General features: G+C 34.4%; 2 protein-coding genes across 4 annotated transcripts; one reads left to right on the forward strand and one right to left on the reverse strand.

The window, feature by feature from the left end:
- Window positions 1-6,356: 6,356 nt before the first annotated feature.
- Window positions 6,357-15,944, forward strand: LOC117926658 (disease resistance protein RPV1-like). 3 transcript variants are annotated; one of them, XM_034845849.1, is made up of 8 exons: window positions 6,357-6,995; window positions 8,622-9,711; window positions 9,857-10,240; window positions 10,339-12,549; window positions 12,625-12,737; window positions 12,843-13,372; window positions 14,262-14,330; window positions 15,527-15,944. In XM_034845849.1, the coding sequence occupies exons 1-6, from the start codon at window positions 6,502-6,504 to the stop codon at window positions 13,357-13,359; spliced, it is 4,809 nt and encodes a 1,602-aa protein (XP_034701740.1). In that variant the 5' UTR covers window positions 6,357-6,501; the 3' UTR covers window positions 13,360-13,372; window positions 14,262-14,330; window positions 15,527-15,944. The 3 variants fall into 3 exon arrangements, with proteins under 3 accessions (XP_034701740.1, XP_034701738.1, XP_034701739.1); XM_034845847.1 differs by having other exon boundaries at window positions 12,625-13,372; XM_034845848.1 differs by lacking the exon at window positions 14,262-14,330 and having other exon boundaries at window positions 12,625-13,372.
- A 25,032-nt stretch (window positions 15,945-40,976) lies between these two features.
- LOC117925959 (putative ATP synthase protein YMF19) lies at window positions 40,977-41,578 on the reverse strand. The gene has a single exon (XM_034845057.1). It carries the CDS (start codon window positions 41,379-41,381, stop codon window positions 40,977-40,979), a length of 405 nt encoding a protein of 134 aa, XP_034700948.1. The 5' UTR covers window positions 41,382-41,578.
- Window positions 41,579-53,156: the final 11,578 nt, after the last annotated feature.

A 53,156-nucleotide genomic window follows, 5' to 3' on the forward strand; every position in this document is an offset into this window, starting at 1 on the left:
TGATAATCAAAGCAAACAATCAATCATAAAGTCACCCATGTAAGGCCCCCCACCGTAGCCCGTTTATTTTGTATGAATTAATATCACATATTCTATTATTCCGGAATTATGAAAAATTCATTCATGCTTATTGAAATCAAGAGAAACAGAAGATTGTTCAAAAAACGGAATTAAAACCATCGGAGAGGAAATCGGATTTTTGAAATTCATTTGAAAAACTGGAGTCTCGAAGGTTACTTAAAATTTGGAGTTTTACAGTTTATTTGAAGATCAGACTTTCAGAAATTAAATGCGAGAATGAGAATTTTTGGAAATTAAATTTGAACGAGATTGGAATTTTGAAGAATTATTTGAAAGTTCGGGATTTTAAGAAAAATTAAGTTACGAAAATTGGGACTTTGGGAGTTAAATTTTGAGAGAGATTAGAATTGTAAGTTGTTTGAGAAGTAGAAATTATGAAAGTTGATCTATAAAAATTGGAAATCTTGAAAATCATTTGAAGGCGGACTTTTTAGAAGTGAATGAATAAAATGATAACAATAATAATGATAACAATAAATGAGTAACTGGATAAAAGCGATAATTGGAATATCGAGAACTGAAAATTAAGTTGGGGGATAGGACAATTGGAACTTTAGGTAGCTAAATTTAGAAGTCGGAATTTTGAAGAATTAGACTTTAATGATTGAGATTTTAAAGAGAAATAAATAGGTAAGCATGGAATGACGCTGCTAATTAATCAAAACGATATTGGAATGGATGAAAATGAATAGTGAGATTTGTAAGATTAAAAATTAAATTTTGAAATATTGAGATGTTTAAAAGAAACAAACAGATAATATAGAATAATGTTACTAATTAATCAAAAATGATATTTGGATGAATGAAAGTGAGTAGTGGGATTTTGAAAATTAAGTTTGAAAGTCGGATTTTTGAATAATTGAACTTTAATTATTAGAAATTTTAGAAGAGAGAAACAAGTAAATGTGGAAATAGCGATTAGCAAAAATGATATTTAAATAAAAAAAAAAAATGTTTAGTAGGATTTTCGAGACTGAAGATTAAATTGGGATGTTGGATTTTTGAAGGATTAGACTTTAAATAAATAGGTAAGTATGGGAGAATGACTCTAATTGATAAAAATAAGATTTAAACGAATTGTAAAAAATATTAAATTAAGACATGGGATTTTTGAAGGATTAGACTAGATAAATATAGGATAATGACTCTATTTGATGGAAATGAGATTTAAACAAATATTTGAAGAATTAAATTAAAACATGGGATTTTTGAAAGATTAGACCTTAAATAACTAGATAACTATGGGATAATAATTCTAATTGATGAAAATAAGATATAAACGAATATTTGAAGAATTAAATTAAGACATGGGACTTTTGAAGGATTAGACTTTGAATAGCTAAATAAATATGGGATAATGATTCTGATTGATGAAAATAAGATTTAAACGAATATTTGAATAATTAAATTAAGACAGGGGATTATTGAAGGATTGGACTTTGAATGGCTAAATAAATATGGGATAATGATTCTGATTGGTGAAAATAAGATTTAAACGAATATTTGAATAATTAAATTAAGACAGGGGATTATTGAAGAATTGGACTTTGAATGGCTAAATAAATACGGGATAATGATTCTGATTGATGAAAATAAGATTTAAACGAATATTTGAATAATTAAATTAAGACAGCGGATTATTGAAGGATTGGACTTTGAATGGCTAAATAAATACGGGATAATGATTCTGATTGATGAAAATAAGATTTAAACGAATATTTGAATGATTAAATTAAGACAGGGGATATTGAAGGATTAGACTTTAAATAACTAGATAACTATGGGATAATAATTCTAATTGATGAAAATAAGATTTAAACGAATTATAGAATTTTTAGGATTGAAAAATTAAATTAAAATATGGAATGTTTGAAGGATTAGACTTTAAGTAACTAGATAAATGTAGGATTATAATTCTAATTAATGAAAATAAGATTTAGTTGCATTGTAGAATTTTTGGGATTGAAAAATTAAATTTAAAACATGGAATTTCTGAAGGATTAGACTTTAAATAACTGGATAAATATGGGATTATAACTCTAATTGATGAAAATAAGATATAAACGAATATTTGAAGAATTAAATTAAGACATGGGACTTTTGAAAAATTACTTAAAGACCTAAGTTTTGAAAATGGGATTTAAAGTTTAGAATGTAGAAAATTCTTGGAGTCTAATATAAATTAATTTATACAAAAGTTTTTCATATATGGTGATTTAGACATAATTTAAAGATGGGAAGGTGAAATATAAATTATCTTGTGTTTTGAAAGGATATCCAACCTTAAAAATTTGTCCTTTAATTGCCTTCAAGTTGGGCTAACTAAATTGGTAGACATAAACTTAGATAACAAATAAATGGGGATGAATAAACTAATTAATTATGGATATTAGAGATTTTTAGAAAATTATTTAGAATTTGGGACAGCCTAATGGGCTAACTGGACGTGGACATGGGCCACTTTAATGAGGTGGCAGGCCTAGGGAGCAATGGGGCTATCCATCAATGAAAATGGGTCTGGGCTCCAACTTAAGCCCAAAACCAAAACCAACACAAAATTGGGCCTAGTGCCCCAACTCAAGCCCAATGTCCATCATGGGCAAGCCCAAGCCCGTCACCAACACAAGCTCCATCACAGCCCAAGGCATCCCTCTCCATCTGGGCAACTCCTTCAGGCGAGGCCTCCACCAGCAGCGACATAGAGGAGAGGGGAAGGGGTGGCGGCTTCGAGGGCGGCGCCGAGACGGTGGAGATATATGGCTTTTGAAGCCACGGCACCAGCAGGTGGATGTCTTCGTCGATGGCGCCGTCGACCACGCCGCGGGAGCAGTCGAAGAGGACAGTGCGTGGGCCGCCGTCGACGGCCTAGAGAGAGGCGCTCCGAACTGAAGCAGTGGCGCCGAACCCCAAAGGCGGCTCCGACGAGGTTCGTGGGGAACCAAAGGCTTGCTTGGCTGCTGTCCGTTCCCTAACCACTGAAGGGGGCTCGCGTGCATAGAGGTGTGAGTGATGGTGGGTACGCGGGTATAGAGAGAAAAGGTGGTGAGGGGTGGGATTTGCATGGAGATGGGTATGGAAAGATGGGTGTTTACGTGGATGTTGCAGGGTTGGGATGGAGTGACGACAACTTTGTGTGGCCATGCACGGCCATGCAAGCATGGGGGAATGAGCTTGACGAATATTGGCGTATGGGTATGAAGATGGGTGTGGGGAAGTGAAGGCAGCCATGCATGCATGCTTCCTATGCGCTGAGTGAGAAATGAAACTAGGCGGGTGGGGAGTGGATGATGGAGGGTGGCGAGTGGTGGAATGACCATGGAGATGATATGGTGCATGATGGATGGGTTTGGTGAGAGAAACGGGTATTTGATATGTGGGTAGGATGGGAGATAAATTGATGGGAAACGGGTACTGAGGGAGCTAGTAAGAGAATGGTGGTGAGTGGTGGCAAAGAGTGGAGGAAATGAAGGTGGCAAAGTATTGATGATGGGTATGGTGGAGGGACTGCAAATACCTCATATGAAATCTTCAAAACAGAGCCAAGAAGACATAGAAATCAAGCACAAAATAGTTGTGATCAAACTCAGATGTTAAAAGCAATACGTAAGGATCTCCTATGCTCACATTCGGACACTAGAATAGGATCTCACAATACCCAAAAAAAAACGATAGAATGGCGTGAACACGAAAGCATCAACAACATATGGAAATGATACCTATGACAACCTCCTTCAAGATGTCTCATCGGGTGTGTTTCTTCCTATCTCTGACTAGCTCTCTCCCGTTTTCCCCTTCGAGCTCCTCCCAAAAAAAAATCACCATGCATCAGCAAGTTTGGTGCCTTCACCCCCCTACAACCGTACGTCTCATGCATCCGGGATCCATGCCTCCCGTGGGGTCCCCTACCCCTTCTAAAAATATCATGAAAAGTCAAGAAATAACAACTCTCGGGCCCTCACCACCAAAGGGGGTCTACACTTTAATTTTAAGTTAGATAATTATTTGAATTTTGAAATCAATGTATCATTATCTATAATTTTATAAAAATAGAGAAATTATTTAGAGTGAAAAAGGAAAAGAAAAAAATAGTTAGACAGCATTTTGTAGTTTTGTTGCGATCATAATTAGTTATCAACAAGTCTACCAAAAGAGCAATATCTTCATTAGGAGCTGGAGTAAAAGAATTATTATTTTTTGTCCTAAACAATTTAAAAATTTGTTGATATTTTTTTTTATTTCATAAATTGAATTTTTAAAAAAATAAAAAAATAATAATTTAGATTGCCAAAAATTTTTTATTTTAATTTTATATTTTTAATAAATAATAATTTTATCATCATTAATATGTGTTTGTGATGAATATCTTTTTTATTTTTCTTTTAATTAAAAAATAGAAATGGAAAAGAGGATGTAACTGAAATTTCTTTTTAAATTTATTATTTTCATTCAAATAAGTGTAGTTATTTTATACCCTACCATTTCTTTATTTTTGAATATTCAAACGAGAAAATAATTTTAATTGTAAAAAAAACATTTGAATTTTTTATGTGAACTCTATAATTATTCATAATAGTAATTTTTTTATATTAAAAATCATTATCTAAGCATACTCCTATCTATAATTCTATATAAATAAAAAGGTTATTTACAAAAAAACAAAAAGAGTTAAACTCTTTTTAAGGATTTTATTAAATACCCTCGTAAAAAAGTATCATTCCTTGAAAAAAAGACAATTTTCGCAGAGTAATTAAAGGAGGTAATATCTTAGTAAGTTCACATATCATATAGTATTATATAACCTTTCATTTCTTTTAATGACGATTGTGTCAACAAGTTTGAAGTCTTTTTAAAAAGGAATCAAACAAGTTTGAGAAAAGGGTTGTTGGTCCAAGACTTTGTATTAAACGTAGGATCATAAAATATTTAAAATAGGAAGTCTCGGGCCCACCTATTACACCCAAATTTAAAAAGAAATTAGTTTTACTTTTTATATGAAGGTGCCTTGGAATTGGATGAAATCATTGGATTGAAATCAATATTTTGATCTTCCATTAAATGAAAGGATGACAACTTAGAAAATGTATGAAGAAAATAAAATTGAATAATAATGATAACAAAACTTATCCCGTGTAATATTAGACAAAATATATAAAAGATAATAGTAAGATAGGAGAGTAGGAATAAAGTGAAGAAAAAAAATGTTAAATAAAATAGAAAACTTGGTGGTGTCCCACTTGAAAAGAGAAGAAGAACAAAGGTGATAAGAAAAAGATGAATACGATAAAAGAATTTTTAAGTCAATAGAATCTTTAAGTCAATAGAGACGGAGAGCTGCTCCTAATTTTCCTTATCAATTTTCGAAAGGTCATACGAAATCACCTGCCTTCTTAACATTGACTATGTTTGATAGTGATTTTAGGATTAATATTTAAAAAAATAAAAATTTTCAAGTGTTAAAATGATAAAAATGCTTTCTAAAATTAGTATAAAATGTACTCTTTTTATATTATAATAATTTTTTTTATATTGTAACTACTTTCGTGTTCTTTCCTACAGTAATAGGATGTCTAAATTTTTTTTTCACCTTATTCATTTTATTTATTGGATCGATTTTCATGTGAAAAATAATTTTATTTAAGAAAAATAATAATTTCACTTATTTAAAAAAAATATTTAACCTCTCTTAAATCATTCACGAAATGAATTAATTTTTTAATAAAAGTAATTTTAATTTAGTTTTAAATTATTTCTCATTTATATTTAGATACATACATATAAAAAAGATTATTTTTTAATTTTTAATATTTAAATTTTATTTTAGTAATGATTTATTTAGAATATTTTCGGGTTTTTATTAGAATTAATTGCTACATTTTTATTCTTCCTTCTTCAAAAATAAAACTATTTTTTTGTTTTAAAGATAAAGCTCTTCCAATATAAATGCACTATTTCAAGTTAATAAAATCATTTCCTTTTATTTTAGTTTACTTTTATTTATTTATTTATTTATTATAAATTATAATATTATCAATAATAAGATTTATCTATAAAATAATGTCAGAAAATAGATATATTATTCATTCTAAATATATTATTTATTTATTTAACATATTTTCATTTTCATATTGTCGGTCAGCGCATATCGTTTACTTAAATTTTTTATTAATATTTTTTTATGTCCTTAAAGAAAAAATAAAATATTAAATAAAATATAAAACAAAAAACTTGGTGGTGAAGTAATGGTTGGCCCGAGAGACAGAGAGCTGTCCCTAACTTTCCTCTTCACTTCCTGGAAGGCGCCTTGCCTTCCCAACTTTTTATATTATAAGTTAGGGTTGCACGATCTCCTTGGTTACTCACCATCTTGAAGAGAAATCAACCCTCTAAACTGTCTTTGTAGTTTTGAGATAGAAACCTACAATGGCTTCCACAAGCTTCTTTACAGCCTCTGCTTCTTCTACTCCTTCCATCCCTCAAAGGATTCATGATGTTTTCTTGAGTTTTAGAGGCGTGGACACTCGCTGTAATTTCACTGATCACCTCTACAAAGCTTTGGTTGACAGAGGCATTCGCACCTTCAGAGACGATAAACTCAGGAGAGGAGAAGGGATTGCTCCAGAACTCTCGAAAGCCATTGAAGAATCAAGGTCTTCCGTAATTGTTTTCTCTGAAAACTATGCTCGTTCGAGATGGTGTTTGGATGAGTTGGTAAAGATCATGGAGTGCCAGAAAGATCTGGGACATGCTGTTTTCCCAATTTTCTATCATGTGGATCCATCCCATGTACGAAAGCAAGAAGGAAGTTTTGGAGCGGCCTTTGCCGGTTATGAAGCAAACTGGAAGGACAAGGTAGGAAATTGGAGGACGGCCTTGACGGAAGCAGCCAATCTTTCTGGATGGCATCTACAAGATGGGTAACTTAATTTCCTTTCAACTATTTGTAAGTATAGGAATGAGTAGTTTTGCATTTATAGAGTCATAAAGTTGATTGAAATATTTATAAACACACGGGACAGAATTTTTTTTATTTGGGGTTCTGCTAGTTAAGTTGTGGAAACTATAAGTTTGATAACCAAAGGGAATTACTGAAAACCTAGGTTAAGAGATGGTATTTCTATTTAAAATACTTTTAATGGAAGTGTTTTCTGTATAACTGTTTTTGATCAAATCAGTTGTGTTCTCCATGAATTGATTTTTTTTTTTTTTTTTAACTTTTCAAAAGTGATTTCTAAATTTTATTAACTTTGAGTCAGTTTTGCAGTGATCCTAAGAAGCCTTTTTAATTTAAAAGGTGTTTTTGAAAAAAAAAAAAAAAAAAAAATAGGTGTTTTGTAAAATTTATGAAACACTTTTAAATATAAAACGTCGGTTGAGTGTTTTTTGGAGAAAGATTTGATACGTGATTCTTCTGAAAACACTTAGGGGGTGTTTGGTATACAAGAATAGAGAATGAAAATGAATATTTTGTTTCCATTCCTATTTTTTAGTGAATGGAAATGAATTTGGTGATTATATTTCTAGGGTTTGGATGAAGTTAGGAATTCAAGGTTGGAATGTTATTTGTTATCATTCTAATATTTGGAAATAATAAGAATGAAAATGAAAAATAAATAAATTGACAATAATACCTTTACTAGTTTAAAATAATTTTTTTTATTTTCATTTAAAAATAAATAATTTTTGAGATTCTTTTTTTTTTTTCTAAATAATAAGACTAAAAAAAGTCTTATTAGGGGATGAAGAGGCATGACCCTTGATGAATGAAGTTCAAGGGTAAAATAGTAATTTTAAACTATTTTATATATTTTTTTTATAGGATGAATGAATCAAAATACCACCTACTTGCAATGAATTAAAATCCCACTTTTAATTTCTATCGGAATCGTTTTTTATTTCATTCTTACCTTGGTAAAATTTATCCAAACATGGGAATGAGAGGGAAGGAATGAGATTTCTATTCCCACTCCCCATTCCCACATATCAAACACGTCCTTAAAGAAAGGACTTTCATTAAAGAGATTTGAGTAGAAATACTCTCAAATGCCTTTAAAAACATTTATTTGATTAGAAGTCCCTTTTAGAAAAGGGGGTTTTCAAACTTAAAAACTTCTTATATTTAGATGTTGAGTACTTCATCTAGAATGAAGCTTCAAGCATTAATTATAAGATATAAAACAAAAGTCAAAGAATAAAAGATTTGCTCCTGTAAGGTTTTCAATTGTCATGGGATGTTAAAGAGTTTTTTGATATGTACATGAATGATAAAGTAATATCTTGATTCATAATCATTATCCTTATCATGGCACAAAATTTCCATTTGAAGTTATGCCACAAGCATCACCAATAACAAAATTCATATTTTATTTTTCATTCTCATACATACTGGATACAATGAAAAATGTCATAAAATGTAAATGAACTAGTGTTTTTTATATATTATGTTTTACTACAATTTATTTGTTGTAAAGATGGTAAACTTAATGTGTTTTATTTACCATTGTCACTCATTGCTCAACATATTGTATATTTATAATTGGCAGGTATGAGACCGACTATATTAAGGAAATAACTAATAACATATTCCATCGATTGAATTGTAAGAGGTTTGATGTTGGTGCCAATTTAGTTGGTATAGATTCCCGCATAAAAGAGGTGAGTTTGCTGTTGCATATGGAATCAAGTGATGTTTGTGTTGTTGGGATATATGGAGTTGGTGGGATAGGTAAGACAACCATCGCAAAAGTTATATATAATAAACTTTCTTGCAAATTTGAATATATGAGCTTTCTTGAAAATATTAGAGGGATTTCCAATACCAAAGGTTTAACTCACTTACAAAATCAACTTCTTGGTGATATCCGAAAGGAAGAGCGAAGTCAAAATATAAACATTGTTGACCAGGGAGCAAGTATGATAGAGACCATTCTCTCATCTAAAAGAGTTTTTATTGTTCTTGATGATGTTGACAATCGAAATCAATTAAAAGCTCTACTTAGACATCGTGGATGGCTTGGAAAAGGAAGTAGAGTCATCATAACAACTAGAAATAAGCATTTGTTGATTGAACAAGAAGTGGATGACTTATATGAGGTTAAGGGATTGAATACTGAAGAAGCTTGTGAACTTTTCAGTTTGCATGCCTTTAAACAAAATCTTCCCAAATCAAATTTTATAAACCTCTCACATCGTATGGTGGACTATTGTCAAGGCCTTCCATTAGCTTTGGAAGTTCTAGGTTCTCTCTTATTCAACATGACAATACCTCAATGGGAAAGTCAATTGCATAAATTGGCTAAAGAACCTATGGCTGAAATTCACAATGTGCTTAAAAGTAGCTATGATGGATTAGATCGTACAGAAAAAGATATTCTCCTTGATGTTGCATGTTTTCTTAAAGGTGAAAAAAGAGATTCTGTGTTAAGAATATTAGACGCTTCTGCAGGAATTGGAATACAAAATTTGAAAGACAAGTGTCTTATAACTCTCACATACAACCATATGATAGATATGCATGATTTGATACAACAGATGTGTTGGGAAATTGTTCGTGAAAATTTTCCTAAAGAGCCGAACAAATGGAGCAGACTATGGGATTCCCATGATATTGAACGTGCACTTACAACATCTGAGGTAAGAGCCAAATGCATAAATTCACTTAAGCTCTAGTTAAAGATATAGATTTCAATAATAGTATCCTTCTTGTATAAGAACTTACATATCCATATAAGTTGAGTTAGTTTGTATTTATGTTTGCTTTATCCTTCTTATTTTTCAGGGAATAAAAGGAGTTGAAACAATAGACTTGGACTTGTCTAAGTTAAAAAGATTACACTTCAATTCAAATGTTTTCTCAAAGATGACTAGCCTTCGATTGCTCAGAGTTCATTCAAATGTCTATATATTTCTTCGTTGTTATGATGACATGAAGGAGGAGGAGGAGGAGGTAGATCCTTATTATGAAAAAATAATTGATTCTGTAAAGAAAACTGCTTCTAAAGTGCAACTTGACCTAGATTTTGAAATTCCCTCTAATGAGTTAAGGTATCTTTGTTGGGATGGGTATCCTTTAGATTCTTTACCATCAAATTTTGATGGAGAGAACCTTGTTGAACTTCACTTGAAGTGTAGCAACATAAAACAACTATGGCAAGGGAATAAGGTATTATTATCATTTAATAATGACATCTTTTGCTTTATATTGATTTAAAAATTTCTAATAGTTATTTCTTTTATTGACACTATTTTCTTTTGTTATAGTATCTTGAAAGTTTAAAGGTCATTGATCTAAGTTACTCAACGAAGCTCGTTCAAATGCCAGAATTCTCAAGCCTGTCAAATTTGGAGAGACTAATTCTTAAAGGTTGTGTAAGCTTGATTGATATTCACCCATCTCTTGGAGTTCTCAAGAAGCTTACTACCTTAAATTTGAGGTTGTGTCATAAGCTTAAGGGTTTGCCAAGTAGCATTAGCAACTTGGAATCTCTTGAATTGCTTGATCTCTCTAAGTGTTCAAGATTTGGCAAGTTCTCAGAAATTCAAGGAAATATGAGATGTCCGTGGGAACCATATTTGAAGGAGATTGCTATTAAAGAACATCCAACAAGCATTGAAAACTCAAGATCTTTTTGGGATCTTGATCCTTGTGGACACTCAAACTTGGAGAAATTTCCGGGGATCCAAGGAAATATGAGAAGTTTACGGCTTCTATATTTGAGCAAGACTGCTATTAAAGAACTTCCAGGTAGCATTGACTTAGAATCTGTTGAGAGTCTTGATCTCTCTTATTGTTCTAAGTTTGAGAAATTTCCAGAGAATGGAGCAAACATGAAAAGTTTACGGGAGCTTGATTTAACCCATACTGCTATTAAAGAACTCCCAATAGGTATTTCCAATTGGGAATCTCTTCGAACTCTTGATCTTTCTAAATGCTCAAAGTTTGAGAAATTTCCGGCCATCCAAGGAAATATGAGAAATTTAAAGGAGCTTCTTTTAAACAATACTGCTATCAAGTGTCTTCCTGATAGCATTGGATACTTGAAATCTTTAGAGATTCTTAATGTCTCTGATTGCTCAAAGTTTGAAAAGTTTCCGGAGAAGGGAGGGAACATGAAAAATTTGAAGCAGCTTCTTTTAAAAAATACTCCAATTAAGGATCTGCCAGATGGCATAGGAGAATTGGAATCTCTTGAGATTCTTGATCTCTCTGATTCCTCAAAGTTTGAGAAATTTCCGGAGAAGGGAGGGAACATGAAAAGTTTAGGCATGCTTTATTTAACAAATACTGCTATTAAGGATTTGCCGAATAGCATTGGATCCTTGGAATCTCTTGTGGAGCTTGATCTCTCAAATTGCTCAAAGTTTGAGAAATTTCCAGAGAAGGGAGGGAACATGAAAAGTTTAGTGGTACTTCGTTTAATGAATACTGCTATAAAGGATCTGCCGGATAGCATTGGATCCTTGGAATCTCTTGTGGAGCTTGATCTCTCAAATTGCTCAAAGTTTGAGAAATTTCCGGAGAAGGGAGGGAACATGAAAAGTTTAGTGGTGCTTCGTTTAATGAATACTGCTATTAAGGATCTCCCGGATAGCATTGGATCCTTGGAATCTCTTGTGGAGCTTGATCTCTCTAATTGCTTAAAGTTTGAGAAATTTCCGGAGAAGGGAGGGAACATGAAAAGTTTAGGCATGCTTTATTTAACAAATACTGCTATTAAGGATCTGCCGGATAGCATTGGATCCTTGGAATCTCTTGTTGAGCTTGATCTCTCAAATTGCTCAAAGTTTGAGAAATTTCCGGAGAAAGGAGGGAACATGAAAAGTCTAGTGGTGCTGCGTTTAATGAATACTGCTATTAAGGATCTGCCGGATAGCATTGGATCCTTGGAATCTCTTGTGGAGCTTGATCTCTCAAATTGCTCAAAGTTTGAGAAATTTCCAGAGAAGGGAGGGAACATGAAAAGATTAGGCGTGCTTTATTTAACAAATACTGCTATTAAGGATCTGCCGGATAGCATTGGATCCTTGGATCTTGTGGATCTTGATCTCTCAAATTGCTCACAGTTTGAGAAATTTCCGGAGTTGAAGAGAAGCATGTTAGAACTGCGCACACTTAATCTAAGACGGACTGCCATTAAAGAGTTGCCCTCCTCAATAGATAATGTCAGTGGGCTTTGGGACTTAGATATATCGGACTGCAAAAACTTGAGGAGTCTTCCCGACGATATTTCTAGGTTGGAATTTCTTGAAAGTCTAATCCTCGGTGGCTGCTCAAACCTGTGGGAAGGATTAATAAGTAATCAGCTTCGCAATCTGGGAAAGCTTAATACCAGTCAATGGAAAATGGCTGAAAAGACTTTGGAGCTTCCTTCAAGTCTAGAACGAATAGACGCACACCATTGCACAGGCAAGGAAGATTTATCAAGTCTCCTCTGGCTTTGTCACCTCAACTGGTTGAAATCCGCAACAGAGGTATGATTTTTATTAAATCATTCCACTTAAACTTTTTTTTATGCAGAGTCAATATTTACATAATAATTTGTGCAGGAGTTGAAATGCTGGAAACTCAGTGCTGTTATTCCAGAAAGTAGTGGAATTCCGGAGTGGATAAGGTCTGAGAATTTGGGAAGTGAACTAACAACAGAGCTTCCAACGAATTGGTATGAAGATCCTGACTTGCTAGGATTTGTTGTATCATGTGTTTATCAGCCTATTCCTACATCTCATGATCCTAGAATATCTTATCACTTTAGTTCTGCTTTCAGTTGTGAATTGAATTTACATGGTAATGGATTTGGATTCAAGGATGAACGCCGGTTTGGATGCCGGTGTGAGTGCCAGGGTAATTTTAATGATATGATAGATCAAGTATGGGTCTGGTGGTATCCTAAGATTGCTATTCCGAAAGAGCATCTCCATAATTCCACACATATTAATGCTTCATTTAAGAGTAACACTTATTACTGTGACGCTTCGGTAAACGTAAAAAAATGCGGCATCAATCTTATATTTGCGGGAGATCAACAAAATCATATGCCCATGTTGGAGCATCCTCAGAACTCTGGTGACAATGGATCAGCATTACAAGATACCAATGGTAATGTTCATGGGGCTAATCCCATGTTCTTGGATCTTGATGGGAATTTTGGTGGCAATGGATCAGTAGTACTTGAAGACACTGTTGGAAACCGTAAGAGAAGACGTGATGATTCCTTACCCGATGTAGCAGAGGAGCCACATTATAAAAGATTGGGAGCACCCAACACTGATCTCTCGCATTGAACTCCATCACCAGGTGCATTATCAACCCTTTTTCATAGATTCGAACTTCTCACCTTCTTAAATTGTTTTTAAAGTTAATAAATTATTTTTGTCCGTTTCTTCAAACTCATTTCACTTATTTTCCTGCATTATGTAAAAATTAAATGATTTAAAAATACATAAATTTCTATTCAATTTTAATGAAATTTTATTTTCTTTCATATTTTCTATAGGAAAACCAAGTATAAAAAAATCATTTTCCCTAGTGTATTTTTATTTCCTAACTACTCTCTAAGATTCAAACATAGTTTATAGTGATTGATATCATGGCTATGCATGTACTACATTTCATAGAATTTCTTCATTTTCAAAAAATATGAAAAACAACTTCAATTAACTTTGAAAATCATCATTAGTTTAAAAACATGTATAGTTTTTTTTTTCATTATTTATTTATTTAATTAGTTACATAAAACCTCTACAAAGTGATTATGAAGCTCTAGGGATTCTTCATTACCTCATTAGACATAACATTAATTAATCAATTAATTTTTTCTACTTGCTTTTAAGATAAAATTTGAATAAGTTATCAAAATTAATTAGAGAAGAACATGTAAACAAATTAGAAGTTAAATTTGAATGTATTATGAGGTAGATATATGTAGAAATTTAGTCGATAGAAGTAAATAGTAAAACTCCCATATATTGATTTTAATAGTTTTAAGAGTCAAATTGTTTATACTTTTTGTATTTAAGAATTAAATTTCTTAAAGTATGCGAAAACATGTTTAAACATTCATACTTATTGTCAATTTCTAGAGATGAAAGTCTTGGATTTATATTATATTTACTTATAATTCTGATATGCTTATGAAGTTTACCTAACAATTGATTATACTAATCTTATGTGAAATTTGTGATAGTACCGATCAGAACAAAATCGAATGCGCTAGCTATAGGTGGAGTTTATGGTTTTTCCTATCAACTTATTGGTAAGTCATTTTGTTCATTTACCCTTTTAGCACGAGTAGAAAATTGATTAAAGTTCTTCAACTTTTTTACTATTTTCTCTTTACCTTGAACCCTTTTTTGTTCAATTATGTTTGGTTTTTGGAAAACTTGAGGGATAACATAAGGGAAAGAAAATGGAGAAAAAAAATTAAAAGGAAATAAAAAGTGAAAAAGAATAAAAACTAGATTTAAAGTCAATAAATTATTTTCATATATTTCTTCAATCTCATTTCAATTATTTTGCTTCATTATATAAAAATTGAATAATTTTAAAATATATATAGTTCTAACTAATTTTAATTATATTTAATTTTTTTTCCCATATTTTTCACAATAAAACCAAACATTTATAATTTTCCTTGACATTTTTTATTGTTTGCTTGGTACTTGTTGGGAACCAAACATAAGTTTAAAACCACTAGGGTAACCTCGTTGGTTAAGGCGAACACTGAGAAGTGTGGTCCCAGTAAGACACATGATCCTAGGTACGTATCTTACTATTAATGATACCTTGAATTTACCTAGTGTTAGTTGTTGCGGGGCGATTAGCACTCTGAGGTTTGGGTTCCCATAGAGAGTCCTAAGGGTTAGGTCATGGAAGGTTTTTTGATTATTAAAAAAAAAAAAACATAAGTTTAATGTTTTAGGAGGTGTAAAAAAAAAAAAAATCGTACCACAATCCACAATTAACGAGGATATATATTTGTTATGATGTGCTTGGTATAAGGCACCAAGTATCATTATATTAAATCCTCCATCTATTGCATAAGAGTTAGTTGTTATAAATTCCTTGCTATTGATATAGGTAAACAACTATTTATATATGGTCAAATTAATTCTTAAGTTAATGGTTAACACCCATAAAAATGTTTTTAGTTCCTTTGATGATTATGTTATAATTTGAACATTTTAGGGGTATGATTCTAGCTTCATTAGCATGAAGTGTATCGAAAGATATGTGATTCCCTATCACTATGTTTGGTTCCAAGAAATTATAACGGAAGAAAAACCCTCATGAAAATGATTTTCTCATGAAAAAATCCAAGAAAGTATGAATGAACATGAAAATGATTTTTGGAAATCGAACACAACCATGTGAAATATACTTGCGTTAATAATGTGTTTGTTGTATTATGTTTATGAAATTGAAATGTTGTATTTTATAATTTATCTTTAGGTGGAAACCCTAATGACAATGAAGAGAAGTTAATCTCAAAATGCAAGTGAGATTCCAAATGTTGCTAAGGTGGTTTACTCTTGCATATGATCAGTCTCGCTAACGATCATGACCATCAAGAAAGATGCTACAAATTTTGTATTGAAAGTGTGAATTAGGAATGTTAAAAAATGAAAACTTGAATTGATATATGTTTTTGCCTATAAGATGTGTGGTTATAGGCAATTCTTGTGGGTATGTACTTGACCTTGATGTTGCATATGAAGCATATCACCCTCTCTATATTTTCAAGCTAATGGTTGGAGCTTCTAAAGACAGTGGAAGACAAGTGTCACAGATTCAAGTATTTTTCAATCCTGAAGCTCTCATGTGGCACTTAGACAATTCAAGTCTCTTGAAGTTGCTAAGTTTTTCCCTATTGTGACAGAGGTCTCTATCACATTTCACACATAATAACCATTGCATTTTAACTCAAGTGTTTATTTTGAAATAATTTTGCATTAAACTCTTTTTCAAAAGTATTAAATTAATACCATTCTCTAATCTTACTTGGCTTGGTTTGTCAACTTCAGTGGTTTATTACTCTCTAGGGTCAACTTTCAACTTAATCCAATGTAATTGTTATTGATCCATGGCCAATTAACAAATTCTCTAATCTTATGATTGGTTTTTGAAAAATTTGAAGAAAATAAAATAAAGAGAAAAAGTAGAAGGAAAAGAAATGTGAAAAAACATAAAAAAAATTATATTTAAAATTAATAAATAATTTTTATTTCTTATTTCAAACCCATTTTACACACATAATTATAATAATATTTAATTTTTTCCCTATTTTCCATGAGATACTAAATATAAAAAAAATTATTTTTCTTAATATTTTTTTAATGCTTTTTGGGAACTAAACATAACCTAATACTTGCCTTTGTGATTCAAGATACCAATAATACTTCTTAATAAACTCATATCCATTAATGTGGCCAGTATATATGTGTGGAATATTCATGGTTCATTATTATCACTACCCTACAATTGTGGATTCTAATAGAATTTTAAGAATTAATGATATGCTATTTCTTCAAACAGATGTTCTCAGTGAAGTTAAAATGGTTGAATTATTTCAATTGGTCAAACCTCAATAGTCCAAATATTTCTACTTTGATTAATAAAGGGCTTTGTGAGTTGACTTTAAATCTTTACTTCTAAATATCATCTATTAAGGTATTTTAGATGCTCCTTTGTTTTTAGCAGTCTTGTAATTGATTATGAGATAATTGTGGACCAAATGATATGCAAAGTATCTCCTTTATAGAAGTTTTTTCACTTGCTTTAAAGCTAGGATTTTATAAACTAGTTTTTGTCTTTTCTTAGCTTTAATTTTCTTACTCTAAAACACCCAAATTATATCTTGTTTTGCACTTTCAAGGAATAAAGTCATTTAGTTTTGTATGTGCCATTTTCTTTAATAGAGAAATTAAAAAGGGATGGATCCTAGTATATAGTTGAAGCAAAGAAGGATTTTATTCTAAAATTAATATAAAAAATATATTCTGATAATGTAATTTTAAACATCTTTTAGACAATGTTAAACCAACTTAATAATTTAATATAATTTAATAGTTTAATTTGTTGTTAAGTAGATTAACTATATTGGTAAAATAACTTAATATTATAATATAAATTTAGTATTAAGTCAAAATAGTTAACTTAAGGGTGTTTGGTAAATCAACTTAATGACTTAATATGATTTAATAATTTAATTTAAGTTATTAAAGAAATTAAACATGTTTGATAAAATAACTTAAATAAGTAATAAGTCAAAAGAGTTAATTTCATTGAAACCCCCCGAGGTTTGGTATAAATATACTTGACTACCGTTGATTTCAAAGTTCATCAATTAACACCCTTATAAATTTATTTCGTTTAAAAAATTTAATTTTTTAAGAAATTTCAAGTAAAAATATTTTAGATAAGAATGTTTAACAATTCACTAAAAACTAAATTTTATTCTTTAAAAACTAAAAATTATATATATAATACATTTATAAAAGTGCTAATTGACGAAATTTGAAACCTACGATAGCTTAATGTATTTACACAAAACCTGAAGGGTCTCAATAAAATTAACTCTAAGTCAAAATAATTAAAGGATAAATATGTCAATTTGACAATTTAAAATAAATCTTAAATTAAATTTACTAAATAATCTTAATACTTATAAGTAATAAGTAATAAGTTTTACCAAACACCCACTTAAATTTAAAGGAATTATTTAATGAAAAGATAAATATTAAAATATAAAACATTTCTAATCTCCATCCCACTCTTTGATGGGCTAAACTCGGAAATGGAAAGTCATACCTTGGCACATGCTTTAATTTACATTTATTAAATTGGTTTTGACATACATTTTTCATAATAAATGCAAAACAATAGCCTGAGTTACAAACATGATTTCCATGGTTTTTTAGGTCTCTAATCACATAAATTATTGATTCCCAAATTATAGATGCTCTAAATTTAGTGCATAAGGCATTCAGACTCTCAGTTCCATCAACATCCATTTTCATTTTCTCACCTGCCAAAGCCTTAGGCTATGTTTGGTTCCCGGAAAATTTGAGGGAAAATCCGAGGAAAAGAAAATACAAAGGAAAAGTAGAAGGAAAGAAAAAATGAAGGAAAATAAAAAAATAGATTAAAAGTTGATAAATTATTTTTTTTGTTACTTCAAACTCATTTTATTTATTTTAACTCATCAATATAAAGATTAAATAATTTAAAAATATATAAGTTTTTAATTAGTTTTAATTATATTTGATTTTCTTTGATATTTTTCATAGGACAACCAAACATGAGAAAATCATTTTCCTTAACATTTTTTTTCTTTCCTTTGTACTTTCCGGGAACCAAACATAGCCTTATTGTACAAATTTCCACTCAACCTTCAGATCCAACCCATGCTCCATCGTCAACCCTATGCTCATCTTTACACCATTCTCAACTCAAGCCACACTGTTACCAAAGGGCAAGTTGCTAATACCAAATATTTAAGATAAGTATACATACAATACAAATCAGTCCATTACACTAAAAGAAGAGGAAAAAGAAAAAACTTGTGTCACAGAAAGGAGCCTTTGTAAGAATCTGATAGAGCTCCTACTGTTTCTGAAAGGTTGCTCTTCATCTCTGAAATTTTTGATGCCATGTGCTCTCCGTATTTCAAAAACTGAATCAACCAAAGCATAGTGTTCCCAAGCACATATCTGAATTTCTTCCTCATTTTGCTTGATTGCTTCCTGCAACTTCAATTTGGACGTCTTCATGACAACATCAAAGTCTAGTCAGAATCCCTTGAATTTTTCAATATTATTCACATTAATCAAGAACAATTATAGAACCAACTAGGAATTTTTAGCTCTGAAAAGGGAAACCAACTAACTCTTTAAGAGAAGAAAAACAAAATTATACCTCCTGAACATCTGCCACTTCTCTTTCCACAATATCTACATTATGGGTTTCTATCTCAACATCCTCCGCCAACTTCTTAGCTTCCGTTGCACATCTGGAGGTGTAGTTTTGCGTTTCCTTCTTCAAAAAATTTAATTGAGCTTCCACCTGACAAGTTGATCATTCATCCATTGTTAACCTCATACAACAATAGCCTAAATAGTATTCATTCTGATTCCTTGTCAAACATCAACCAGAAGTTAAATATCCATGAACGGAAAACAATTAGATTAAACAATGTGTAACCCAATAATTTATGTTGCAAAATCAAGTTAAACATCAGATCCATCAGAAACAAAGAGTGATTCTGTGATGGATGATACTATTCAATAGCTTATTAATAAAATCACATTATTAGGAAGACACTACTCAATAGCTCTTGACACTAATAATGAAGTTCTTTAATAATGGAATAACCTTATATGGCATAATTATGCAAGCATTGTTTAAGCTAATGTCAAATATAGTCAAAGCCTTAACAATATTCCAATCAACAAGTTGGAAAATTACTTGCTAAAAAATATTCTTGGCTAAAGAATCAAATACAGTCAATCCTTTGAATGGACTAATTATCATCCAAAAATATTTTTTCTAAGCATTTTATAGGCCATCAAAGCTGCTTTGAAAATCTGGGGCCTGAAAACCTATGTGCAACAACAATTGACGTCTCCAGCAGTTTTTTTTCTTTTTTCTTTTTATCCAAAACAAACCATTCATTTATATGAATTTAATTACAAGCCAAGGATGAGAAACCCTTCTAAAACATAAAGGATGGTTAAAAAATAAGGAAAAACCTAACAAGAGTAGCAAGATAGTTATTCTAATCAAGGATGATACAAGAACTTGTACAAAATATAGCAACAATGTATGCATGGCTCCACATTTTGCCAATCAATTTGTAACCTGATTCTCTAAATGAGGGGACCAATAGAAGGAACAACCCGAGCTACTAGCTAGATCCAGGGTTTTAGGAAGCCACATGTCATACATATATCCCTAGACATGTGATAGGGGAATGCCTTTTAAAGTATATTAAAAAAGGAAAAGAAGGCACAAATAAACTTTAATTGGGATTAGTATTAGTTGGAATGAAGTTAAGATTACTACTATTTATAGGAGTCAAATTGGGAATAGTTAAATAATGTTGAGGAGAATTAGAGTCATAATAAGTTATATTAGAATCCTAGTAGGCTTTGGATTTCTTAAAGAAGTCTATAAATAAAGCTAATTGATATAAACCAAAGTGATGCACTGAAAATTAAAAATATCACATTTTCTTGTACACTTTGCAATTTTCAATGGTAAGACTCCTAATTTTCTTATAGCGGAGACTCTTAAAAGGCCTTAGTGAGACTCTAAGGTTTTTATTTTTTCTTCTTCGTATCTTCTTTCATAATGCTTTTTATTTTATTTTTCTTTACCATAAACTTTATCCCTTGTTCCTCTCCTTAAATCCTAAACAATAGAAACCCAACCCACTTATTTGATTGTAGGCACCCATCCTAGGGTTGTTGTCTTCCATCAATATGTCCAACAATTTAATCATTCCTTTTAATCCAATTTGAAAATGTGGCCTATTCTCAACAAAATTATACTAAAGCATATTTAGATCACTTTTCCAAAGGAATCAAATTAATCAATCCTCTATTTGAACTAACTATCCCCAAAAATAACTTTTTTGAGTGCTTTATAGGCCTTCAAAGCTACTTTGAAATATGGGGTTTGAAAAACTACATGCAATAACAATTGACATCTCCAACAACATTTTATTTATTTATTTATCTATTTTTTGTCAAAGAAAAAACTATTCATTGATATTACAAGCCAATGATGAGAAATCCTTCCAAAAATATAAAGGATGATAAAAAATAAATTAGGAAAAAACTAACAAGAATAGCAAGATAGATATGGTAATCAAGGATGAAACAAAAACTTGTACAAAACATAGCCACAATGTACATGCTCTGATCATTATACAACAATTGTATTTTTAGCAATAAAATGAAGGATATTCTTAGTGACAATTGGATGTGTTGGAATTTATATATAGGTGAATGGAAATAAGGACACTTCTTTTCTCTTGGAACACATGTTGTTTCTTAATAGATACAACTTGTTTTACAGGACGCGTCTAGTATGAGGGAACTACTTTTTATGCGGGTAATGGTCACTGCCACCAAGCTTTTAAATAGGATGCCAATGTAAAGGTTCTCAATGTATCAGATGAAAACTTTGAAGATACAAGTGAATGTCACTTCAAACATCGAAATACTTTACCTAACCTTGTGTACTATGATGAGGCTAACTCTCATCTACTTGATGCATATGTTTTCTTTGCTAACGTTCCAATCTCTACTCAATCAATGGAACTTGGTGGTGAAGAGGTAACTATTTTTATTTTTATTTTTTTGCATTGACATTAACAAAAATGAATATCTAGCCTTAGGTGAAGGGTGATAATCGACTTGTCGATGAGGGTGATAATACTTCTCTTAAGGACCAGTTTGAAAATGTTATTGGTACTAAAGGGTCAACATCCTTTGACTCAACTATCTGGAAAGAAGATTACTTTGTTATTCCACTACCTTTGCCTCATTCTCATTTGGGTGATGAAGATATTACTAACATCTCTAGTGTTGTTGTGACTGAATCTCGAGGTTAAGAGGCCATAATTGAAAATATAACATATGATAAATTGATTCTTTTAGCCTTTGAGGTTTCAAAATCTACCAATCAACAAGTCCCTAATCCAACATCAACAAATGATGTCATCAACACTTCAACAAGAGAGCTGTAGAATATTCAACTAGGTTTACTTTTCAACAACAAAAATTAGTAGAAGTGGTCTCAGTTTGTTCAAACCTTCTTGAAAGGGAAGGGCAAATTGAGTCATCTTCTTGGGATAGGACCAAAACCAAAGAAGCTTGTTGTGTGGGATGAAGAAGGCTCCATGGTGATGTCCTAGTTATGGAATTCGATGATGCCAAAAGTCAAGTGATACTTGCATGTTTTTGACAATAGCAAAGGAAATTTGGGAATCCTATAGGCAGACCTATTCCAAAGTTTGAGATGCTACACAAATCTATAAGATTAAGACAAAGATCTCATCTACCAAACAAGGTAATCGCTCAATCACTAAATATGCTCAGATTTTACAAAAATTATAGCAAGAGTTGGACCATTATCAGTGTATTGAGATGAAGTACAACGATGATGCTACCTTTCTTAAACATTTTATGGAAAAAGACGGGATCTACACCTTTCTTGGATTGAATATTGAGTTTGATCTTGTTCAAGTGCTAGTGTTAGGAAAGGAAGAAGTTACTTCACTCAATGAAACAATTGTCGTAATTTGTGGAGAAGGACAAAGAGGAGTTATGATGGAGCCTCAATCGACAGATAATTCAACCTTGGTTACAAAAGATGCAAATCCCAAAGCTATAAAATAAGACTAGTAGTAGTCAAATGTCTATTCTAGTGGAGTGAGAGGAAATAATAGGCTATTAGAAAGATCAAGAGCAAGTAACAAAGACTTTCTATGGTGTACCCATCATAAGAAGCCATAACACACCAAGGAGAGGTGCTAGCAACTCCATGGTAAGCCCTCAATTACTCAAAATACTTCTTGAATAGCATAGAGTAATTAAGGAGGTGAAGGAGAATTCTCTTAAGAGCAACCTGAGTACAATAAAGAAGAGATTGAGAAGCTAAGATATTTTCTAGGGACATTAAAGAAACCTATAGGTGGTACTTGTTCCTTGATTTTTTCAAGTAATCCTTAGCCTTATGCACTTAATGTGTCAATCTCAAAAGTAGCATGGGTAGTGGATTCTAGGGCTACAAATCATATGACCTTATTATCTTCTCATGGGTTTGTCTCTTATAGTCCTTGTCCTAGTAATAAGAAAATTGCTATTGCTGATGGAACATTGGTTACAGTTGCTGGTTGAGGGGACATAGTTATAAATCAGACCCTTGTTTTAAAAAATGTTCTTCATGTGCTGAAATTATCTACCAATCTAGTTTCAATTCACAAGCTTACAAAGTATTTGAACTGTATGGTGACTTTTTCTTCTGCACTATGTAAATTTCAGGACTAAAGCATGGGGACGATGATTAAACTTGCTAAGGAGAAGAATGGGTTCTATTTTGTTGAGGAACCTAATGGGCAAAATAACACTAAGGGTCCTATTCCATTGTCTCTGCTTTTTGAGTGTTCTCTTTCAAATAAAAATAGAATATGGTTATATCACTTTCGTCTTAGTCATCCTTCTTTTAGTATTCTTAAAGTAATGTTTCTTAGTTTGTTTAAAGGATTTGATTTGGTTCAATTTCATTGTGATATTTTTGAACTTGAAAAACATAAATGTGCTTCTTTACTAATAAGTAATACAAGAGTTTCAATGTCTTTTACTCTTATACATAGTGATGTTTGGGGACCTTCAACAGTTCTATCCCTAGGACCCGTTGGTTTGTCTCATTTATTGATGATTGTACATGAGTGTCATAGGTTTTTCTCCTAAAGTAAAAATCAGATGTCAGTTTCACCCTTTCAAAATTTTTTCCATATGAAGAAAAATCAACGTAAGTTTGAGATAAAGAGTTCTGTCTGACAATGTTAGGGATTATTTTAATCAAGTGTTGTCACCATTCTCCAAAGAAAAAGAAATCATTCATGAGTCTTCATGCACTAATACACCACAACAAAATGGTGTGGCGGAACGGAAAAATGGTCATCTTCTAGCTATTACCTGACATTTTCTTTTCCAAAATAATGTTCCAAAAAATTATTAGGGAGAAGTTGTCTTAACCACTACACATTTGACTAATGGACTACCTACTTAGAGTGCTTGATTATGACAGCCCCATGCAAGTATTTTCAAAAATTTTTACGGACTTCAAAATGACATATCACTTAGTTCTTAAGGTCTTTGGGTGTGTATCCTTTATTCATATTCATTCAAATAACCATGGGAAACTTGATCCAAGGGCTTTTAAGTGTTTTTATAGGATATTCGTCTACACAGAAAGGGTACAAGTGTTATCATCCTCCAACAAAATAGCTTTTTTTCTATGTAGATGTAACATTCATTGAAACTAAAAATTACTTTCCTAATCCTTATCTTTAGGAGAGGACATCATTCATAGAAGATAAGTATAGAGATTTGTCTTTGTTTGATCTTTCATCCCTCCCATCCTCACAAAATCAAAATCCTTCGTCTTTTCCATCGCCATCCGTTTCCGTTCCTTTATGAAATGAGTTAGATCCAAGTACTCCTAGTCCAACAACAAAGGACAAACTGATTCAAAGTGTTACTCGCCCATTGCAAATATATTCAAGCAAAAAGGAACCCCTTGCTTAACCAATGCAAGTTCATAATTTAGAACCAATCTCCGGTGTTGATAATATTGAAGTAACTCCTAATTCAGAAGATTATGAAAGTAATGTGCCAATTGTTGATTATTATGATCTTCCTATAGAAATTAGAAAGGGTGTTAGGAAGTGTACTCAACAGCTTGCATATCCATTGTCTCACTTTGTGTCCTATCAGAAGTTGTCTAGTGGTTATAAAAGTTTTTTTTTTAATCTATCTCAATACTATTACTATCCCAAAACCTATCTTTGAACCATTAAGAATTAAAGAGTGGAAAGAAACTGTGAAGGTAGAGATGGATGCACTTGAGAAAAACAAAACATGGGACTTGGTGGAACTACCTCCAAGAAAGAAGTTAGTGGGATGTAAATGGGTCTTCATTGTGAAACATAAAGCAAATGGATCACTTCAATATTATAAGGTAAGATTAATCGCTAAGGGGTATACTCAAACTTATGGGATGGATTATCTTAAAACATTCCCTCCTATTGCAAAAATGAATACTGTAAGAATCCTATTATCTTTAGTAGTTAATCGTGGATGGAGTTTGCAACAATTTGACTTAAAGAATGTCTTTTTACATGGTGATCTTAATGAAGAAATCTATATGGAGATTCCTCTATGATTTGAGTTAGAGAAGAATAAGGCATGCAGGTTGAAAAAGGCACTTTATGGCTTAAAACGGTTTCCCAAAGCTTGGTTTGGTAGATTTGCTAGGGTAATGAAAGCTTTGGGTTACAAACAAAGTTAGGGTGATCACACATTGTTTCTTAAACATTCTGCTTCAGGAGGAGTTACAACTTTATTAGTTTATATGGATGACATAGTGCTAATAGGAGATTACTTGCAAGGAATGGAGGTATTGGAAAGGTGTTTATTGTAAGAATTTGAAATTAGAGAACTTGGCATGTTAAAATACTTCCTTGGCATTGAAGTCGCTCACTCTCAACATGGGATCTTTATATCCTAACAAAAGTATGTGCTATATTTATTAATTGAAACAGGGAAACTAGGGTGTAAACCAATGGAGATACCCATTGAACATAATCACAAGCTTTGTGAGGTCTAAGAAGATGTAAAGGTAGATAGAGACCTATTAGAGATTAGTTGGCAAACTAATCTATCTTTCTCATACCGTTGCAAACATAACTTATGTTGTAGGAGTGGTGAGTTAACTTATGCACAACCTAAAAGAAGTACATCATAGAGCAGCACATCGAATTCTACAATACTTAAAAGGTATTCTAGGAAAGGGAGTGTTATTTAAAAGGGGTAATGAATTGACATTAGAAGTATATACAAATACAGATTATGCTGAATCAATTGATGAAAGAATATTGACTTCAGGCTATTGTACATTCCTCGGAGGTAACTCGAAGGTAACCTTGTAACGTAGAGAAGCAAGAAGCAAAATGTAGTTGCAAGGTCAAGCGCAGAAGTTGAGTTTAGAGCTATGGCATTAGGAGTTTGTGAACTTTTACGGTTGAAAATAATTTTGGAAGATCTAAAGATTGCATGGAAAGGACCTATGAAGCTATATTATGATAACAAATCAACAATTGATATTGCACATAACCCTATGCAAAATAATCGAATGAAGCATGTGGAAGTAGCCAAACATTCTATAGAAAAGAAATTGGATAACAGACTAATTTGGACTCCATTTGTGTCACTTGAGGGTCAACTTGCATATGTGATAACTAAAGGATTAAGTGGTGCTTCATTTCAATCTATCATTGGCAAGCTGAGAATGGATAATATCTATTCACCGACTTGAGGGGAGTGTTGAAGATTATTACAGCTATCAAATATTATTACAATTGTAGAAGATAAACAACTGTAATATATGGTTGTGTGTACAAATGTGTGTGTATATATATATATAGCTAGGTGTATACTTATGTATATAATCTATAATTTGTAGGGATTTTTCCTTATTCTTTCTTGTTTCCTTTTTCTTTCCTTTTTGTTGTTATATATATATATATATATATATATATATATATATATATATATATATATATATATATTTCATTGGTTGTATACTTCCAAGATATGAAAAGAAATACAAATTTTCTCCACAACTACAATCTTTTAAAAGGAAGCAATTTGGTTTCAGAATACATAAAGAGGCACTGTCAAGGATAAAGGGCTTTGGAATGGCACACTCTCCAGACCAATTTGAAATGAACTTAATCATTATATAACTAACATATTTTTGTCTTTAATGTTTTTATTATTAAGAAGCTATTAGGTGCAGGTTGCTTTCTTGTTGAACTCCAAACAGATGAATGAACTATGACTAGAGGTCTTCACCCTGATTTAAAATGGTGAGATTTTGCAAATTCAGATGCAAAACTAATCAATTTTTGAAAATTGACCAAAAAAGAAAAATGAAACAAAAGAAAACATAAAGCAAAAGGATGCTGAATATATATGAGGTTCATACATACTGGCTCCAATTTGAAGTATGGATGTCGCTGAGTTAACATCTCTAACACAGTGCACCCGAGGCTCCATGTATCAGCTGCAAACCCATAGCCGTTATTCTTTCGTTTTTTCTTATTCACAACCTGCAGTCGCATAGATTATTTTTAAATCAAAGCACTTGTAAGAAACTGTAATGCTTGGAGCATGCTGAGCCACATAATATAATGACAAATGTCCTTGGTAAAAAACCTTGAAATCTGGTTAACACAAATGCTTGTAACACATTTGGACATGATTTAGGATTTATAAATAAACACAGTTGTTAGACTAGAGTGTTTGAGCATGATTTCAAAGTAAAAAGCAATTCAAATCCACAGATTTGGGTGGTTGCAAAACCACAATTCATTCTTAGGGGCAAAGAGTAAGAAATTTAATTCAGAAGGGCAATATCAAGCTAAAATTTAGCTTGGTGGTGAACATATTTTGTTTTATAAAGCAGACACCACTATTTCATTTTTTAGCCAGGGCTTTAACATCTCTTCACAAACCTGCAGTCTAGAAAGTTAAAGAATTTGTCCCAAAGGAGCAGGTTTGGAATGAAATGTTCTAAATCAGGTTCTCAGGAAGAAGAATGGGCCACTCAGTCCCAATCCATTTCATTGCATCGCTAATTATAGAATCCCCCTACCAATCCTTTGGTGATGTCCTAATTTTTGTTACCAAAGAATGAAGCAAGGGTTCAACCACCCTTAGAAGTAGAGAAAGTTAAGGGAAAAAGGTAGCTTGATGCTTAAATTCTCAAATTTGAACGGAAAATTCTCATCAATATGAGCATTCAGTGGTTCCATGCATCTATTAGTATCAGTATATTGGTAGTTGTACAGAAAGATACTAATGACTGATGCTAAATCAAAATGCATTGGTGATAAGACATGACATCGACTAGATGCCTAGTAAAACAATCTTAGAAAGAGCAACAGTTTTGAAAACAACAACTTATCAATCTGTTAGTTGGCATAGCTTCGGTCCAATAATTGAGTTATTCAATAACTCAATTCAATCATGTAACTTCCTTTTCTGAAGCAACCACCTGGTAAAAGACAAGGGTTTCAGAGCCTACATTTTAAGCATGCTTCTTCATGGTAAAAGAAGATTCTACCAAACACAGTTCAATAAAATATAGTTCTCAATTGAAAACCAAACATGATTTGTTAATTTAAGAAATGAAGGTACCAAAGAGAGGAAGCAAACTTTAGGGGCCATCCAGAATGCAGTCCCTTTACAAGATTTTATATCGTTCAATTTGCAAAGCTGCAAAAAGATACAACCAGAAATATAATATTTAGAAGTCTAGCATTTTGAAACAATAGAGAGATAACTCTAATAAAAAGAAACTAACCTTTGCAAATCCAAAATCCGCAAGTTTCACGGTTCCATTTACATCCACCAATATATTAGCACATTTGACATCCCTGGAAAATGATACAGAACAGATGAGTCTTACAACAGAAACAATTTATGTGTAAGTAAATGTACAACATTGTGGCTTCACCTGTCATTCCAAATGTCTAATTTCCTAAAGTAACCTCAATCCATTCCCAATGTCCACCCATCTCTTCTTAACAATGCAATTATTGGTCTTTGTTGCACATGATCACATCCCTTCATGGTTCTAGCCTTGCTAGTTATTCCATTAACCATCTCAATCACACAAGAGAGAGAGAGAGAGAGAGAGAGAGAAAGAGTTTGTAGCATTGTAAATTGCTATAGGATTCTTTCAATTTTTAGGTTTCAATCCTGCAATCATGACCCAAAAACTCTCCTGAAGAGACTCACATCAAGTGAATCAAAGCGCTAGAGAGAAAGTTTGAATCATTATTATGTATGTTTTTCTTGTATGTTGCTTTTAAAGAAAATTTTGACTTACAAATTAAAAAAAAAAAGGGATATTATAGCAAGATCAAGCACTGAGGCAGAATATAGAAAGTGATATATAATACAGCTAATTGCATGAAGTCAAAGGGAAATGGTGTTCCTTACAGTTGATGCAGATATGAGGTTGTTATTTGATAACCGGACCACACCTCATACTATAACTGACGTTGAGTTTTATGAAAGGATTAAACTATTAAGATACACAATAATCTCAAAACATACAAAGTGAACCCCACATGTGAAGACACAATGTAAGGTACACGGAAAATTGGGAATATCTATATCTATACCAAGGCTTTGGGCAGGCTCATCTTAGTTATCAGATAATGACAATCTTTAAAATCCATGCTCTAACTCTTTGTTTTTGGTTTTTTCATTTTTCTCTTTCTGGAAGAGGGCAGGTGGGAGTGTTGAACTTTTTACTTTAAGTTCATGTTGAGCCATTCCGGTTATTACTGTCACTTTACTAAGCAGCCTGTAATCACAGAATTCAGTAAGCAGGCTAACCAATGCAATCCACACAATATTGAGGGTTTCAAGAAGATAAAGATAAAAAAAAAAAAAAAGTAAATAAAAAATGAAGAACTTTCTGAACAGAGTGAACCAATTTTCCCTGAGTAGGTAGGCTGGTATGTAGGTGTTGTTGTAATGACCATGATTACCCAAAGCAGAAACTAGATATAAATCAAACATAGAAAAACATGTCTTCCTTTTGCAGATTGGGAACAAACCTGAGTCCATTTTGTGTGTGTTGAATGAGGTATGGATCTTCTAAGGCGATAGAGGAGAAACCACCATTTCTGTATCTCTTTGGTAATGGGAAGTGGGAAAGAATGCATTCCGTCTATTAAAAAAATTATTCATCAACAAACACCAACCCTTATGAATCCCTTATATATATATGAATTCCTTATATCCTCTATGCCTTAGGGACCATTCCCTTTGAATATTGGGTCATATGTGTCTTAGGCCCATCATATGAGACACATATGGTATTAGGTTTTACACATGAGGTGGCCCATACTTTAGAACAAACAGAAAAATAAAATATGTATATGCGAATAGCTTAATCATAAACTATGCTCCATATGTGAGTCCATAGTTATTTTAAAAATCTCCCTCTTGGACCACATATATTACAGAACAATGTTCATGATAGTACTTTCTTGAGCTCATATTTTCTATTCTATCTAAATATCCTTAAACAAACTAGTCTACTAATTATGCTAACACAGGATCAAAGCGGCCTTCATTAATCATAATTATAACTAGACCCATCAATGATCAAAACATTAACAAAATTAGCAACATGGATCAAGTATGGATGTGTAGCACGGAAATTACATAGAATGTGAACTTTAATATGTCAAATTCCACTTTCAACACTTGATGCTAAACTGCTTCTGAAAGTCATCATTTCAATTTAGAGTATTCAAACACAATATACTTTAAAACCAAGGTCTGTACAGATAACACAAACATAATAACACGTCAAGAAAACAAACACAAAATCTAAATACAAACTCCCACTATACTAGCACATCATTAATATGTACAACACCCATATGTGTGACATGCTCGTGATATACTCTGGGTGACAAACCCTTAGTGAGCGGATCCGCAATCATGGAGTTTGTGCTTATGTGTTCATATGATACTTGAAGGCTCTGAACTCTTTCTTTAACAACCAAGAACTTGATGTCAATGTGTTTGGACTTTGACGAACTTCGATTGTTCTTAGAATACAGTTCTGCGACCTTATTATCACAATTGATTCTCAATGGTTTCTCAATCCCATCAACAATTTGCAATTCTGTGATAAAATTTCACAACCATATCCCATGGTTTGATGCCTCGTAGCAAACTATGAATTCTGCCTCCATGGTGGAAGAAGCAATAAATGTTTGTTTAACACTTTTCCATGAAACTGCTCCTCCAGCCAACATGAAAATGTAGCCTGAAGTGGATCTCCTGCTGTCAAGACATCCTGCAAAATTGGAGTCCGAATATCCCATGATCTTTAAATGATTGGATCTTCGATATGTGAGCATATAATCTTTAATTCTTTGTAAATACCGCATAACCCGTTTTGCCTTTTTCTAGTGATCCATACCTGTGTTACTCAAATATCTGCCCAACATTCCAACAATGTACGCAATATCCAGACGCGTACAAACTTGTGCATACATGAAACTTCCTACTGCCAAGGCATAGGAAAACCTCTCCATATCCTTTTTCTCAAGTTCATTTTTCGAACATTGGTGAAAACTAAATTTATCGCCTTTTGCCACAAGCGTGTCCCCTAGTGCATAATTGCTCATGCCAAACCTACTTAACACCTTATCGATGTAAGACTTTTGTGATAGCCCAAGTATACCTCTTGAACGGTCCCTATAGATCTGTATACCCAACATAAAAGATGCATTACCAAGATCCTTCATGTCAAATTTACTGGATAGAAATCGCTTGGTTTCATGCAAAAGTTCCACATCACTACTTGCAAGTAGAATATCATCTACATATAGCACCAAGATAATGAATTTGATCCCACTGAACTTGAGATATATGCATTGATCAACAGTGTTCTCCTTAAAACCAAATGAAGTAATCACCTGATCAAACTTTCGGTACCATTGTCGGGATGCCTACTTTAAACCATATATGGACCTTTTTAATTTGCATACAAGTTGCTTTGAATAATTAGACTCAAAGTTCTCCGGTTTCACCATGTATGTTGTCTCATCAATGTTACCATTAAGAATGGTAGTTTTAACGTCCACTTAGTGCAACTTTAAATCATAATGAGCCACAAGTGCCATGATGATTCTAAAGGAGTCCTTTGACGAAATCGATGAAAAGGTCTCCTTATAATCAATGCCTTCCTTTTGAGTGAAACCTTTTGTGACTAGGCGTGCCTTATACCTAACAATGTTGCCTTTTGAATCCTGCTTGGTCTTAAAAATCCATTTACAACCAATCGGTTTTACACCTTCAGGCAACTCTACTAGGTCCCAAACACCATTGTCTTTCATTGATTTCATCTCATCCTTTATGGCTTCTATCCATTTTTCAGAGTTAGAACTTTGTTTGACTTGACTAACTGAAATTGGATCGTCTTCCAGACCCATGTCAAACTCATGTTCCTAAAGATATATAACATAATCATCTGAAATTGTACTTTTCATTTCTCTAGTGGATCTCCTTAGTGGAACTTGTACTTGAGGTTTTTGAGGTTGTTGAGTTACCTCTTCATGAACTTGAACTTGTTCCATAACTTGAGTAGAAGGAATCTCAGGTGTGTCTACAATCTCTATTATTGGTTGTACATTCTGGATAGTGTTACCAAACATAATATGACCATGTCTAGTTGCAATAATAGGAATACTAACAAATTCCTCTTCAAAGACCACCTTTCTTAATGACTCTCTCCCACTTAACTCAACATCCTCAATAAACTTAGCATTGCCCGTTTCAAAGAAGGATCTAGTTGAGGGTCTCGACATTTCAGAATACCCTACAAAGTAGCAGCTCACAGTTCTAAAGTCCAATTTCTTTTCATTTGGCTTGTAAGGCCTAGCCTCAACTAGACAACCCTAGACATGAAAATGCCTAATACTAGGTTTCTTGCTAGTCCATAACTCATATGGGGTTTTGGCTACTGCTTTTCTTAGGATTTTGTTCAAAATGTAAACTGCAGTTTTGACAGCTTCACCCCAAAGTGATTCTGGTAAGGTGGAATGACTGATCATACTTCTTACCATATCTTTAAGAGTACGATTTTGCCTCTCTGCTACACCATTTTGGCTTGGAGTCCCCAACATGGTGTACTAAGGAACGATACCACACTCTATCAAATATTTGGCAAATGGCTCTGGACGTTGTTCACCGGATCCATCATATCTACCATAATATTCACCTCCACGGTCAAATCTAACGACCTTTATTTTCTTGCTTAGTTGATTCTCAACTTCAGCTTTAAAATTCTTGAACACATCCAATGACTGAGACTTCTCATGAATCAAATAAAGATAGCCATAGCGTGAGCAATTGTTAATGAAAGTGATAAAATATTGTTGTCCATTCCAAAAGGAGTAGGAAATGGACCACAAATGCCCGTATGTATCAATTCCAAGACATCACCGCATCTATTGACATCTTTTTTCTCCACATTTGTTTGTTTACCCTTAATACACTCTATATAGACTTGAAAGTCTGAGAAATCAAGTGGATTAAGAATTCTTTCTGATGCAAGCCTTTGAATATGTTGATTTGAAATATGACCTAAACGTCTATGCCATAACATTGATGAATTCTCTTTTGTTAATTTTCGCTTAATGCCATAATTACTTGAATGCAAGGTTTCATTACTATTAGAGGCCTTTATGTTCAATTTGTATAATTTGTCTGTTAGACTACTGGTACCAATAACATTTGAATTTAGATAAAGACTAACCATTCCATTTATAAATGAACAATAATATCCACATTTGTCTAGACATGAAACAAAAATTAAATTCCGTCTAAACGGCAGTACTACAAAAGTCTCTTCCAAATCCAAAGTACATCCAGAGTCTAACTGTAATCTAAAAAGACCAATAGCCTTCACTGCAGCCTTGTTTCCATTTCCCACATAGATGTATCTTTCACCATCAGTTAGCACTCGGCTCCTTAGGCAACCCTACATTGTGACACTTATGTGAGTAGTTGCACCCGTATCTATCCACCAAGTGTCAATAGGCACTATAGCTAAATTAATTTCTGAACAAACAAGGTTGAGAAGTGTACCTTTCTTTTCACGCCAAATGGCGTATTTGGTACATGTCTTCTTCATATGACCAGCCTTCTTGCAAAAGAAATAAGTGATCTCCTTTTCTTGTTTCTTCTGCACCTTTTGCTTAGATGTCCTAGAAAATGCAGTTTGTTTTCCTTTATTGTCCCTCTTTCTTTTCTTGCTGGTACCAAATCCCTGAGATGTGGAAGCCAAGTGAGCATTTTCTATCTTTTCTCATTTCAATCTCTCCTCCTCTTGTACACACTAAGCAATAAGCTCATTCAGAGTCCATTTTTCCTTTTGTGTGTTGTAACTAATCTTGAATGAACTAAATTGTGTAGGCAGAGAGATCAAGACCAAGTGCATGAGTATATCTTCAGATAACTCTAACTTTAGTGCCTTAAGTCTAGTTACAAGATTAGACATTTCCATTATGTACTCCCTTATATTCTCTATCCATTTGTACCGCACGGAGACAAGCTTACTAAGAATAGTACTGATTCGTTCCCAATTGGTCTCTTAGCTGATTCATGTTCTCTCAATGGTCCCTGACAATGGTGCCATTTGATACGTGTCCAGCTGGTGTCCCTTGATTGTGGTCCTCAGAAGGGAGTAATCAACAAAATTTATAACCTATTACACCATGTACTAGGATAGCCTTAGCTAGCATAGCATAGTGGCTCTAGGGTCATTCACTGGGATGGGTTTTCACTTCACAATTGATATCAATTCAAAGCTGAATTGGTGCCTTTTCATTTCAAGGTTAGCTTTAAAAGAAAACATAAAGATGTTTGAGAAAGTTGGTTTTAAGCTAACCAAAAATAGTAACTAATTTTAACTACAAAGAAAAGTGTTTCTTGGAGTTTAGATCACTAGGCTCAGGTTCCTTGTACAAAAAAGGAGTTTCAGTCACTTGTTTCTTTTCCTCGCATTAGAGAATTAACATATAGTTAATTCTCTAACCGGTGTGGTACGGATGCTTCCCTTTAATGGGTTCAAACACTAATTCCCTCTCACTGATGCACCTTGCAATGGCTCGTGCCTCTCACCTAGCATTTGCCATTCAAGGTGATCTTTAACCTTGGATTACCCTTCAAAATCTTGGAAGAGATAACTAATGGATGTCTCCTAAGAATCCAAAAGCTTACCAAGTGTTGGCTATTCTAGAAAATCCTACCTTTAAACCACCTCCCAAAGACTCGCAAGAGGTAAACTAGTGCATCTCAATGGACGGAGATCACTTGCCTTACCAAGTGTTGGCCCAGGTGATTTAAAGGCGTTTTAAGTTAACTAAAAAGATAAAAACCATTAATGGGTCACACTTTCTCTTCATTAAAAACTAAAACAACAAAACTTCCAATTTATGCATGTGGAAACTTACCCGGCTTTCTTCACTCCAAGAGACGAAGAGTCTAGCCTCTCATCCTCTGAGGAAAAATCCTCAGAGTTTGATTGGCTAGAAATAAAAATAACAAGAAAACAAAAATATATATGAAAAGCAGAGCAAGTGCTCTGTATTTTACTTCCTTCCCAAAATTGTACAAAGGATGTGTCTCTGAGAATAAGCTCCCGAGATGATTCTTGATTAAAGAAAATTACAACTATATATAAGAGGTTATTCACCCTTTATTCTTACTTAAAGACTAAGGAATCCTATGATAGGTGGGTTACAATGAGAGTTTGGGGATTTAGACATCAAATATCTAAAGAAAAATATCTCAAAATGTCGATCAGGAAGCTTCAAGAGAACACCGCGGCACTGTGCAAAATGGCTGCGAAATTTTCGCAGCAAAAGGACAACATTTTCGCATCCAAAGGCTAATTTCGCAGCCATGCAACATTCTGCCTTCAGCTTGGAGTAATCTGCTTGAAATGGCTGTAACTCCTTCATTTCAACTCCAAATCGTGAACCGTTTAAAGCATTGGATTATTGACTGCCTGAGCTTCGAAACGACATATAGCATGCATAAATTGGACTTCAGGAAGTGCTCCAAAAGTGGCTGAAATGACTGTCATCAAGAATGCTTCATGACAGATTTCTCTTTGCTTCCCCTCCTTGCATTCCGGATTTTCTTATGGCAAAGGACTTCAAAGCTTCGGTTCTTCATGTTTCTGAGCTTTCCATTGCTTTGCCATGGATTCCAAAGAACTCTTCTCAATCTCGGATTGCTTTGGTGATCAAAAAGCTATCAAAACACCAAAACTTAACACAATTTGATTAGAATTGATTGCAAGGGTCCTTAACATGTTAATTGGGTTAAAAGGTAATAACTACTACTCAAAAGTGTTTAAAAGAGTTAATTACAAGCTATGAAATAGCACTTTTTGAGTAGCAATCAAGTACTTGTCTCAACCTTTTCATTTGCAGCAAATCGGTCAGGTCTCTTCAAGTATTGCACCCCTTATAGCTTCTGGAATTGAGTGTTTCATTATCATTAGACTCATGCGATTGGATCACTCCCATTTTTCCATAGCAGTCCTTTGCTTAGCAGTGTTGGCACTAGTAAGGTTTGGAGGGCGATCTTCTCTTAATGCATAGTCCAAATCCATGTACCCGAGCACAATTATAACGTGCTCCTTCCATTTCTTGAAGTTTGTGCCATTAAGCACAAGAATGTTATTAACATTAGCAGATATAGAAGATGTTGAATTCATAACAATAAAGCGTCACAAAAATATCATACTTATATGAATAGATAAAAATTTAACATATATATATATATATGCATGTGGGCCTGTTACAAGATACCTAGCACAAACATTAATATTCAGTCTTTGGACAAAAATATCAACTTGTAATTGGTACTCTTTTATAAAATTAATTCATAAATATTGACAATAAAACCAAAGCAATATGTCTGTCTTTGGACTGACATATAGCAAGTAAGGTAAACTTTATATGTCACATATTTATGACTACTTTATTTATTATTATATTAAAATAATCTTCCTTTGGGCCAATTATTTTATACAATAATAACATGTTTACATATTTCAAAATAAATAAATTATATAATATAAGTTACTTTGGCAACAAATATACATAACTCATTTATTTTAAAAAATATTAAACATAGATGTAACAAGAAATGGTAAATTCCTATTGCATAATATCTCAGCCATGAACCTCCTTAAAAGCAAAGCAATTATGTCAATTCTTATGAATCACCAACACTTTTCATGGAATGCAATGGTATAAGAATCTAGACAAAAGCCCCACCAGTTCTCAATTCAACTAGAGCTTTGAAAACAACAATTCACTAAAGAAATCTTCACCTAATCCTCACGCTCATGCACATATGCAAACTTGCACCATCTTCACGACAGTGCATACTACCTATCATAAAAACAAATCTAATAATGGTGCATGCTGGTGGGCTTTATAACAAAGCCAACAAACAACCACCTTTGCTACACCTTTCTCATCCTCAAACAATTTATATCTATCTTTATTCAATTATTTTACTAACAATTTCACTCGTTTTCTCTTATACTATATCCTAATAAACCATAACACAATCTAGAACTCATTTCATAAATAAACTATTTTTAGGGACTTATTCAAGGACCCATCTTCCAAAAACTCATATTAAGAACTAAGTGGGCAAACAATGCCAAATGACGTTGGCAGCAACACTAGCATCGCAATGACGCCGACAGAGGTGCCCACAGCTAAGCAACACCGACATCGGGGCCAAAACGGTCTTCTATAACCGCCAAACAACGCCAAAACGACATCATCTTCTTCGAACGCCAAGAATGGCGTCGTAGGCTTCTCTGGTCAGTGAAACCACTGACGGAATGGCGTTGCTATCAGGGAACAGTAGGAGATCCACCAGATGTTTGATCAGAAGTCAGAGACATCGGTGGTGTAGGCTTCTCCCATTGCCAAAATGATCTTCAAACGACGCCTTGACGACGTCGCTAGATGGAGAACGACGCCAAAATTACGTCTGAGCGACGTCTGTAGCCCTCCTCCAGTTGGCGTCACAGGGAACACTTGCAATTTCATTGCTATCACGCGCAGCGGTACCAAAACAACGCCACAAAGTCTTTTCCTAAGCACAAAAAATGGTGCCATCATCTCTCTTCTAAGCAGCGTTGCTGGGAATGCCTGTAACGGTGCTAGAACGATGCCTTTTCTTTTTTATCCCCAAACGGGCATCTAAACGACGCAACATCACTAGCGTCACAACGTCGCCTAGGATTGGAGTTGCTTAGGCTCTGATACCAATTGTTGTAATCACCATGATTACCCAACGTAGAAACTAGATATAAATCAAACATAGAAAAACATGTCTTCCTTTTGCAGATTAGGAACAAACATGAGTCCATTTTGTGTGTGTTGAATGAGGTATGGATCTTCTAAGGCGATAGAAGGGAAACCACATTTTCTGTATCTCTTTGGCAATGGGAAGCGGGAGAGTTTTGTCTATTCAAAAAATTATTCATCAACATACACCAACCCTTATGAATCCCTTATATATATGAATTCCTTATATCGTTTATGCCTTAGGGACCATTCCTTTTGAATATTGGGCCATATGTGTCTTAGGCCCATCATCTGAGACACATAGGGTATTGGGCTCTACACATGAGGTGACCCATACTTTAGAACAAATAGAAAAATGAAATATGTATATGTGAATGGCTTAATCATAAACTATGCTCCATATGTGAGTCCATAGTTATTTTAACAGGTGTAGCATTTAGCTTATGCATATGCAAATCTCCTGGTAGCAAAGGTAGGAGAGTTGAAATAATCAACTCTTTTTTCTTCCTTTATTTTATTTATTTATTTGTATAGGAGAGAATTGAACTAATCAGCACATGTTTCAAGCAGTAATGGCATGTGGATAATGCAAGGTATAAACAAATAAAGCACAAGCATATAACCAAAAAATTTAGAAGTAAGATCATGTGAATCACCTGTGAACTGCATTATGCTCATGTAGATATTTCAAACCTTTCACAATCTGCCTTGTGTATTCAGAGGCTTGGAAGTTTGACAGTTTATGCTTTTGGTAGAGATTTCAAAGTGAACCTTCTGTTGCAAGCTCAAGAAAGATACAAAGTTTGGTCTTGTCCTGGAATGGCAAGACATTTTGTGAGTGAGCAAGAAAAAAAAAATCACATGAACTCCAATCCTCTTGATGCAGTACCAGAACCAGATCATAAAGGAACAGACAATAACAAAAACATGAAAAATACTAATTCACCCCAAAGAACAGAAAAATGTAACTACTAAGTATTTAGACTGTCGATTAGACAACCTATCAGGGAAATAAAAGATGCGTATGATGCATGAATATTTAGAAACATGCATTCATAAGCTTCAAAAGCAGACCCACAAGGCAAGAACATAGCTTAAAACAATAATAAGGCCAAATACCATGATAAAATAGCTGATACAATAAGTAGATGAGAGATTTTAAAAAATGTTATTTAGAGGAAAAAGTGAACTTGAAAAATAACAGATGGGAAGCTCAAGAGACCCTCTCATGAATTTTAATCCAAGGTTTAGTTCTCATCAAGCATGAAATAGCTAAAACAGAACATACCACTTTAAGAGTCATCCAGTCAAGGCAATCCTTCTATAGCCTCTGAAATAAAATTTTGTTATTAACATCAAAACATATGATTGAAAATAATAATAACTCTAAAAGCAAAACCTTGGTTACTCAACATAGACTCAGAATCCTTAGTAACTCTCTAACAGAGACATGTACTCGGTCAACCTCATGAAGAGTGCAACAGTGCTACTGTGGCCTCATATTTAGGCCATGTTTGAGGATATTATTTTTCCTTTAACTTTGGTGAGGAAATGAAACTAAAGCTAAAACCATTATTTTAAAGGGGAAATCTTGGCATTGGTGCGATTTCACTAAACATAAAACAATTTCCCACATAAACTGAAAAATAGCTTGCCCATATGTATTTGTCTTTGGCTCCCCAACCTTAAGAAAATTAACCACCAAAATACAGGGCATGATATCCCTAGTTAAGCCAACCAAGAACATGATTCACTCTTGGCCAACCAATAGCCTTTCTAATTCGAGGATCTAGGCATCAGGAAAAAGAGAACACAACTATCAAATTCCATGATCCTCAACACCCAATGGGAACGTAACTAATGTTGAAGGGAATTCTGATAAATTCTTTGTAACTAATATCCATAGTAATTCTCCTTAAATTCAATAGACTAACTCTTCCTATCTTCAAATACCTAACCACTCATTTCTAGCTTCTTTTACCTCCCATAATTTATCCACCTAGTGAAACAATTTTGAGTAGCAATTACCCCCCCTGACCCATTCTAACCTAGACTCTTCCCTCCCATAATTCCTCCAACCTTATTTTCCTTTTCATTCTAAGATATCAAAATTCTTCCGTCATATGACCCATTCCTCCAATTGTGATTATCACACTGTTCCTCTCACCAGCAATATCAAAAGTTTCTTCCTTGAATACTTCAAAGAAAGCTTTGATTGACTTAAGGCTACGTAATAAATTTGTCATTCCCATACTGAGACTTGAATCCCATGCAACATCCATAATAATCTCACCAAATTTTGGGTGCAGCAACCACATATTTTCAATGGAAAAGAGGATGAGAATCATCTAATTAGGTTAACTTCCAACATCATAAGATTCTTTAATGATGTTGCACTCTGTTGAGGTCAAGAACCTACCAAGCTTCTTCAAACTGGGGTTTCTTGCTTATTTGACTATGGAAAGGCCTCATTCTAAGATGAATCAACTAAACCATAACTTTTGATTAGCTCATCAGAGTTATTCATGCTATTGGGAATTTTAAACAAAATAGGTTTTCCCTAAAAGACCCAATAACATTGAACTCTCCTCAGTGCGCCAAGTCAAAAGCTACCCTGATCAGTTACTCAACTTATCCCTAAACGACAATTGATTTGGTCCATAACCTCAAAACACCTATGGATCTTCCAAATAATTTTGAATCAAATTTCAATTTAACTTAAGACAGATACCACCAAAGGTTCATTCCTTCTAAAGATTTTGAATCCCATAACATTAAGATCCTTCTTAAGATCTCTCGAACATTGGACCTTCACTAGAGTAGCCATTATACTAATAAGGACAAATTCTTTCATGGCTATTCTATGAGAGAAAGACTTAGCTAATGTTACTGCAGGGGGTTCCCTAGTGAAAGCACCAAATTATTAGTCCCAAGTTTTAGCCGACACTCTAGATTTACTGTAAAGGAGGACATATGCCCACATTGATGCCATAATTCATGTCTTCTTCCTAAAGCTAGGAGCATTCTAAGGAAAATTAGCATTAGAGATGTCTCTCGATTCCTTCTCATAAATTGTTGTAACTGCTTTAGTTTGTTTAATTTTTAAATTTGTATTTTAAGTTATAGTTGTACACTTATCTTTAGGAATACGTTTCCAATCTGTTACAATCTTTTGTTACTATATGAGGACTTCGAGATCAAATAGAATATGTTTCTTTCCATTCCTCGTGAGCCACTTATTTCTCCGAAACAAGAGATCAAAGTTATTTGACTCCTTTTTCCCAATAAGTCGACGGCGTTACACCATTGGGATACTTCGAATAAACTAGAGTACATATAGGATACACCGGTGCTAAAACCTTTTCTCAAGATATCTTCCAAACTGTTGGGGTCGTTGCTCCGGATGTTGTTCCCCCGGTGTGAAACCAGTTGGTTCCGTAGTTTTAGAATTCTGCTGATCCCAAGTACTCCATCTCCATCATTGCATATGGGAATATAGAAAGTAAAGAGGAAAAGGCATGACCAGAAGAATTGTGTGAAATAAGTGAATTTATCCAGTTGAGGCATTCTTGATTGAGAAAAAATGATTCCCTCCAGACAGCTTAACTCCGTCAAGCCTGTACGAGTAGTGAAGAACTATAGTGAGTTGTGGTTGTTGACCAACGGAAAGCATGGAAAAAAAGGGAGGTTCCGAAGGTCCGGAAAGCCCTCACTTAAAATATGGGACATTTTGATCCCCCTTTCCTATCACCCCCCCCGGTTCTGGGGAAGTGCGCTCCTGCGCACCAGCCTCTCGGAGCCCACTAAGATCATAGATCAGCCTTCTCGTTCCGACCACCCTTTCTCTAATAATAAGGGCGTTAAGAAACCTATACAAGGGGCAAGCCAAAACCTTTTACTAGGTTGGGTTGCTGGATACGGGATCCTCGTAGTAGGCTGGACCAACATCCAGCCGAGAGAGGGCAGCCTTTAGAAGCAACAGGTTGGTCGTAGATCAAGAACGCTTCGCGTTTTCTTATCTTCTTCCCGCCCTAGGAGTAGGAGTAGCACAAAAAGAGGGATTAGCATTATTGACCCAATGATAAACCACTAACACCTTCCTCGTTGGGGCTCCGCGCACTGGGAAAACGCTCTAGCGACGGGAAACCGGCCACTAGTTACAAAGCTCCAATAAGGTATCGAGAGGGTTATTACAGTCAGGTGCGAAGCAATTACCCCCTATTTGTAAAGTACCCCTCTTCCGATTTAGGGGGTTGAGGGTGGTCGAAGATCAGGGATTGATGAACCGTTCCGTTCGCCACGCACCGGCCCCATTCACTTGCTTATCGTAGAGTCTGTAAGTACACAGTGCCCCACAACTATGAATAGTATAGTGGGGTTGAAACACGAGAGTGCCCGCCCTTTCTTTCAAGTAGGCCACTATTTATATCTACTATTTTTAAAAGAAGCTCAGTGTGGCATATTCACTCTCCTCTGTTTCTCTGTTTCTCTCATTATTATATGGTATTAGAGCATTTAATTGCTGCTACTCTCTTCTTCAGCCACCAGTATCATGACAACAACCAATAATTCTAACTCTCCACCTATTATTCAAAACACAAATGAACCAAACACATCTTTTATATCCATCAATATCTCTGCCCAAGCCCCACTCAAACTCACCACAACCAATTACATCTCCTAGAAACTTCAATTCCACAATTTTGTCGGCTTTGACCTCTTAGGATATATAGATGGATCCAAACCTTGTCCACCCTCCACTATCACTCAAAACAACACCACTGTACCAAATCTTACTCACAATACCTAGATTAGACAAGACCAACTGATCCTTAATGCTTTAGTTGGATCTCTTTCTCCCATAATTATCCCATTCATTGCTAGAGCCAAAACATTAGCAGAAGCTTGGTTGATCCTGGAAAACACATATGCCAAGCCATCTCGAGGGCGCATCAAGCAGGTAAAGAATCAAATTAAAAATCTAACCAAGGGGTCTCAAACTATTACAGAGTTTCTTCAATTGGTGAAGTGTCGGGCTGATGAACTTGCTATTCTTGAGGCACTAATGAATGAAGATGACCTCACAGACAAAATTCTTGATGGTCTTGGGGATGACTATAAAGAGCTTATACGTGTAGTTTAAGCCCACGATACCATGATCATGTTCGATGAGCTCCACGAAAAGCTTCTAAATTTTGAAGCATCTCTTTAAGGTACAAAATCTGAACCCTCTCATTTTCTAGCCTCAGCAAATCCTGCAAATTGTAACACTACAAGTTGGCATCCATCTTTCAACTCTGGTAATACCAACAATAATTGGCGTCCATCAACACACTCTGGTAACAACATAACAGATTGGCATCCCTCACCTAATACCAACAATCGCTCCCTCGCGTTTCCTAACGCTGGACAAAACTCTTCTCACAGCCAACGACCTCCTTCTTGACCTTATCTTGGTTATTGCCAGATATGTGGAATATAGGGACACACTGGCAAGAGATGTCCTTCTTTTTGCTTGGTGCCAAATCAACCCAATACAACTCTAGTTGCACCAGTGAACAACACGCTGACATCATGGAAACCTCGAGCTCATTTTGCAACCAACATGATTCGTCCCCGGCAACGGTGCCATTTGATTTTTGCGCCAGACGAGTGTTATCAACAAAATTTATAAAACCTAAAACACCTTACACTAGGGTAGCATGGCTACTATAGTATATTGGCTCTAGGATCGTCCATAGGGATGGGTTTTCATCGTACAGTTGACTTTAGTGAAGGTAATAAAATGGTGTTTTTCATTATGAAAGTTAGTATCGAAAGAAAAAAGAATTGTGGTTGAAGAAGTCGATTTTAAGTTAAGCAAAAAATAGTAATTGAATTTAACTACAAAGAGAATGTCTCTTGGAACTTTAGGTCACTAAGATCGGGTTCCTTAGGCAAAAGGGGAGATTCCGGATCTTCTCCTCGCGTTGGGGACAATAACATAAAGGATGGTTATCTCCCGAACCAATTTTGTATTTAGCATTTAAGATTTGATCCAAAGGGTTCATGAAAAATGGTAATTGCTTCCCATTAATGGCTTCAAACACTAAAGACCCTCACCTTGAACTACCTTCCAATGGCTCGTAAATGATAACTAATGGACATCCATGGATCTAGCAATAAGCATCCATAGAATCCGAAAAGCTTACCAAGTATTGGCCATTCAAGGTGATTTTAAGGGATTTAAAGCTAAACCTTGAAATAAAAACCATTAATGATTAACAACTATTTTCATTTAAAGCAAGAAAAACTCCCACCTTTGCATTCAGGTCTTTTACCTAGCTTCCATCACTCCAAGAAATGTAAAACCTAGCCACTCATCCCCTGAGAAATCATCCTTAGAGGCTATTTGGCTAGAAAGAAAAGTGAAAACAAAAAAATGAGGCAGAGCAAAGGCTCTGTATATTTCTTCCTACGGGAATTAACAAGTGTTGTCTGTTTTCAAGGTCTCCCATTGCAAAGATTATACAAAGAGATATAAAAAGATATAAAAGAAAATATCTAGGTTGATTACAAGGAGAAAATAGGAAATTACATAAAATATCTGGAGATAAAAGTCTAACAAAGTCAGTGCACAGGAAGATTTCGCATACCATGCAAAATTTCGCATAGTGTGCGAAATTTGTCCTTCACTTAGTCCTACAGCTGCTCCTTCTCTAAATTTTTGCATGCTATGCGAAATTTTCACATAGCCATGCGAAAATGTTGGTTGTTGGATTTCTTCTTCTTGTTTTCTTCCTTACATCTCTAATTGGCTTGGCAAAGGGCTATGAAAGTGCTCCAAAGCTTGGATTCTTCATGTATTTGAGCTTTAACTTGCATTGCCATGGATTTCACAAAATTCTTTCTCTTCTTGGCTTGTTTCAATGATAAAGAAGCTACCAAAAACATCAAAACTTGCCAAAAATTGATTAGTAACCCTTGCTAGGTTCCTTAATGTGCCAATTGAGTTAAAAGGTATTAACTACTACTCAAAAGTGTTTAAAATAGTTAGTTTCAAGCTATAAAAGAGTAACTTTTGAGTAGTAATCACAACACTACTCCCACCACTCCGCAATGGCTACTGGATAGTGGCGTTTCTCATCATGTCACTGCCGACCTGAGTAATCTATCTCTCTACACACCTTACACTGGTTCTGATGACATTATGATTGGCGATGGATCAAGTCTTCCTATAACTCACATTGGTTCTACATCTTTTACCACTAATAACACATCATTTAAATTAGACAATGTTTTGTGTGTCCCCAACATGAGAAAGAATCTAATTTCCATTTCTTAATTTTGTACATCTAACAATGTCTCTATTGAATTCTTACCATCCTCTTTTCATGTGAAGAAACTTCTCACGGGGCCAATCCTTTTGAAGGGTCACACGAAGGATGGGGTGTATGAATGGCCGATTTCCTTTTCCCCAACAGCTCCATTAGTAGTCTTTTCTAGTGTCAAAACTTCTTCCTCTAAGTGGCATCATAGATTAGGCCATCCTGCTTTTCCCATTTTAAAACACATTGTTCGCATTATCAATTAGACTTGTCTTCCTCTCTTATCTCTAATTTTTTGTGTAATGCTTATCACTACAATAAAAGCCATAAATCACCTTTCTCTACATCTACTGTTGTCTCCTCTCAACCACTTGAAATTATTTTCTCTGATGTGTGGACTTCCCCTGTTATCTCCCATAACGGTTTTAAATATTATGTCATATTTGTTGATCACTTCACTAAATACATTTGGTTTTATCCCCTTCAACATAAATCTGAAGTTAAAGACGTGTTTATCATATTTAAAGCCATTATGGAAACACACTTTCAAAAGAAAATTCATACATTTTATTTCGATAATGGTGGTGAATACTTGGCTGATGCGACTCATGGTAGCTTAGCTTTAAAGGCGTATCAACAAAATTTATACCTTAAATACTATTACTAAAGTAGCCAAGCTACTATAGCATAGTGGTTTTAGGATCGTTCACTGGGAAGGGTTTTCGCAAACACAAGTGATATTCAAATTAGGAAAATAGGTGATTTTCTTATGGATGTTAGCTTTAAAAGAAGATGAAAATGTTTTAGAAAGATTTAAACTAATCTAAGCTAACATTAAAGATTAAAATGAAAGGGTGTAAAAACAAGTTTCTCAAAGATAGGATAGCTATGCTCTGGCTCTTATGCAAATTGGAAATCTCAGGATAGGCTCCTCGCGTTGGGGTTGCAACTATGGTGATGCTTGCTTCCCGAACCGGTATGGATTTAGCAAATCAAGTTTTAATCCTTTAAAATGACAAAACAGATGGTAGTGAATTTCATCAATGGTTATTCACCTTAGACTTCCTTTGAATGGCTCGTAAGAGATAACTAATGGTCTAAAGCCAAAAGTTTACCAAATATTGGCAACTCAAAGTCATTCCAGGTGATAAACTCACCTTTCAATGGCCATTGAAATTGGTTCTAACGGATTAATGCAAAACTTGGAATTGAAAACCTCACCTTCCAATAGCTCGTAGGAGATAACTAATGGATAGAAATCCAAAAGCTTATCAAGTATTGGCCGTTGGAAGTTGTCCAAAGGAATTAAAAACCAAACTTTGCATTAATGAACCATTAATGAAAAATGACTACCTTACCTTCCAGGTGCGAGAAATTTCCATGGGATTGCATCCAAGCCATCACATAACATCCATACTTTGAGAAACTTAAAGGTTTTAGCCAACCATCCTCTGAGGAAAAGTCCTCAGAGGCTGTTTGGCTTCTAAGAAAATAGAAATGGGGAAGAACAGGAGAAGAGAGAAAAACAGAGCTTTATATATTTCTAAGTTAATGTACAGAGGATCGATCCCCCCAATCATCTATATCCTCCTGGAGGCATTGTGCACCTCTATATATAGCAAAATTACAAGATAAAGCCTTATGTCAGCTGAATACAAGGTTACAAAAGGAATTTACACGAGAAAATATCAAGCTAAAAATATATGGGAAGTCGGTGGTGCGTGCGTGGAGAAACAGAGGAAATTTGGCATTTTCGCAAGGTGAATTTCTCCTTGCGAAATTTCGCAATGTTGCAAAATGGCAAAATTTCGCACCATGAGGAAAATCCCCTTGCGAAATTTCGCAAGGAGAAATTCACCTTGCGAAATTTTCGCAAGGTTTGATGCAGTTGTCTTCCGAAGGCCATATCTTCCTCATTTCAGCTCCAAATTGTACATGGTTTGAAGCGTTGGATTCTTGACTTCCTGAGCTTTGAAATGGTATATAGTATGTAGAAAATGGACTTCGGGAAGTGCCCCAAAAGTGCGAAAGAATACTGCAGCTGCTGTCCTCTATTTTCCTCTTCTCCATTGTTCTTGTTTGTGCTCGTGTTTCCACTTGAAATTCAAGCCTGTAAACTTCCAAAATCCTTGCTTTAACTTGTCCAAGTAGCTCCTCCATCATTTGGCATGCTTTAATTGATTCATAAGCTGATAAAAACATGTAAACTTGCCACAAAATGGTTAAAACCAATTACTAAGGACGTTAATGAATTAATTGGGTTAAATGAATATGATTACTACACAAAGGTGCTTAAAACCATTATAATTAGGTCTTCAAAATAGCACTTTTTGGTAGTAATCATTGGCTCTTCGAACTTTTCTTGCTACTCATAGGATCACTCACCTTACTACTCCACCACACACTCTTGAACACAATGGGTACTCTGAAAGGCGTCATCATCACATTGTCGAAACAGGTCTCACTCTCCTCTCTCATGCATCACTTCCTTTAACGTTTTGGACTCATGCTTTTGCCACTGCTGTTTACCTAATAAATCGTTTGCCCATTCCCACACTAAATCTATCATCTCCTTATGAAAACATTTTTGGCTCTCCCCCAAACTACTCTAAACTTAGGATTTTCAGTTGTTTGTGCTACCCATGGTTATGTTCTTATTCATCTCACAAACTTGAGTCTCGTTCCAAGCCTTGTATTTTTCTCGACTATTCTCTTACTCAAAGTGCTTATCTGTGCTATCATTCTCCCACATCTAAAATGTATGTCTCTCATCATGTTAAATTTGTTGAGTTTGTCTTCCCCTCTCTTACTTTATCCATGCCATCTGCTTGTCCACAACCCGACACTGTCTCCACATGGATTTCTCCTATCATCATAGTTCCATCCAACTAGGCTTCCACCGAGACATTCAACACACCATTTGCAGTTCAACCTCAAGGAGAACCCTCATGTGATGCTTCATTCCCTGCTACCAACACAACTCCACACATATCACATGAGTCTACTCTTCAACCAACCATCTCTCTGCCTTCACCTGAAATCCAACCAACTACCTCCATGCTTTCACCTAACACCCAACCAAACACATCTATCCTTGTCCATAACACAACTTCACAGCCACCACCCATACATTCAATGACCACTAGAGCAAAAAACAACATTCGAAAACCAATCCAGAAACTTAATCTCTCTACATAACCCTCTCACCTTTGTGATGTAGAACCAACCACTGTGACCCAAGCTCTCAAAGATCCAAAATGGCATTGGGCCAAGTCTAAAGAATATGATGCTCTTGTTCGAAATGGGACATGGGAGCTTGTCCCATCAGATTCTAGTCACAATATAGTTGGATGTAAGTGGATTTTTCGAACTAAACGTCACTCTGATGGTTCTGTTGATAGGCACAAAGCATGCTTGGTTGTGAAAGGCTTTCATCAGCGACCAGGAATTGACTATCATGACACTTTCAGTCCTATGGTGAAGCCTACTACAGTCCTTTAGTTCTTAGCCTTGCTGTGAGTCGTGGTTGGTCTCTACGACAATTGGATGTAAACAATGCCTTTTTGCAAGGTCATCTCTCTGAAGCTGTTTATATGTCTCAACCTCTAGGTTTTGTTGATTTAGATAATCCAACTCATGTTTGCAAGCTTCGAAAAGCAATTTATGGGCTTAAAAAAGCTCCACGAGCATGGTACCACAAGCTTCGCAAATTCCTTATTGCTTCGAGTTTTCATAATTCTCATGCCGATACATCTCTTTTTGTTCTAAACACTGGTGTTAACCTTCTCTATCTTCTGGTTTATGTGGATGACATCATTCTTACTGGTAATGATGATACTATGGTTCACAAGTTTATGCAGCTGCTTGCTCACCAATTTTCTCTACAAGATTTGGGGCATTTATCATATTTTCTTGGTGTGGAAGTTATTCCAAATGATCATGGTATACTCCTTTCTCAACGACGTTACATTGTTGATCTTCTTACTCGCACAAAAATGATGGATACTAAACCAGTACATACTCCATTACCTACCAGTCCTTCCATTACATTGCATTCCGATTCTTCTCTCAAGGATCTCATAGAGTATAGAACAATTATTGTCAGCTTACAATACTTATTGATCACATGACCAGACATTGCCTTTGTTGTTAACAAGCTTTCTCAATACATGCATCAGCCGACTACAGAACATTGGATCCTTGTGAAATGTCTTCTGCGCTATCTATGTGGTTCCTCTAATGATGGCATTTAGCTTTACCATGACTCCCCCTTCTCTTTACATGCCTTTGCTGATGCAGGCCCGCTCTCTCTACATGCCTTTTCTGATTCTGACTGAGCTAGAAACAAGAATGATTTCACATCTACTAGTGCCTATGTTGTTTACATTGGTCGTAATCCTATCTCATGAAGTTCCAAGAAGTAAAAAACAGTTGCTAGATCTTCCACTGAGGCTAAATATAGGTCGGTAGCTGCCACAACTGCAGAGCTTAACTGGGTCAGTTATCTCTTGACAGAACTCGGTGTTGTTCTCCCTCAATCCCCTGTGATTTATTGTGACAATATTAGGGCAACCAACTTATGCTCAAACCCAGTTTTTCACTCTAGGATGAAGCATGTTGCCATTGATTTTCATTTTATTCATGACCAAATTCAAAATGGCACTTTACGTGTTTCTCATGTTTCAAGTGATGACCAACTTGCTGATGCCCTTACCAAACCTCTTCCTAAGTCTCGGTTTCTTTCACTTAAATCCAAGATTGGTCTCGTCACACGACCCCAATCTTGAGGGGGCATATTAGAGATGTCTCCCGATTCCTTCTCATAAATTTTTGTAACTGCTTTAGTTTGTTTAATTTTTGAATTTGTATTTTAAGTTACAATTGTACACTTATCTTTAGGAATACGTTTCCAATATGTTACAATCTTTTTTATTTATATATGCTATTTTAATAAGAAGCTCAGTGTGGCATATTCACTCTCCTCTGTTCCCCTGTTTCTCTCATTATTATAATTAAGACTAGTAATCTGCCACTTGAGCACAAATGTAGTTAAGAGAATGAGTTAACTTTTCAAAGCTACAAATTTTCCCGTCCTTTTCACCGGTGTTAACAGCCATCAACTTTAGGCTTTATCAACTGCATAATCCGAGTATGCAAGTACTTAGAGGTTAATTAAGATGTATGGAAAATAGATTTAAAGAGGAATTGAACTAATACCATGGTTCAAAGTTGCGGTAGTGGTCACTGACTCGGAGGGTCCCGAGGCATATCAGTCTCTGTGTATCGGTTTGGTATCAGGTGATACGTAAAATAAGCTAATTAGAAAATTCAAAAAAATATAAAAATATTATGTAAATCATCAGAAAAATATATTCAATTAAATAAGCTCAAAAAATTAATAAAATAAAATTGTCTCACATTTAACATTATTTAAATAGTTATAAAAGTATCTGCTCAAAGTTATTTATGATAATGCTAATAAAAGAAAGTTATTTTATTTCAAATATAATAACAGTTTTACTAACAACACATACAATACAACAATCAATTCCATGTTGAATGACGAGGGGGTTCAAAATCATCATCATCAGTCCTACGACTAGCATACAAATTGGGGTGGCAATTCCCATAGTGAGGATATGATTGAAAGAGTTGTTTCATAACTCGAATATGTTGGGTGAGATGATTGGCTTGATGATCCATAATCAAGAAAATATGGTTTCGAAGGCTGTTCGAGATCAACACCAGCTTGATAGTATCCAAAACCTCGATAAGCAATGCTATTGCTACTAGAAGATTGATCATATCCATATGAGTCACAAGCTCATGTTATTTGAATATCCTTCTGGATGCATCATTGGAAAATGATTAAAATCATTTCTACTAAAAGTACTGGAAGAGCTATCACGGTCTCTAAAGTTGTGATATGATCTATCATCTACCCCTCTGAAATATGGCCTTGATCCTATACCTAAATTTTGTAAGTGCTCATCAATACGGTGATGATTTGATCTATGATAATCATGCCCACTAGAATAATCATCATCGTTGGGAAATGTAGTTAGTCTTTCCAAATGCTTTCGTTGTTCCCATATCCCTAGTCGATATCCATGATCTGTATCTTGTGTGGCATAGTAATTTTCACCTCCTTATGCCCATGACATGCCAGGATCTACTTGACTAACATAACCGCCCCCAGTGCTACCACCTCCTCCAGTACCCTCACTAGTGCCACCAACTCCTCTATTGCCCCCACTAGTGCCACCACCCCACCTACTGCCCCTATTGTCACCATCATCACTACTAGAACTTGAAGAAATTGTTCTAGAAGCCTTACCTTTACGACAACAATCAACATCTCTTTCTCTACCTTCTTCATTAGTGGGAAGACCTTTATTCAACCAATCCAAATTATCAGATGATAAAATAGGCTCCTCTCCTTCTTGTATCCACTCATCTAATATATCATCATCATTAAAGATATGATTCAGATCAATTGGATTGTATAAATCTTCATTGCTTCGCTCTTGCATCAAATTCTTAACTCGAAGTCGCATATTGTAGTGCACACAAACTAACTTATGCAACTTTTTCATTGTCAAACGGTTGTGCAACTTTGTGTGAATCAATGACCATGTGCTCCAATTTCTTTCACAACCTAATGAAGAACAAGTTTGGCTTAAAATTTTAACAGCAATCTTTTGTAGATGTGGACCTTCGTTGTCATAGTTGTTCCACCATTCAGCCATAATAAAGAAAATGCATACTTATTAATCACTATGATATATTTAACAAAAAATGATGATAATTTCTTATTCGTAATAGACATAAATGTATTGAGTACCTGGAAGAGATTGATTTATTGCTTTCTTCGTGAGTGCACTTCCAAATTCTCCTTGGCCGTCAACAAATAATTTCACCTACATCATTAACAATTTTTTTGTTAATGCACATTACATATACAAAATGCATTATATAAAGGTCACAAACTATTATTATACCTTGTTGATTCGTTCCCAATTGGTGTCTCAGCTGATTCATGTCCAGCTGGTGCTCTTTGATTGAGAGAGTAATCAACAAAATTTATAACCTATATCACCATGCATTAGGATAGCTTTAGCTAATATAGCATAGTGGCTCTAGGATCGTTCTCTGGGAAGGGTTTTCAACTCACAAATGATACCAATTCAAAGTTAAATTGGTGCTTTTTCATTTCAAGGTTAGCTTAAGAAATAAAACACAAACTTTGGTTAAATGAGGTTTTGTTTCAAGCTAACTAAAAAGAAAGTAATGGAAATTACTTATGAAAAAAAACATTCCTTGGAGGTTTGGGTTCACAGGGGAGGTTCCTTATGCAAAAATAGAGCTCCGGTCATTTGGTTCATTTCCTCACATTAGAGAATTAACATATTGTCAATTCTCTAACCGGTGTTGTACAAATGTATCCTTTAAATGGATTTCAGCCCTAATTCCCTCTCACTGATGCAACTTGCAATGACTCGTGCCTCTCACCTAGCATTTGCCATTCAAGAAAATCCTACCTTCAAGTCACTTCCCAAAAGCTTGCAAGAGGTAAACTAGTGAATCTCCATGGACGAAGGTCACTTGCCTCACCAAGTGTTGGCTCAAGTGAATTGAAGGTGTTTTAAGTTAACTAAAAACATAGAAATCATTAAAGGATCACACTTTCTCTTCTTTAATGGCTGAAACCACAAAGCTATAAATTCTTGCACTTGGAACCTTTCCCGGCAACCTTAGCTCCAAGGAACTAAAAGCCTAGCCACTCATTCTCTGAGGAAACTTCCTCAGAGCTTGTTTGGCTGGTATGAAAAATAATGAGAAAACAAAAATATATAGGAAAAACAGAGCAAGTGCTCTGTAAAATATATTTCTTGCAAACTTGTACAAGGGATGCGTCCCAGAACAAGCTCTCTTCCTTCTTACATGATATCTCGTGTAAAGGAAATTACAAACTATATATAAGAGGTTATTCACCCTTTGTTCTTACTTAAAGACTAAGGAATCCTATGATAGG

This window comes from Vitis riparia, chromosome 12 (assembly GCF_004353265.1).
Source record: "Vitis riparia cultivar Riparia Gloire de Montpellier isolate 1030 chromosome 12, EGFV_Vit.rip_1.0, whole genome shotgun sequence".
Classification (NCBI taxonomy): Eukaryota; Viridiplantae; Streptophyta; class Magnoliopsida; order Vitales; family Vitaceae; genus Vitis; species Vitis riparia.

Excerpts from the sequence above, each read along its gene's own strand:
- LOC117926658 (XM_034845847.1), top strand. The coding sequence starts at position 6,502 with ATGGCTTCCACAAGCTTCTTTACAGCCTCTGCTTCTTCTACTCCTTCC. Across the intron at positions 6,996-8,621 it reads GGATGGCATCTACAAGATGG|GTATGAGACCGACTATATTA; the intron begins GTAACTTAATTT and ends TATAATTGGCAG. Across the intron at positions 9,712-9,856 it reads GTGCACTTACAACATCTGAG|GGAATAAAAGGAGTTGAAAC; the intron begins GTAAGAGCCAAA and ends CTTATTTTTCAG.
- LOC117925959 (XM_034845057.1), bottom strand. The coding sequence starts at position 41,381 with ATGCCTCAACTGGATAAATTCACTTATTTCACACAATTCTTCTGGTCA.